General features: G+C 41.8%; 3 protein-coding genes across 3 annotated transcripts; 1 reads left to right on the top strand and 2 right to left on the bottom strand.

Moving 5' to 3' along the window:
• Window positions 1-733: 733 nt before the first annotated feature.
• Window positions 734-9,514, bottom strand: LOC133021221 (sorting nexin-4-like). The gene is made up of 14 exons (XM_061087992.1): window positions 9,397-9,514; window positions 8,204-8,328; window positions 7,843-7,984; window positions 7,534-7,683; window positions 5,127-5,174; window positions 4,853-4,908; window positions 4,695-4,767; window positions 4,159-4,220; window positions 3,823-3,888; window positions 3,581-3,670; window positions 3,155-3,254; window positions 2,774-2,919; window positions 2,434-2,548; window positions 734-2,333 (listed from the first exon to the last, which is right to left on the bottom strand). Exons 1-14 carry the CDS (start codon window positions 9,490-9,492, stop codon window positions 2,286-2,288), a joined length of 1,317 nt encoding a protein of 438 aa, XP_060943975.1. The 5' UTR covers window positions 9,493-9,514; the 3' UTR covers window positions 734-2,285.
• A 19,843-nt stretch (window positions 9,515-29,357) lies between these two features.
• LOC133021470 (indian hedgehog B protein-like) lies at window positions 29,358-36,100 on the top strand. The gene is made up of 4 exons (XM_061088330.1): window positions 29,358-29,663; window positions 30,731-30,888; window positions 31,201-31,304; window positions 33,676-36,100. Exons 1-4 carry the CDS (start codon window positions 29,358-29,360, stop codon window positions 34,419-34,421), a joined length of 1,314 nt encoding a protein of 437 aa, XP_060944313.1. The 3' UTR covers window positions 34,422-36,100.
• Window positions 36,101-39,205: 3,105 nt separating this feature from the next.
• LOC133021887 (myc box-dependent-interacting protein 1) lies at window positions 39,206-53,733 on the bottom strand. The gene is made up of 22 exons (XM_061088891.1): window positions 53,647-53,733; window positions 52,309-52,389; window positions 51,561-51,615; window positions 51,332-51,426; window positions 50,869-50,964; window positions 50,439-50,549; window positions 50,238-50,330; window positions 50,019-50,104; window positions 49,735-49,810; window positions 48,898-48,953; window positions 47,830-47,874; window positions 46,308-46,377; window positions 45,400-45,522; window positions 45,165-45,248; window positions 43,847-43,867; window positions 41,432-41,806; window positions 41,342-41,356; window positions 40,758-40,823; window positions 39,859-39,900; window positions 39,637-39,669; window positions 39,424-39,525; window positions 39,206-39,307 (listed from the first exon to the last, which is right to left on the bottom strand). Exons 1-22 carry the CDS (start codon window positions 53,731-53,733, stop codon window positions 39,206-39,208), a joined length of 1,914 nt encoding a protein of 637 aa, XP_060944874.1.
• Between the last annotated feature and the right edge of the window lie 18,356 nt (window positions 53,734-72,089).

Below are 72,089 nucleotides of genomic sequence, written 5' to 3'. Positions count from 1 at the left end.
GGTTAAAGGCTTTGTTTGATACGTCTGAGCTGCAATGGACAAATACTAAAAGCAACTTTCATAATTCCAGCTCGTCATTGCATTCAGACAACCATGGGACTATTTTCTTCTTTTGTTACAATTATTATTATTTTCATGCTGTATCTTATTCTTTTCTTACATTATAATGATCATTAGCTATAAAATGACAATGGTGGAGGGATGTAGGGTAAATTCATTCAAATCCTATTCTTTAAACAGAGCACACTGGTAACTTAATTACTTTTCCGAATACTTATTTTTAATAGGTTGTTATTTTTTCCTACCATGGCTGAAGCCACATTACTGGGGCAAACATCATAGCCCACATTAAAATATTTATTATTAATCAACCACACCTTAACTTCAGTTTAACAGCAGAAATGTCATTTATCACCACCTTTCTCAAACACCTAATACAGAACTACTTAGAACAGCCAATGTAACACTATCCCTGTGTGATTAGATAATCCAAGCATGAATGGACTTGACATGGCATCAATGCCACATTGACATGACTGTAAACACAGACACACCCACTCCCTCCTCACAGGTGTCATGGAAAGACACCAGTCTGAACATACGGGCAGAGGCTGTGTGTCATTGTATCACAGGTGAATTATAACATTGCGACCTTGAGAATGGGCTCAACAGAAATGAAGCATTTCTTTGCTTTCAGACTACCAACATGCCAAACATACCAAATGCAACAGAATAGTTAAAAAGAAATACGTTTATTAGTGTTTATTAGCACAGTGAATACAGAGACATGAAAACAACAATCTCTCGTTCAACATGTTTATTACAAAAACACACAAAGCCTCAATTTAGGATAATTCCAGTAAACTGACAGACAGAAAACTACCTCAGTATGAGTTTCAGATGTTCAATCGTTCTATGTCTGACTCTAGATTGTAAATTAAGCAAAATTATTATATGTATTGTAAATCTATAGCATATGAATGAAGCCAGACTGTTAACCTAAAAATACCAAAGAGTTTCCACATCATCACAATGAAGGTCTATTTATTGCAGCGAGGTAAATTCTGAAAAAACATGTGAGGCAGAGAAGGTCAACAACAAATGAATCCTCCCCTGTACAAAACCGATGTTCATATTAAACCTTTGACTATTGACGGTAGAGAAAAGAGATTCAGCCATTGATCTGCGTGTGTGTTTTGCTTTTACTCTTTAGTCAAAAAACAGTCTGAGGTCTTCTGGCTACACTTCATCATGGCTTTTCTTTTTGGCACAAATAAAAAAAAAATACCCCCCCAAAAAAACCCCGCTACAGTCTCCCGTGCTTCCCACCTGTGATCTGTACTATACAGGCACATCATTGGTCATAAGCACTTTGGTCGATCAATAACAACATTAAGTCTGACATCTGCATGAAAGCGTATAAAATGTAATTCTGGAAAAAGGAAATAAGTACATGTGAATGTGTAGTGGTGTTTTTTTTTTTGTTTCCTTGCCTTACAATTTAATTGATTGCTGATTTTGAGGACGTATTTACTATGTAGAAATTCAAACAATAAAAGTTACTATAGGTCGAGAGAAAGAGGAAATCAATGGAAACATTATTCAGGATAATTCCCGGGGGCCAGTTGCTACAAAATATCTCTGCCTAAAGATGTACATAGATTATTATGAATTACTGAGCTACCACCAAAGCCATAGCTTTAGCACGAGGACAATTAATTGCCAAATTAGCTCCAATGTAAACAAGATGCTGGTCAATAGGGGCCATTTTTTCTCCATTCTTCACATGAACCCCTGGCTGAAATGTCATGACTTATCCCTTATTTTCATAGTGAAGAACAACTCAAAGAAGGGCTTACAATGGAGATTCAATGAGCAGTGATTCCCCCCAAACAACTAGCAGGCCTCATCAACACAGGACTCTGGTCATGCTGTCAGCTTGGTAAATCATGGCGAATATGGAAAACTTTGGTCATCTGCAGCACGACAGTCAAATCAGCAGTGGTACCATTAAGACACTTGGATTTAGAAAGGCATGGACTCACTAAATGATTCAGACTTGCTATCTTTTTCGAAATTAAAGTGGGTGTGCCTGTGTGTCTGGGAGGAAGAAAGAGAAAAAGGGGACAATTACTCTCAGAAGCTTCAATTTAGCTCATTGTTTGGGCTCCATGGCCCATTTCCATAAGACGGCAGGACAACAACTGGCTGGCGCGTCCAGTCCGTACAATCTGATATGATCTGCTATTGTTTTGGTGCCAATTGTGATTGGCTGGGAAAGTGGCTCACATTTTATTGAAACACTCCTTGGCGTTGGACCACACCTGGATTCCCTGGAAGACAAACAGATAATAGAGAGATTCATAGGAACCCAACCACAATTGATGAATCAAAACCAACAGAATACCTGAGCGAATAAACTGAACTCCCTACCTTCTTACACATGCTGATTTGCATAATGGCATAGCTGATTAGTGCTTCACGCAAATCTCTGTCCTTCTGCTCCTTAAACAGTTCGATGTCTGCCCAAGCTGTTTTGCAAAACTCTCTGAGGGAACAGACAAAGACACATATATTGTGGGTCAGTCTGTGTGAAGCAGGAAGAACTAAAATGTGTATTACAAACTTAGTTACCACAAAGCAGATTATAAAAGTTGATAAAGAGAGAGTAAGAGGAACAGACGTACAGTAGGAGACACACAGTGGGGGATGTTTAGATGACAGAAATAATTTTGAAAAGTGCAGAGGACTGACTACATTCTTTTGCACTTACCGACTCTCTTTATTCTTCTCCAAAACAGCGTCCTCCCCCTCATCTATACTCTGTGCCAGGACTGCCAACTTGGTCTCCCTCTGCTCCTGGCTGTCCTGGCCAAATAGTTTACTGGTCATCCCTTTCAGGGAAAAGATTCGCACCGTCTACACACACAGACAATAAGACACACTTATTAGAAATCAGCATAGTATATATTCATACATCCGATTTGATGGTCTTATCAAACTGCATCGCATAACCATTTTTGGCACAAAAGGAATTCTGTTGATTTTAATATGGTGCTAGTGCCGATATTGTGTGTGTTTGCCACCTGCGTGTTTGCCCAGGATGTATATTAGAACGTTAGGTTTACTAAACCAGTGTGTGTTTGCGTGCTACCCCGTTGATCAGCTCGTCCCTCTGCTGTTTCTTATTGGCGAGGTCCTGAGCTGCCATCTCCAACTCATACTGGATCAAGTCCTGTTTCTTACACACTGACCTAAAATACAAAAACAACAGTAAGTTAGAAATTATGCTTCCACTGCCCCAAATAATTTTAATGGGAAAAATAGCCAATTTCAATCAATACAAGGACATGGACATCTCTAAAATTAAAAAAAGGAAACCTTTGCCAGACATAAATGGTTGCAGGGTTGCCAGTAACTAGTTAGCACCGTTAGCATTGATAGCATAGCAGTGTTGTGCTGTGGTTTGCCCATGGACATAGCCGAGGTGTTTCTGGTTTAATAACACCGTGGTGAGCAGCGTGAGGAGGAGGAGGGCCTGACACTGCTTTGTGTTTTCCTCTTTAACACACTCACTCACCTGACAGCATCAGTGTAGAAGAGGTATTCTTTCAGTTGGTCTGCATAGTGCTCTTCTTCCTCCAGAATGTCATCTATTGATGTAGCATATCTGTGCACATACAAAGTCACATTCAACAGTGAACAATGCAGAAAAAAGACATAGGTCTAAATTAGGAGTTGCTTTGTGTAAAGACTCATCTGACTTTTTTATTAAGTGTAAGCATGTGGGAGTGTACACTGGTTGATTTTTCCAATACTTACGTGTCCATGTGGTGACCAGCACTCTGTAGTCCATCTCCCATCTCTTTCTCTATGGCACTCCACTCACTGAAGACACACAAACAAATTTAGGAGAACTTGATTGATTGATTTTTTTTTCATCACAGCATAGTTTTTTTTAAAGTAGTCAAAATAATATACAGCAAATGAGGGCAGCAAAAGTAGGTGGATGCAGAATACGCACAAGGTGTCGTATAATTTTAAGTTGTGGCTTCATTAATGCTTTATTGTGTTCAACCGTTGCACCATCTCTGAGGCCAAAACTGTGATTTCATTCAAGTAGAAAGATACAGTAACAACCAAACAGGGGTTTCTCACCTGAAGACTCTGCCATAGTTACCGTGGACCTTGTAGACTCCGTACAGCCTGTCCGCTACTTTCTAGAATGAAGACAACAGAATCAAGTTATGTGTGTTGTTTTATTCCTAAAAATACCCTTTACTAAAAAACACCTAAGTGGCTATATTTGTTTTTAACAGTAACTCAACATATTCTCCATTAATATGAAAGGCTTCACACTACTCATCTTGAAGCCTGCAACAGCTTTGAACTGTGTACAGCTCATGTTACATGATAAGCCAATATGCAAAAACAATGCAAACCACTAGCCAAATCTAAGAATACAGTTAAATAGGTGTGTGTGTGTGTGTGTGTGTGTGTGTGTGTGTGTGTGTGTGTGTGTGTGTGTGTGTGTGTGTGTGTGTGTGTGTGTGTGTGTGTGTGTGTGTGTGTGTGTGTGTGTGTGTGTGTGTGTGTGTGTGTGTGTGTGTGTGTGTGTGTGTGTGTGTGTGTGTGTGTGTGTGTGTGTGTGTGTGTGTGTGTGTGTGTGTGTGTGTGTACATGTCCAAACTCACCGCCCGCACCCTGAGTAACTGAGAGATGACTGTGTTCAGGTCATCACTGGACTGTTTCAGTGCTGTGAATTGCCTGGCGAAGACAACAAATGGGTCGTAGGTCAATCAGTGTTTAGGTGACACAAAGCATTTTCACTTTCGTATGGTTTTCCACCTACTGGTCTGGGTTCTTGACTCTGAACATGGCACTCAGAGACTTGAGTCTGGAATCAGCCTGATGGAGAACAGAAAATCACATTTGAGTAATGTTAGGGAAAGATACTTTACATTCAGCAGAGAGGAGAATCTATGAGGGGCTGCTTCTGGTCTGAAAAATAGTCTGTTGATAATATAATTCCCAGTCAAGGGAGGAAGAACTAAGTGGATGATTATAAAACAAGATACAAAATCTATTAAAGAAATGAGAGCGACAAAACACTACGACCCCTTTACCTTGTCTTGGAAACCCGTCTCCAAAACCGCATCCTTCCATTTCTTCTCCTGAGAACAAAAGATTGACAGATGATCAACAACTAACAGGCAGGACTATCAGCAATACAATGTTCACAGGCAGCCTGACACCTGCACGGCTACAAAGAGAGGCCGCAGCGGTATGAGCATGTTGCTACTGGCTACAGTGAGACCTGAGATACAAATCCAATTTGAGGGTGTTTCAAATGGCAAGCTTCCGCGTGAAACCATGGGTGAGTTATCTAATTTCAGCAGTTTACAGATGAATAACCAATAAGAGTGATGCGTGTGATAGTTCTGTGGCAAACACTACAGGGTTTGTTTTCCATGCGATCACTGTGTGGGCACAGAAGATTTCATTGGAAAGGACAAAAAAGACTTCAGCCTTCATTTTCTCAAGACACTCTGATATGCATTTTTAGCTGGTTTCATATTTGTCTGTTTCAAGGGTTTTCCCTACCATTATAAATCTTAGTGCACCCCCTAATCATTTCTGCTCAGCACCTAAGCCAAATGAAGGAATGGAAATATGGTGTTTTCTACCACTCTGGAGACAGGATACCACGTAATTTTTTCTGTAGGTTTAAAGAAACTGGAGGTTGTCTTATATTTCAATAGTATACAATTATTTAGTCAACAGTGCACCAATGTTCGTAATGTTTAAAGCGTGTTGTGTTATTGGTTATTTGCAGCCATATGTTGCTAGGGATGCTATCAGACAGGCACTGAACCCTGGGTATTCTGCTTTCAGGAGGGGCTGTATGTGAGAATTCAACTGACCAAATCATGTAGTCCAGATATTTTCTTGAACTTTTCATGCCAGCCTCCAAGCAAGCCCCTCCGGAGAATGCCAAAGAGTGCCCATGAGAGAGTACAGAGGGATTATGTCCTGGAGAATCACTGCGAGCGATTGGGTAATGATGACCTTTAACAGGTGAAAGGACGTTCCTTCATGCTCTACCCTGACTGACTCGATTGTGCTGACATTTTCCAAAGTTCATGTCTGAAATGGTTTAGGTTGGTGAGTGCTTAGTGAGTAAATCAGCCAGTTTTGTTCATCACTTTTATCCTGCAGGAATCTCGGAAGACTGATGTAACTTGTTCTGAGGAGAGGAAACAAATCCATGACAGGTGAAAACTATTTCTTTATATCTTCAGACGTTTTTTTTTGCGGTAGAAATAAACCAGGTGGAAAAATCTATCGGGCAACAGCCAAATCTTGTGACAGCCCAGAATTGCGTCTGTCACAGATGATCAGTGCAAATACACTCAAGTCTAAAGATTGGCAGAGAAATTGATAACGCAAGAGCAAAGAGAGCGAGAGAGGAATTGACTCGCTACAGTAACCCTGTCAATTGACTCGTGGCCTCTGGGAACGTGAGCTGTCTCCAGGTCACGACTGAACGAACAAACACTTTTGGCAGCCAAACACAATGTCAGATAGTTATGTGCGGATAAGAAAACTGGAGGTCAAATCATTTTGTATAACAACTGCTTGATCACTGACAACGGTTTAGGACATAGTAAGGACATAGTAATAACTAAAGCTGTTTTCACACATGAACTTCAGAAAACTGGGTCTGGGCATTTCCCAGAGTTTTCCTTTCACACATGAAGAACTCAACAGAAGAGTCTGGGTCAGAAGCCTTGTCAAAAGAATGGAAAATGTCTTGAACATTCAGGTGAGGGGTGGCGTCTGGGTAGAGCACGCAGGAGGCAGGACGTGACATATACATTTTGCAGCAGAAAACAGTGCTTTTGTTTACGAAACATTGACCTCTGTGTCAGCTCTTAAAGCCAAAAGCGACTGTATCTCATTGTCTTTCCATCTTCATAAGTGTCTTCTATGTTTATGGTTCTTTTTTCTTTCACCCTGATTTATTTGTGTACTTCCAGTTTTACCCCAACGTTTCGCTTGCTGGGAATCGTCTGGAGATTTTCCACCAGTATTCTCAGCCTAATATTTTGCGGACATTTCACAAGCAGGAAAAGTTCTGGAAAATTTCTGGAAAATGTCCAGAGGAACTGACACTGACATTTGTGTCCTCACATACAGCCCTTGTAGAAAATGTCAGGAAAATGTCCGGTCTTCAATGCATGTGTGAAACAGCTTCAGAGGCCTTTTAAAAAGCAGTTTGGCTCATGTCATAAATTATAATTGTTTTGCTTTTCGTCTGTGTTGTGTTTTTTTAAATATTGCAATGAAATGCAGAGTGTCTCAGCCCACCGGAAAACCCTGGTAACCTGTAGCAACATCTAAACATCATTTTAATTCAAGCCTCTTGAATTGCTTTGACTGAAATCCCTGGTCTCCTAAAAGCGAAGGTTTTGCATACGTACGACAGCAGACCTCAATGAGACATTAGGCGGTATGTGTTTGAACACTTACCTCTGTGAGAAAGCAGATGAAGATTTCATCATCGGAAAGGACACGATGTGATGCAACACGCAACAGGAAGTTTTCCAGGCCGACCCTCCGTCGCTCAACAAAGTCCGGGTCGAGGTTATCTGCTGACAGCTTGTGCCAAACAAACTCCGCCTACACAAGAGACACAATACAGGAAGAGAGGAGAAAAATACAACATCAGCTCAAACACGGTGAGTCACGCCTCTTACTTGGAAGAAACTGAGGCAAAAATAACTGAGAAAAACGTCACGGCTGAAAACACATTCCATTGTTTATATTTATGTCACTCACCCTTTTCTCTGGCAGTGGAGGGATGACGACAAAGGGGTACGTGACCAGGAGGTAATTTCGGAGCAGCTCAAACTCGCTGTAGCGTCTCCACAAAGTATCGGTTGCGGACGGTTGTCCTCCCTCTGGGAAAGTTTCAGCTGGCCTGCGGACACATGAGTAAACAGTGTGTATATTTGTTGTACATGTGTTAGAACATGAGCTACTTTACTTGCTCATAGCACCTTGAGACACAGAAAGAGCAATGCATCTCAACTAACTTTAAAATTTCAAGCAGCATATTGTTCTATTTGCATGTGGCCGGAAAACTCGTGTCAGTGGGGAGAGCTCAGTAAAAAACAGGATGCTCCAGTTTGTGACCCACCGTGTTTCTATGAGGTAGACAGTATAGGTTTCCTGCATGTTCACTGTGTTCTTCCCTGTTCTCTTCTCTGCCTCCGTCACGTTGATCTCCATTTTTCTCAACAGAGCTGTCCCTCGTTCCACCATCTGCACAGACGAGAAAGATCACGTAAGCATGAGGGAAACAAATATGAACTATTCATTCAAAAGCAGAATATGAATGTATAGGGAGGTTTATCAAGGGACATCAGACAATACTAACACCAGGTGAAGAGACAGTGTGGTTCTCGGGTGGTAAGAGATTATTAAACGTTCCACTCAGAACCATGTAGATTCTGTTATTGAGATAAGATAGGATATAATAAGACTTTTTTAAATCCCCAAATAAATTATTGTGCCAGCTTGCTCCAAGATCACAACATAAAATAGAATGGAATACAGTGAATAAAACAAAAAAAAAGGAGAGTGAAAATATCAGTGAAAAACAAACGTGTGTGTAAATGAAACAAACATTCATGAGTAATGCAGAACCAGTGTAATAGATCTGAGAGAAAAATAAGGAAGTTGTATGAGACAGTGAAACAAATACTACACAAAGGTGGCAGTAAGTAATAGTGATAAAGGGAGACACTGATAATCGGATTCATCACTGATCTGTACCATCTGTTTCTATACAGATGCATGACCAGCGTTAAACAGATCAACACAGAGGTGCAGGTCTGTGTTTGTGTCTTCAGGGCTGTGATCACACACTGGAGGGTTGTGACAGGCGTGTGCAGGTCACAAGACAAGATAATAAAACAGCCAGCGTCAATGAAGAGGGGGAAAACATCGATCTCTCTCTTTATCTCCTCTGAAACAATGAAGCTAAATTCGTGTCAACTCAACTTTAGCCCTCTGACCTGCTAGCTAACGAGCTAAAGGAAGCATCAAAGTTTACAAGGTAGCTTCGAGCCACTGTTAGCATTAGCAACTAGGGCTGACTCTGGCACTTTAGAGTCGCCTTTGCAGAGTTAGCAGCTGAAGCTAGTTCGGGAGCTAACAGTCAATTAAAAGCTGTTTTAAAGTGAAGCTCCGTGTATCACTATCCCCACCCCTCCCCCGGAAGCTAACACAGAAGTTCAGGCCTGTTTGGGAAAGTTTTCACCGGTAAGACAGAGCAGCAGTTCCGGACTAAAGGACATTGTTTAACGGAGAAAAAGACTAATGCACGACCGTGTTGATGAGGTTGTTCTCTGATTCAGATGAAGTCAGGTCGGTGTTTCCGATCACAGCCACAGAGACAGCGGAGTCAGCGGAGTCAGCCATCATCACCTCCTGTCTGCTCCACTGTCAGCTGAGACGAGGGGCGGCCTCTGCGCATGCGTGTGCTGTCACCACGACTACTGAGACCTGTGGACCGATCAACAAAATAAAGTGAAATAATTGTTTTATGTTTTATTATCAAACAGTACTTATTAGTTTATAAAAGCAGTTCTTCTTGATACATAATACACACAATAAAATACTAAAGTAAAATAAAATAGTTTATCAACTAAATGTATGGTTTTGTATCAGCAATGGTTAGTAGATATTAAATAGATAACTGCAAAAATAAAATAAAGTGAAATAAATGTTTTATATTTGGTTATTAGGCAGCACTCATTAAATGACACTTACAATACTATTATGAAGTAAAATAAAATCAACTAGAAGTGTATCAACTCAATGTGTGGTTTTGTATCAGCAATGGTTAATAGATAAATAGATAACAACGTTTTTTTAATGAAATACAAAATAAATGTTTTTTACTGCAGCCGAAACTGGATAAACTAAACAACTTTTGAGTTTTTATGTCAACTGAAGGATACCACAGGTGAGGTGAGGGGTATTCAGCTGCAACATGCAACTTCACCACTAGATGTCACTACATACTACACACTGAACGTTTAAACATTTGGTCATTTGAATATTATTTGAATTTTGATTATAGATTGGATTATGTAGATAATCTTTTTTTGAGTTGTGTGTTGTATTGTTTGTGTGTTATCAGTTTATTGTGTTATCTTGTTGATGTTGCTCTGTTTGGATGTGGGGTCAGATCAGCAGGTCCATCAGGCTGAGTGACAACTGGTCTGCACCATTAGTTCACTGAGAAAAGAAGGGCTGGGCCGACTCAAAATGACATTACATTTTTTTATTTCATTTAATTTAATGTTTTTTTTATATATATATTTAATTTGAAATGGTTATGGTTCATGGTCATGTAGTTTTGTATGGTTTTGTTATTTTTTGCGAAAAGTTCATATCTTATCTGTAAAACATGTTGTGAGATATACTTAGAAATATAACTATATATAACGTCTTGACTTATTAAGGATATGCGATAGCACACTATACATTTAAGGAATAAAAAGTGCAGGTGTTTACAATTTTGCTGTCAGGGTGTTTGAAAACAAGAATCAGAAAAATGTGCGTTAACTGATGAATTACCCCAACATGATGATGTCATTTGGTCCCTCTCTCATTGGTTGATGATGTTGTGGGCCCAGATGTGAATGAGAGGGATGCGGTGCACCTCAGCCCAGTTAACAGCACAGAAACAAGGCCTTTTAGTTCCTGTGGTCACGCTTTTGTGCAGCATTTAATGTTTAAAGAGAAGGGTGGAGCAGCATTTACTAAGGAAGCATTTTATATACATACCACTGGGCATGGAGAGGGATGTTGGAGAGGGATGAATGAAGAGAGACAAACAAATGCATGCGAAGGAAGAAATTATATGAAGGGTGAGACTAATTAATACGATGATTGATTATGAAGTGATGACACGGATGCAGGAGGAATGGATGGACGGATGGAGGGAGTGAAGGTGAAATGCGGTTTCAGGCAGCAGCGTGTCAGGAAACCCAAAATCTGCACTGTGACCATCCGTAGTCACAGCAACAGCATAGTTACCATTCTTTTCAGCCACTGACCTCAAACCAGCCATCACCACTTCCTGTCCGCACACACAGGCACACAGACGCACAAATGCACACACACCCCTAGCACCTAAATGTAATCGGCCTTTTGACAACTTTTTAGAGCCCTGACCAACGGTCTTGAGCAGCAACCCACAATAAGCTATGTACAACATGTGTGTGCGGGTGTTTCTTCCTGTTTTGTCTAAATCTGGAGGTCATGATGACTTAAAAATATTCAGTTACTATAATTTGAATGGTTTGTATTGTACTGAGCACTGATATTCAAATGCAGGATGACAAACAACAGAAATAACAGTTTAGCATGCTGCCAAAAGGTATTTGAAAATAGCAAATATATTAGTGTTATTAGTATTAGTATAAATATAAGTTATTAGTTAGTTAAATATGATTACGTTTTTCAGACCTGTTGTCTACAACATATTTATTTTCACTATTGTGTTTTTTCTGATCAATCATTTCCTCTCATTACACATCTATTGAAGTTCGAGTGATGAACAGCAGAGGGCAGCATAAACCCAGCAATATTCATGTACAACAGCCTGTACAGTTTTATTATCAGAATCACTCAGTATTCATAGCACTGCATGATGAAGTTATACCGCAGTATGAGTAAGAATAAGTGTAATTAGCTTCTTTTTTTTTTTTTACCTCAGACATTTGACTTATAATAGTTACATGGAAATTATTAAGGTAATTGCTAAAGTATCCTGAGAAGCTATGACATTGTGATGATGAGCCAGTATACACAGCACCCTGACACTGAAGCAATCAGTCGTCTTTGGGAATATGTCATTAATAATATTTATATCTAATTTGATATTTACATCTATAATTTTGGCCCAAAGCCATGGGAATACAGTAAATGTCATTATAATGTAATCTGCATATTCACATATACAATTTTTTTTCTAAAGATGCAGTAACATGGGATCCAGGTCAAATAGAACCATAAACAACTTGTCTTGTCATCCTGTATTTAGAAATTGCATTGTAATTGCAGTTGTGTCTGCAAAGCTACTACACAGGGAGTACCCAGAGAAAACTGACACATGGAAACGCTGCACAGAAAGACCCTGGTCAACTGTTAGGTTAAAACCTAGAAGCTTATGCAATATAGAAATGTGTTCAATATTTATCTTTGTTTGGTTGGGATTTGATCCTTGTTATTGTTGATAAGCATCTTAATTTTTCATTTCTACTGCTTTATAATTAATAACCCAACCATGCACATTTATTTGCATTAAAAAAAAGTTCAAATATGATGATACTTTGATGAAATATCTGGTTGGTATTTTTAAAAAAAACTAAAACTGCTGTGTGTGTGTTTGTGTGTGTGTGTGTGTGTGTGTGTGTGTTTGTGTGTGTGTGTGCGTGTGTGTGTGTGTGTGTGTGTGTGTGTGTGTGTGTGTGTGTGCATGCTCTATACGAGGCTGGTCACGAAGGTCATAAAGAGGAAGTCCTTGCGGTCAGTCGAAAGGAACACATGTTTTGCTCCATGTCAAAATCTGGGTCCTTCATTTTCCTCTCCTTCATCCATCTATTCTTGCCTTTGACCGTGGTGGAAAACTCATGCACTGTGTCCAGTGGGCCTGTATGTATTTGTGTGGGTAAGCCTGTATAGAATATGTAATGTATGTGTATGTGATGCTATAATGACGTCTGTTTGGTTTATTTATACCTTGTTACGAAAGTATCCATCAGCCAATTTCCCATAGATGGTAAATATGGTGCACTCTGGTTTGAAGTCAGCTTTCTGCAAATGGAATTATTCTCAATTAGAAGGAAAATATCATTTTCTTTTCAGATCCTCTAATTTAAAAATGTTTTTTAGCATCCAAGTGATCTTAATTATTTTCAGAACTCTAGTTAACCTTACAAAAAACTGAGACTTATCAAAATAACGTGTTTGGAATAATGACTTGTGGAAAGGTTGTTTAATTTCAAATTTTACAAGCTTTGCTTCTGTTTAAACAACATGGCTTTGAAAATTATTATTTCCTTGATTTACGTTCTGTTCCTTTCTCATTTCTCTAACACATTTGAACATTTCACTCCTGGTTTCTCCGTCCCATCCATCACCAGGGTGTTGACAAATTGAGACGCACAAGTCTCATTGAACAGTTCTCTGCATGACTGCTGTGCAAAAAGCCTACACATGCACACTTCACATTTGCCATGTATGGGCACTTGTCTCTCTATCTATCTCTCTCTCACACACAGACACACACACAGGCACACACACGCACACACATGCAAACACACATGCAGAGTGTGAGCAATGCAGTATAATAAGCAGCATGGCAGAGATGTGGTCAGCGTTGCCCCATGTGCAATCGTTGAGAAGCCACATCAAGGCTTCTGGGTATTAAAGGACAAGCCTTGGTTGGCTGGGAGGGAATCTGTCATGCAACAAGAAAACCGTGTTTTTCACCCTAATTTCCCTCTTTCATTTCTTCTCGGTTCTTTTTCTTTACCCCTCTTCCCAAGTTCTGTCTTTCACCAATTTCTCAATCTCTCTCTCTCTCACTCTGCCCATTTTCCCCCTCTTCTTCATTTCCTTCATTCTGTGGCATATTAGACTCAGTTGTAATACTCTCCAGCTTAAAATGCTTAGACCACTGGAATGTTCCGTCAAAGAGGTGGGCGGACCCGGGGGGGCGGGACAGACCAACATAACCAATTAAGGAGGAGATTGAGGTAAGACAGACAGCTTCTAAATGGTGTAATAACAACCTACTAAAATGTAATTACAATGCAATAGCAATAGACACTTCTAATGACAGGATGTATATGCCAATGTGATTTCCTAATTATGAGCTTGGCATAATGGGTAACTGTTAACATGGCGTGGAGATTATAGAGAGGTGTCTGAATGCACAAATTCAACCACAGGGACTTGTAGCCATGTTGAAGGACATAATGGCCACTCAGAAGTCCTGCCAGGTATTGATCAGCGCTGGTCGGTTTGCGTGTTTGAGAGCGAGGATGCGAGTGAGTTGAGCTGGCGAGAGCTTGAGTGAGTTATTAGATATATGGTTTGTCTGTCATCACTTTTTTCATCTGGCTAATAAGAATCTATCTGACTTCTGATTCAAGTTTTTGCTCTTCCATTGAGCTACTGCTCTGTTGGTTCGATGCCCAAAGTCCAGACACTGTCCATATGTAATGCTTTCATCCATCCATTCATCCATCCATTCATCCACCCTTCTGTCCACTTGTCCATTTGCTTGTCCATCTGTCTGTCCGTCCATCCATTCATCCATTCATCCATTCATCCATTCATCCATCCTTCTGTCCGCTTGTCCATTTTTGGTGTATTCATCCGTCCATCCATACATCCTTCTGTCCACATGATTATTTGTTCATCTATCCATCCATCCATCCATCCATCCATCTATACATCCGTCCGTCCATCCATCCTTCTGTCCACTTGATCATTTGTTTGTCCATCTGTTCGTCCGTCCATCCACCCAGCCATCTCTATCCCTCCATCCATCCTTCCATCTCTAACAAGAGGAGTGGATGGTGGCGTCCATTATTACAGAGCATCCCAGAATAGAGTCTCGTTTTATTACAAGTCCCTCTGGTCGTCGTGGCTACCCAAATTACAGGCCAGCCTTCTCACACATAAAAAAGGTTGCGCTGCCGAAAACCAGCCACCTCAATAAAGGATGGATTAGAAAATCCTTTGCTTTTTTCTCTTCCTTTCCTTTTTGAAAGGTTTTCTGTTCATTTTTTTTCCCTCTGGTGTTTTTTTTTATGTTGGGGTGCAGCGGTCTTCTTCAGTGGTTTTGCTCCCCGACCCTGCGGCGGGAAAATACGCTCACTTGTGGGTTTCTGGGAAGGCAGTGGTGGACGAAACATCTGCTGGGAGCAAGATGTCTGTAAGTGTGTGTGTGTGTGTGCATGAGTGATGTAGGGACACTGCCCTGGCATCCTGTTCAAGTTACATATTTGTTTTAGTGATAGGAAAATAGTCGCAGAGAGAGAATATCAAATATCCACTGTTTCTTAGTTCTGAAAGATAATAAATAATACCTCAAATCTATAAGTACTGTAGCCCATTGGACACTTTAAATAGAAAAGGGTGTGAGCGCGGGATAATGTCATTGATACAGGATTTTGGCAATATCCCTAAAGCTGAAATGTTATTGTGCACATCCTCACAGAGCAGCCTTTGATTCAGATGAGGAAAGCTAGTTAGCGTGCCGAACAGTGAACGCTCTATCAACCTATAGCTGGAAAACAGAGGAGGAAACATGTGATTATGAAATGACGACTGCCAGATGTTTATGAAAGTTTTTTTTTAAAAAGCCCTGAAGCTAACTTTTGTTGGTTTGTGTCAAAATAATATGAGCTATCTAACCTATGTGGCTGAAAATAGGGACAGTACATCACCATGACTTGAATTAGCACCGAGCGTGTTATAGAAAAAGCTTTGGATTTCCTTTATCTTTGTTTGATGTTTCTAAATTATCCTGATCAGAGGTTATTATTTTGCACCTATGTTCTTAAGGTCAGGTTGTGATCGATGTGACATTAGCGTGTTGTCACGTGTTGTTTTGTGCATCAATGACCAAAGCAAGTGGCCTTAATTTGTCTCTACATTTGTGTTGTTAGTAAAAGTGGTGAGTCAAGTGGTTACTAGACGTAGCTCGAGCACTACGAGTGAGTGTGTTGTTCCTGTTTATTTAGTTGTCTCTCATACACATGTGGTGGGAAGTTCAAGCGCTTGCTTCTACAGTCATGATGCAGCTTTATCTGTTTAGGGCACTGGGCTCATATTGGTAAGAATACTTAGGATTTTAAGACAATAAAACAAATAAACTTATTTCAGTGTACAATACAAAACAGTCATATATATGTTTATGTTGTGTTGACTGTAACTGACCTTGTTCTCGACCTGGACGATATTAAATCATGATAAAAAATGCATTTTCAACTGAGAAATTGTGGAGCTTCCTGTAAAGTAATGATGCAGTCATCTCCGTGGTAACGGGTTGTGGTCATATCTCTGGAGGGAAAGATTACAGAGGTTTGAAGGAAGAAATTAAAGTTGGAGCAGGAACCTTTTGATGGATGGAGGAAAGATGGGGGTTGGAGAGATCTATCACCAATAAAATGGGATGTTAAAAGCCGTTTCTCTCACATCCTCTTCCTTTAAAACCAAAAGGAGAAATATAGCCTGGGACGCAGGCTCATTAAACAATATGAGGACTCTTAATCATGTGGCCACCCACCGGAAGTAGGGCTGAGACACATCATAGGTTCCGACCCATCGCTTAAGAAGCCAGGGTTTTACGGGAAGTGTGAATGTGGTGTGTGATGAAAGGATGGGATGAGATGTGAGTGTGTGTGTGTGTGTGTGTGTGTGTGTGTGTGTGTGTGCCTACAGTGCATGCTATTATTATGTTGCTGTGGTTGTAATGATGTAAGACACTCGCAAGGGAGTAAACAAGAGCAGCACGCTATCAACAAACAACATATGAAAACATGATGTTCCTGTGGGTTTCAAATGATTAAGAACTTTTCCAGAAAGTTGACTTAATCGTACAGTATATAGATTTTGATTTTTTCAGTAATATGCATCTAGGACGATCAATCATTGCGTTAAACCACTCCAATTATGAATCTACAGTTGATAGAGAGTGCACAGCTTGCTGAAGACAAAGACATCGTCCTGTTTGTGGGTCAAGATGGCTGGAGCGAGGCAAAGTGACACCTGGAGTCCTATCACTGGTTCAGACCTTTGTACAAAAACAATGACACCCTCATCTAAAGCAAATCATGATTTTCAGAGGAAAGGCACGCTTAGAATTGTTTTGTTGATACCGTATTTTTCCAGCTAATCTCCGTGAAACTTTCATCCTAGTTTCTTACAAATCTGATGATTTTGAACTGAATTAGAATTATATTTCAAAGAAAGGCTGTAATAAATAGTTTGTAATTATAATAGACATAGAGAAAGTGTTGCTCATTATCTTGGTCTCAAGATTTTGCATAAAACCAAAAAAAATTATATTTACTTTGTAGACCGCTTCAACCTGAGCATGCTGGTCCATGAGTGTTGATTGTTCGATTCCCTAGCACCTCAAGTCCTCGTGTCGACGTTTCCTTGGGCAAGACACTGAACCACTGATGGTTGTACTATAAGAAAACAGCTTTTAAATTAGATAAACTTAAGAGTTATCTCCATAAAATGTTTCTGTTTTTTATTGTTTTGTTGTCCACGAATAAAACGTTTGTTGTATTTATTTATTTGTTAATTCATTTTTGGTATTTGACATCCTCAAACTCTCATTTCCTCCAATTCATGGACTCCACTCTTTTTCAACACTTTGACTGCCACACATTTGTTTGCAGCCAATTTTACCCCAACAGGATAACCTCCAGCATCTAGCATTTCACAATGAGATTGCAGTGAAGAGGATGATCCTTACAAATCTTCTCTCTCATTTTTGATCACATCAGAGGACATGAGGTGTCGTCTGGGTGCTCACCATTTAGGCCCCAGTGTGTGGGAGGGTTTTGTGGCCTGTAGCGGTGGCGTTTCCAGACTACAACCAACTGAATATAGAGCGTTGTTTGATTATGAGTCAGATGATACGTGTGTATTTGCACAGTGACACATTTTCTGTAGCTTTAGTTCTACTCCAGCTCATTGGATTTGAAATTTAACAATAGGTATGAGGTTAAAGCGTCGACTCATAGTGTTACACATGTTCACATACGTGTGTGGTGTAATTATAACATACAGTATTTACGGTAATGCCGGCAGCGGGCGTATGAACCGAAATATACAATCTAAGCCACCATTTACTCTTGGAAGGTTGTGACGCAGCCTCAATCCAACTGAATGTGTTTCACTTGCTAAAGTCTAAGACACAGATAAAGACTTCCCAAAACAACCAGGAGTTCCCCAAGTGTCCAGACTTCTTCACGAGGAATTCAAGTTACAAAATATCAACTGATAACAATTCATTAATCCATTACAAAATCTGGTCATCGTTGTATATTCATTTTTCTACTTTACAAACATTTTAATATTCTGTTCCCACCAACATTAAACCCAGTGACTTTCTCTCCTCATGCTTTATCGTCCCCCCCCCATCAACCCTTCTGCCTTGTCAATCTGTAGATGGAGGAAAAAGTCATTAAATCTCTCTGTTGGCCATATATGTAATTACAGTCTGCCTGTATGTTGCTAAATACGCCCCGGCGCTAGTCTGGTCTCCCTGGTCATGTTTTTTCCTCCCACCGGCCGTGTTTGAAGGCCTTATAATTGCCAGAGGCAGTGTGTCGGGATTAGAGGCTGCTGGTTTGAAACCCTGACACCCCTTCCCCTCACACACCCCAGCCCCATGCAGACAACCGCAACCATAAACCCCCTAAAGTCCCTCTACCCCTCTTCACTCCTCCATCTTCATATGTGTTTTACCAGCGGTTTTTATCATTGAAATAATCCCCTACCTTTTCCAGTAATTTAGCTCTGATTTGCTGCTTTTCATGAATCCCATTGTGAGCCGCGCTCTGGGTTTTTACACGTGTTAATTAGGGAAGCTGTATATTCGCCTGGTGCCTGCCTGCAGGACGCCTGTGGTCAGTTGTCTCCCGCTCTCACCTCACACTACAGTCTTCTCATTCAGAACGCCGCTCTCCAGCTCGTCACTGCAAAAATAATGATGTTTTCTAAATCTTTCGGAGATACCAAACTCCTCATTGACACTGTTTACATCCTGAAATAAGACTTTTACAGTGCAATGAAATAATACGACCCAGAACGTTTAAGGTGTTTGGATGTAGCATAAACGTACAGAGCCGGCCCTGTGTCAGTGGCAGTAGTAAAACCCTTGTGGGTTCAGACAAATGAAGGTTGTTTGGGTCATCAAAGAGTTTCACGTTGACATGATGGAGCTGATGGTCGGTGATGTCAGCCGAGATGTTGACTTTGTCTGAGTCAGAGCAGTTTCTGGTCAGCAGAGCCCCTAATTTCTCGGTCTGCCCGTCGCTGTCTCCCTGTTTCCGTCACTCTTCTAAACCTCTCTCACTCCGCTCTGCGCTCTCTCTCTCACACGTCTAAAAACTGCCGTCCTCTCATCCAAGTACCCAGGAGTTTGTGCATTTACAAATCTAAAATGTGCATCGTGTGAAACTTTGCAGTCAATTATGTGCAGTAAGTTTGTGTGTTATGAAACGGGTTGTGATCAGTTTCAAGGAGCCCTCTGTTTCCCAATTTCTTTGAAAATGAACAAAAATATAAAAATGTATTGATGATCAATTTACAATACTGGAAAGTCGTGGGTTATACCTTTGGGTGAAGGGTGTTACCTGAAGTTTCTGGAGGAGTAGTGATGTCAACATTTTGCAAGCTTTATCTATTTAAAAAACTTTATTTATTGAGTTTTGTAGGACCATACAATTGTGCCATCAGAGCAGTTAAAAAAAAAAAAAAAAAGCAATAGGCTATTTGATTCCATTTATAAAAAGACATTACAAAAAGGGACAGGTAACAATTTACAGAGACTGAAAAACTCTAAATTATTATTGTATTATTATTATTTATCCAGTAGAGTGACAACATGCTAAGAATTGAATTTATACAGCGAAGGCAAAGTGGTGAAGAGCATTCATTGTGCACTGAGAGCTTTTGGTCACACTCTCCAGACATTTAAACCAAAAATATTGGCTTTTAAAATGTTAAAAGTTGATACAAAAATGCAAATTTCTTTCTCCCGTCTCTGCGCCTGCCGTATTTGTACGTCCTCTGATCAGCCAAAAAGTTCCCAAAGTTTCTTAGAACTATATTTTTGCTACAATACACCCAGTCTTCTTTCTTAAAAAATGAGTGACTCCATCACCAACAGGTGTCCGTTTGATAAATATATAATATGAGAACATAACTGTAGTAGTACAGAGAGTGATATCTTGTACATTGCGATCTTAGTGCAGAGATGCTTGATGGCAATGGGGTGCAGATGTTGTTGCCGGGGAATGGAGGCTGGCCGAGGTATAATTATGGTAAGGTAAAATGAGGCTGTTGATGGGGAATAAAGTCAAATGAAGACGTTGACTGGGGTGTTATTTTCAGTGAGGCCTCTGTATGTGTGCACCACAGACATGTTTTTGAACAGAGGCGGGGGGGAGTGGAACATGTATGAGCACTACCCCAACATGAAACACACATATTTCACTCATTCATTCATTCATTCATGAACACACGTCCACACTGAGACAGAAGCCGACGAGTGACCCGGTTAGGGTGTTTAATATTTAGGACTGTGGTGAATTTCGGAAAGAGAAATTCCCTCTGCTCATGGAAGGAAGGAAATCCGAGGATAACGCTTCTTTACATGTGCGCACACATGAATACACTACATGAGGGAATTCCATGATTTTAGCACCTCTTCACACACACACACACACACACACACACACACACACACACACACACACACACACACACACACACACACACACACACAGGTCATGTATGTTCCACTCCTGTACTGGCGGCTCACTGAGTAAACATGCATGTGCACAGTCAACAGAACCCCCATCAGTTAATTCATTCAGTCGGCTGCAGAGTTCGGTTAAAGTGGCAGCCGTACCAGAGGCATCCTAAAAGGAAGTGCCCTCGGTTAATATAATACCAGCTGAAGTCATGATGGAAAACTTTATGTCACAAACTTCATATGTTAGAGCTACAAATTTCACACTTGAGTTGTGTGGAACGGGCAGAGTACTAGCTCCACATGTCTTCATTCACTTATGTTTCTGCTGCACGCTAAAAGGCCTCTGTCGCCGTGTCCTTTTCACCCTCGTCGCCGTGTTCCAGATGGCACGTAGTCTCTTGCCAATGCTTTCAATGGACTTCATAAAAACCATTGTAACCGTACGAACAATGGCAAAGTATCCAAAAGCGCCTCTGAATAGAAATGTCTTCATTCAGTAAACAACCGAACAATAAGACACCGTGTAATTTCCCCAGTTTCTGTTTTCCACAGAATAAATATTTCTGTCTTTGCCCAATGGGTGGGACTGGTGGTACCAATAAAAGAGTATTTAATTATTATTTTGCCTTTATTTAGAACTTTTCTCTGCACTGTTTTGTAGCAGAAGTAGCACTAGTATGGATTGTTATCGGCTATTTTTCTAAATCTTGTTCAATTGAAATCTCTCACTAATTATTTCTTTCCACCCCTCTCTGTTCTCGGCCATGTCTGTTTCCTCTGGATTTCCTCTTTTCTTCATCTGCTCTACATCTCTGTTAAACGCCTGTCCCTCAGTCTTTCCACTTGTTCCCTATGACACTGCGAGTAAGCCCCCCCCCCACCACCACCACCCTGCCCAAAAGCCAACGCCTCCCCCGACTCCCACCCCCACCCCAGACAGCTGTCTCACCGCAGCAACAGAGCTACGATGTGACACCGTGCTATAAATATGAGCGCACATAGACACACACACAAACAGACATACACAAACACACACACTATAAATACCATCCCTGTGCAAAACACACTGCTGCAGTATAAATATTTAAGTATAAATGTGTAATGAATTTATTGATATGTTGCCCGTGCCAGCAGGCACTGTTTGGAGCCGCAGAGTGGTGAACCAGTGTGGTGGGATTGAAGTGGTGCCGATGGATTGTGGGAACGCATGTTCTGAGTTAGGCAGTTGACCAATCGGTGGCCTGGAAGCTGGAAGCCGCATCACAGAAGGAGCTACTGATCAGTACCAGTCTTCGTAGCCATCCATCTCCGTCTTCTCTTTCTCAACCTCCTTCTTTTTTCTCCCTCTTTCTTTCTTTATCTCCATTCTCCATTCTTTGGTATCAACTCTGATTCTTTCCATGTTTCTTTTCCTCCCTCTTCGTGTCCTTTTGAGTCCTCTCATAAACTCTGTTTACCCCTTCCGTCTTTGTATTTAACCCTAAATCAATCTTTTGTTCTTGACCTTCCCCATGCTGAAAGGATAGTTTCAGTCGATAGCTCCACTTTTCTTACTCTCTATCCACGTACCTGAGTTTCCTTTTCTGCAAACAACAATTCACTTGGGATAGTCCACAAGGTCTGTTTCCATAAGTGCCAGTTGACATCTCAGTCTGACTTTGCCTCATTGATACTGGATGTTGGAAATTATGCTTAACAATTCCGTGGATAAAAAATAGTTTAAAAGTGTGACCGGTAAATTTTAGATTGTTGAATGTATATAAGTGGGAGCCACATGGTTCCCCTGATGGTTCTGGATGCAGATGTTGTAGGCGTATATCATACTATTCTATATGTGCTAATGACACTACTGCAGTCCATGAGCTGTAGAGTAGTGATAGGCATCTATGTGATCAGATAAGATAAATGGTGGCAGATAAAAGTTTTCCTTGCAGGGTCAGAGGTACTGCATGTCACCACAGCAAACTCACTCCCCTCTGTCCTTATACTCCTGTGTCCGGCATGCCAACATATTTCCCCCTACACCTTTAATTGGTTTGGCATCCAAGGATCTGTGTTCCTTTTGCTTAATTACTTCTACCAGGTGACAAGACAGGGTTAGTATACGAACCACACTGTGTCAGTGTTCTCTTCTACTCTCAGTCATAAGAAGGATTTGAGGTGAGGGGACAAGGTTCTGTGTCCCCTCTTCCTCTCCATCAACAGATAAACATTATGTCCTTCCATAATTCTGTGTTTCTTCCAATGTGTTTCTTCCAATACGCCTTAAGGTTAATTTTGATCATCCCTACCCTTGAATATGACCTGTAGGAATAGCCAAAACAACTTTTGTCAACCCCTTGATCCACTCTAACCTCCTTTGAATGACTTTGTCACTCTTTAAACTGTGTTACTACACTTGTTCCTTTGCTCCCTTCATAGTGACCATGGCCCCTGCAGTTCACCTGATAATAAAATGTATGGGTCACGAATATCTACTTTCAGATACGACCAAAAGTGTCGTTTTTTACAGGAACATTTCCGTTTAACACGGATGCTCACATCAAGACCCGTCCATGAGGAGTGGCAGTGCTATGGTAACATCAACTGGTGCCCTGAAGTGACCCTGGACAACCGTGCAAACATCGCAGCAGCAGTCCGTTGCTGTAGACCCCTTCTGTACCACATTCACCTGTGTACATCTCATTTCATCCCCCCACATCCTCAGTCTCTCCTCAGAAAAACATACTTTCTGCGCCATGTGATCAGAGGTGAAAGCAGGTCGGCTCTGTTCCAATCGCATATTAGACATACTAACAGAGACCCTAGATCTACACTTCTGCAATGGATCGCTACCCATTTTAATACGATTTAGTCCCAGTCGTTTGAAAGGAGGAACTTGCGTTTTCAATGAAACCAATAGTTTCCTGTTTTTGCAGAGGTTACACGTTGTATAAAGGTATTGAATGATTATAATGAATCTCAGCGCCTTCTCCATATAAAACAATAATAATACTCTTTTTCATATACCACCCTTAATTCAGTACTCTCTTGTATGCTCTTCACACCCTCCCACTGTGTTTACCTCCTCTCCCTCCACTTAACTGAATCTTCCTGCCATCCCACTCACCCTCGCCTGACCTCCGCTCTCATCAGTGGACTTTCTCCCTTTCCCATCTCAAAGACACGGCTCCGCCGTCCTCTCTCCACCTCCAATCATCAGAGGTCACTGTTGTTCTTCTCGGATTCCAGTTAGACATGTGTGTAAATGGATGTGAATGTGTATGCACTGTTCATTTCCCTCTGTACATTTCTTCAGTCCATTTCTGTGTTTACCTTTGAGCACCCTGGGTAATCATATTGTCACAGACTATTTCAGGGTGCCCACTCAACCTCTCTCTATCCACCTCTCTGCCTCTCATGTGCTTTTCCATTCCTCTCTTGCTTACAAGCACACAGTACACTTTCTCCCTCCTTTGCTGCCTTTACCTGTCTCTCTTTCTCTACCCTCTTTTCTGTTTTTGCTTGTTGTTTGCTTCTCTCCTTTTTTCCCCATCTTCCATTTCCTCCCCCTCTCTCTCTCTCTCTCTCTCTCTCTCTCTCTCTCTCTTCCTGACATGCCCTCCTCCCCTTTCGGTCTCTCTCCCTCAAAGTTCTGCAGCCCAGCTGGCATGGTTTTCTAGTGGTGTAGTAAAATATAAATATAATAAGGACGTTTTTGAGCTGGTGAATCCATTCTGAGCAGAGAAACATCACCACAGAGCCCGCAGATGTGGCACACACTCAGGCAGAGAGAGGGGGATGGCGAGAGGGAGGAGGAAAAAAATCCCTCGTTTGACATGGAGAGGGTGCAGCAGAAGCACTGGCTGCATTATTGTTGGCACTACCGAGCTACCGGACTTGTTATTAGGACACTTCATACAAATTTGCCTCGTCTTTGTCAACAAACTCAAAGCAAGTCTCCAATCCTTGGAACATGAGTCTCACTCAGCCCTCAAGTCTTAATTTAAGAGTAGACTCTTGAGGAAACTTCAAAAAAACTCTCCATGTGTAATTAATAAATATGATGTTTAACCTTTATTATAATGATCATATTTCTGAGGCAGAAGTATGATTTGCAGCTGCATTTAGAAGGTTACATCAGTGTCAGTCATGGTTAGCAAAATGCTTGTCTCTTCTTTTCCAATGGTCCAAGTACTTTCACTCTGGACAGTAAAGGCCGACGAGGAGGCTGACCAAGGAAAACTAATGTTGTATTATTTTTGTGCCTGTGTACGTCACTTCTGATGTCCTTGTTAAAGTTGGGAGCAAGTTGTCAATTGGGGTTAAAGTTAGGGTTAGGGATGAATGGTCATGGTGAAGGTTTGGAATAAGGTTTTGGTTGGGGTGTCCACAATGAATGGAAGTCAATAAAGTCTGAATAAGGATAGCTAGTGTTCGTGTGTGTGTGTGTCTGTAGTAAGAAAACAAGTGTTGGCATCTAATAGGCCTACCGCAATTTTGTGTGCATGCACTATTGCTAATGCAATTTAGCATTTGAAGCCTAACTGTGTTTTATTTTCTATATGCGTGTAAATACCTGCAAGCCTGTATGTGTATGTACATGTGCACGTGTATGTGTGTGCACATGCTTCCGTCTCTACATGTGTTCAGTGTCAGAGCGCAGCGTACTTCAGTCCCCTGGGCAGCTCTTTGTTTGCTTTAGCCGTGCGGTGGCTAACCTAGCCCGCTAACTCCAAGACACATTTAGCCCGTGCTCTGCTTTTATATCATCCTGCTTTTATTTTCCTTCTGTCTGCTCTCCGACCAAATGGGCAGCATGCACTAAACTGCCCCTTTAGCCAAACTAGTATCGGTGCCGCACGGAACCATTGATAGACAGATTTGGTCAGTGTGGTTTTCAATGGCTGCCATGTTAGCTTGGACTTTAAGAACCTGAACTACTCACACTGGTAGGAGGCATTCGCTACCAAACATGCAGGGTGATATGTGTGAAGGCTGCAGCTAAGTGCAGCACGTCCAGGAAGTTCTGTCTCCTTGTCTCGGAAGATTAAGGTTTACAAGGTTTAAAACAGGACCACTCTTGATGCTTCGAGGCCGAGTGTATAGAGAGGTAGTGTTAGGTGTTTATTGTGGTCTGGGGTTGGAGTGTGTGGAGGGACAGAAGGAGGAGGAGGAGGAGGAAGAGGGATGGTGGTTTTAGCCACTAGCTGTTGTTACCTTGAGCATAACGTACTCTAACCCCCATTACAGCAAGCCACCGCAAGCCACAGACACGCTAGCTTCCACTGAGTGCAAAACAACCCAAACTCACTTGTTTACCAGCTAATGTGCCATGCCATTCTCTCGCTCTACTCATTCAACATGTCTCCCCTCTTACTCTTTCTTTTATCAACTACTCAATTCACATGTTGCTCCCTTCTTGACCAATATGTCCTCCTCCAAATCAGTTTTTTTGCCCTCTCTCATTATCTCTCTGTATCATCCTTTTTCACATTCTCCCCATCTTTTTAGCATTTCCTTTCATCTGCATCTCCGTTTGCCCCACTCGGAGCCTTTGTTGGTTAGGGCCATGGGTATGCGTGGGTAACCCCGGTGCCCATGTAAAGGCCCAGTGCTGTGGACTCGTAGAGTCCCAGTGTCAGTAGATGAAAGCAGAGGGAGAATCTGGGACTGGCACCCATCTCCTTCTGTCCTGCCACCGTGGCCTCTTATTTCACAGAGAAAATTAATAACTTTAACAAACATCAATGAACCAGGGCCTGATTCTTGGTTGGGTTGTCGGCTGGCCTGGTCTATGTGTGTGCATCTGTGAACATGTGAGCTTACTTTGCACACATGCCAGGATATATGTGTGTTTATCTGTATGTAATGTGGAAAAGACACTGACAGGAATAGTGTCAGGCAGAGAAACTGACAGTTTGATGAATAGTAACAGAGAAAGAAGATGTTTTGGAGAAGGGGCGTGAGACTCCGTTTTAGTTTGATCTGATCGGATATGTTGCCGTCTTGAAAGGCCGCGGTGTCCTTTCCTGAGTCACAGAGGAACAGAGAGACGGATGGATGAAGGGAGGGATGGATGGATGGGTGATGTGACCACTTCTGAGGCATTGTCGACAGCCACGCTGAATAGGCAGCAGGCCTGCCTGGAGCCACGCCCGTATTTATGATCTTCAAAGGAAGGATGATACACACACACACAAAATGTTGATAGTTACAGGAAAACATATGTCTTCTCAAAAGTCTGTACACACACATTTGCATATAAATCTCTGCTCTTTAAAGCAGATAAATACAAACCTCGTAAACATGTAGACGGAGCAACACTAAATGAGGCAGACACCAGTATCGGCACTTACTCTAATGTAACTCTGCAGTTGTGTCTTCAAAATGGAACTTGCCACTTGTGCAGCTGCTGAATTGTGCAAAGAAAATCTGCGTTTGACCAGAAACCAGAAAATCTACTTTAAACATACAGTAGGCTGTGGAACTTTGGCTGAGTCGTGAGGCGGTGTTGGATCATAGGAGTTGTTGTCTTCATTACTATCGGCGATGAAAATCTACCTAATGTGCAAATCATGTTTACTGAAGTTTTATGCACGTTACACAGCAAACAACAGTGAAAAGACGTGACCTATTACGATTGACCAATACAAACAGTGGGAGGAAGGAACAGCCGATGGGATAGCAGTGTGTTTTTCCTTCATCATACGTTGTTGGCTATGGAAGTTAGAGCAGGTAGAGCAGAGTTGAAGGTGATGTTCAGTTACGTTGTATAAATTGAGACATTTCTCTGGGTTTGAACATTGTTGGAAACATTTTGAATAATGTAAAGACACAAGTCAACAAAATATGTGACATAGTTCTTTTGTCATCTTTAGACATTTTTATGCACAATAGTTAGATATTGTATCTTTAATGGTTGACATGCATATACACCTACTTGATGTTCAAGCTCAATGAGGGAATGTTTTAGCTTAACGATTTTCCAAAAGTTGATTGATGGCCCTTCTGTCCATTTATGTTTGGTCATGGGACTCGAGAGAGACTTCTGAAACACTCCTCCACAAATGTATCCAATATTCCTTTTACACTAAAAAGCAAAGAGAAACAAATTCAGCAGAACACTGACACCATTGTGACTGATTCTGATTTCTCTTAATGGGCTTGTATGTTACATACCAGGATAGCTCTAATGAATTTACAGAAGTGTCCGTTGATGTTCTATTTCAGCTAAAAGGTAAACACAGCTATACATGGCTGTTTACCGTGTGTGAATCTGCTCTTTGCCTTTCTCTGTTCCGTCAGGAGACATGAGAAGCGGCGGCGCGGCAAAAATACTTTATGGTGTTTGCGCTCGCAAATAATAAAACATAAATTGTGGAAACCCTCAGCCTTGTACAGTTCAGCTCATTCAAAAAGGAGCCTGCCCTGAGAAACAGGGGTGAGACCGCTGATTTTCTGCTGGCAAATATTTGAGGAGCTAATTTGGAGGGGCTGCATTTGCAGTGTGTGCATGTGTGTCAGCCACACACAGCCTGCAGCCATGGGAGCCAGACAGCCAAAGTTCATAAATTAAAGATTTTGATAGTCCATATTAGGGAGGTGGCATAAAGTAATTAATCTTGTCAATTAATGAGGATGATCATCTGGACTAATAGACACAGTTGAAAGTGAGCAGCCATTCAACCGGCCAACCAATCTGTCATGGATTTAGTCAGTCGGCCAGTCTACAAGTCAAGTAATCTATATTGACTCAGTCAGTCAGTCAATCAGTCAGCCAATAAGATATTCATATAGTCCCTAGTCCACCTGTGAAACATCTAGGCCATCAGTCTGTCTCACAGATGGTTAATTACCCCATCACCAAACACCAGCCAGCCACTCAGCCAATGACCCTTGATCTGATTTGATACTGGAATGCAGCCTGCTGACAGAAAGCACTAGTGCCATCCTCCACCAGGAAATTGATAAGTTTAATCGATTGTGAGTGCCTGTTGTTGTTTACAGTCTAAAACGAATAAACAGGGTTGCCAGGAGCTGCCAAGGGCACAGTCAGATAAAGACAGCAACTGGAAATGTGAAGTGGCAGCAATGAAGGGCAAAGCGTCCTATATGTCCCTGGCTGCCAGCAGAGTGTGGACAGGACTCTCCTGTGCCCAGGGAGGGGCGGAGTGGGTGGCAGAGTGCAGGGACAGAGGGAGAGGAGAGAGGAGGGCAGGACTGGCAGGGTGCGGTCTGAAGTGGCAGCAGATCGCTCTGGATCACTCAAATCCCTTCAATTCAGCTGGAAAGCTGCAGCTCGCTGCCGGCTTCGCATGTGGAGAGGAGAAGGCTTCCAGATCCAGAGCGAGAGCGGACTGGTTCCCAGTGCAGAGAGGCAGAGAGGGCGAGAAACCACAACACTGAAAACTTGGATATCAGTCACCGCTCCCTCTCTCTTTGAGTCTCTCACCCACCAAATCGACTTTGAACCTGTTTGTTTAAATACACGCACTTCACTGCCTGCACACTTACTGTCGGTTCTGCAAGGCGAAGGGAGCGCAGCTTCTCTATTTGGGTTCTTTTTTTATTTGGGGGAGAAAAAAAAAAGTTGGTCGGTGTCCTCATGGTGTCCGGTGCAGCCGAGGTGTTGATCTTCTTCTCTCCGAGCTTTTCGGACGTGATGTCGCGACTGTCACGGACGATGGAGTCGGGACCTGAGCCGGGGAGGCACTGAAGCCGGTCTTTCTCCCCAGGGAGAGCTCTCCCCCCCCCCCCCCCACCCCCTTTCCCCGGGGCGATGCGGATCTCCTTCCTCCCTCTCACCGCCTCTCTGTGTGCCTTGGTCCTCCTCCTCGCACCTGCCTCGGAGGGCTGCGGGCCGGGGAGGGGGTACGGCAAGAGGCGGCTCCCCAAGAAGCTCACGCCGCTCGCCTATAAGCAGTTCAGCCCCAACGTGGCCGAGAAGACCCTGGGAGCCAGCGGGAGACCCGAGGGCAAGATCACCCGCAGCTCGGAGCGCTTTAAAGAGCTGACGCCGAATTACAACACTGACATTATCTTCAAGGATGAGGAGGACACGGGCGCGGACAGGCTCATGACCCAGGTGAGGAGGAGAGAGGAGTGGGTGCAGTGGGGTTGCCACTTGGGTGCATGAGTCAAATGGATGAAAAAAGCATTTGGCATTGATGCGTAAAGTTGGAACATTTGGTTTGAGTTCCACTGCTGTGTGTGTCTTTGTCCCGTCCATGGGTCACAGTGACAAATGTGTCATTTTCGAGATCTCATTAGGTTAATCCTGACCCGTCAGATCAATACAGCAGATCTATTGGCTGAGCCCCTCCACTCGAGATTTGTCCGTTGCATTCAATTGCCTGCTGAGTGTTTGCAGTCAGTTAAATATCTAAACCAAAAGAATTGATTTTATCGACTCTGGAGCCCTTTTCACCTCTGGATCTTCCTGCCCGACATTCTGAGCTGCTGTTATTGAACTGAAGTGTTGCTTCTTCTTCCAAACTGAACCTTCTTTTGTTGAGAAGTCTCAGATATTGTGAAATGTTGTAACTGTCCACGAGGATAGACACGTGGAGATGCGTAAAATCACTCCATTCAGGGTTAAGCTTAGACGGGACATTTAACCTAAGAAAAAACATCATTATCACAGTATTAATATTGGTTCTGTCATAAGAAGAAACCTTTCACCTACATGCTTTTGAGGCACATGGGCCAGTGGCTTCTTTACGCACAAAGTACCACCCAGTCTGGCTGCTGTGAGTCGGTGATACGCATTCATTCATTTATTCATTCATTCAATCATTCAACTGCTGCTTCAACTAAGATGAATTAGTGTTGAGCAAACACATCTCCACTGCTAAGGGGCATCTTGACCTCAAGCCTTGTGTGGAGTACCTGGAAACTTGCTGAGTCATCATAAGCCAGCACACATGAATAGTTATGTATAGGGTCACCATTCACATCACTGAAATGTTATAGTTACCACATAGTTACCCAGTGCCCTCTCCACCTCTGTGTTGGTACCTGATGAGGATCTCTTCTCCTTTTCAGTCCCTCTCCTCTTTTTCAATAGTGGAACTATACCTGGTTTCTTGTATTGATTGTTTCTGACAACAACCTTCTCATTTCTCAATCTCTGTCTGTGCTCCTCTTCTTTAGCGTTGTAAAGACAAGTTGAACTCTCTAGCCATCTCCGTGATGAACATGTGGCAGGGCGTGAAGCTGAGGGTGACAGAGGGCTGGGATGAGGACGGCCACCACTCAGAGGACTCGCTGCACTACGAGGGACGCGCCGTGGACATCACCACGTCAGACAGGTAGGCATGCAATACAATGCAGCTGATAATGTGGTGTAAATAGGCCAGGAATAGGCTGGGGCAACAACTTCTTTCAGTCTGTCAGTCAACAAGTCAGCCTGCCTATCAGGGATGTGATGAGTCAACCAGGCAAGAAAGAGCTGTGTTTTATTTTTTGCTGCAGACAACTTTTCAGAGAATTACAATACCTACATGAATGTCTATCTACAGATAATGTTCCTCTGTAGATTTGTGGACACGTACTCTATGTTAATCAAGCTCTGTTTTAATCATATTGGAAGTTTACAATGTCTTTGTATTTCCTTTTGTCAGGGACAGAAATAAGTATGCCATGTTGGCACGGTTGGCAGTAGAAGCTGGATTCGACTGGGTCTACTACGAGTCCAAAGCCCATGTTCACTGTAGCGTCAAGTCAGGTAAGAGATGGATGTGAGCTACAGTGTGTGTGTTTGTGTGTCGTGGCCAGCTGTCATTACGGCTAATGAGATTGATGCTAGACCCTTTGTTGGGGATTCACTGTAGCTTGCCTCTCTGTGCCTGTACAATCAGTGTGTGTGTGCGTGTGTGTGTGTGCGTCTGGTGTGTGTGTGTGTGTGTGTGTGTGTGTGTGTGTGTGTATGGCCTATTGGGAACCAATCAAAGCAGGGCGTGCACCTGTGCTCTTTGCCATATTCAGTCTCACTTCTCGATCAGATGTCACGGTGAAGCGATCGGAATTTGTGACTGTGGGGTATTAATCAAATCAAATAATCAAATCAAATATACTTTATAGTCCCCATTGGGAAATTAATCTTGGGCCAACCTGTGAAATAAAACAAGCACTGGATAAAATTAACTAATTAAAAAAGACTCTTTCTGCATTCCTAATTGTGTAATTTAATTTCCCCAAATTTATTGCAATATAAAGTCACATTTCATATTCTTATTCAACACATGCTTTATGAAACACAAATCACATCCACCCCTTACACAAACAATACTTTACCACATTCCTCCTGAAGCTATTCAAACTTTGGAGTTTTCTCCACGTCTGGCACCACCAGTTATGAGATGCCAAGCTTTATTCAAGTCGGCCTGCAGCAGCCTGTCGAGGTTAGTGGGCTGTGAGATGATTAACTCTCTCTTTGTTTGGCTGTTGCTTTTCCTTCAGTAGGTTTCTCTCAGATCTCTTATCAGAGTCTTATCACCTCCACGGTCACAGCCCTCCTTCTCTGCAGTCCTCAGGCTCACAGACACACACACCTTGAACAAATATTTGGCTGCCTTAAGACTGCCTTAAGACGGCCGTGTCCCACAAACACACACGCATGGACACACATGCATGCACACACAACAATGAAGAGTGATGAAGAGAGATGGAATTCTCATTTAAAACTGAAATTGCTTCATGACTCATGAAAAATGTTTTTAATCTATTTTATTCCAGTCTTTCTTATTTTCTTCCCAGTTTCTATCTAAATGTAAATTCACTTCTCCAATTGAGCAGATTTGAGTATTGGGATTCAAACTCCTTCTAGTGTCTTTGCTCTTTCCCTGTGTGGACCTATGAATAATCATGTGACTCGGTTTAAAACTCAAACTCTGCTGTAATCCAAACAATATCTCGACCCAGGTCTGAGTCTGTGTACTTTCCTGTCTCTCTGACCCCAGGCCGTGCTTTGACTGCGGTGATACAATCAGCTGGTTATCCATTAGCTCCTGCCGACTTCCTCTTCTTCGCCACTTGTCCCACTGGGTCTTAAAGGGCCGCCTTGTTCAGATACAGAATACCTACAGGATTAAATGCACAATATGGCCTAAAATGTTGTCATGATAAAAATAACAACAGATAATCCTCACAATATCAAATTTTATTTCTTTCATAATTTAACACCTATATTTGCTCCTGTATGAAAGTTGATGACAGACAGTAAATGTGGTTTTAAAAACTCTATGGGCAGAAAATGACAAATACCTGAACAACAAAAATATGTGTAAACCCTCCTCAACATGCTCAACATAGGCGTTTTATTAAAAATTTTTTAATTTTTATTAGATAGCAATTATTCATATTGATTTAGTACACCCTGCATGAGCCTGCCTTTTGCCAATTTGCTATTTTTTAAAAACAAAACTCTTCTCTCTTTTAATGATTCTTATGATATATGGACAATACGTCTTTAATGTGCCAAATTTTGTTTTTAAATCTGCACCCTCTGAATACAGCCTTTCGCTCCCATGTGTGCTGTCACGTGACAAGTTGAGCTGAATCTGAATAAAGACACATTTGAATGAGCATTTCACCACTTACCACTCACTTTGAAAAAATATATAATTGATTTTAAGTCAGATTTATGTCCGTTAAATTTATATCACTGAAAGCTTAGAGGGACACACAAACCTCAGAGAGTTTTTAAATGCTTAAGTCTGTATTTTAATATGGAAAACAGTCATAAATCATTTATATAGTGGGGATGTGGGTAAAACATTTCATTTTCAATCAACATTTTTCAAGCATTTTTCTGCCTGTACTCAAGGTCTTAGAATAAGGACAGAGTAAGAGCACCTTATGAATATGTTAACAATCTACCAGTGATCCACTGCGATAAAGTCGTCTTTGGGTCAGTGTCAAAGTCTGACCAGTTTTATAGATCACTCTGTGACACACAAAGTGTCACTGCTGGACTGTTGCTCCTCTCCTCAGAGTTTCTTTGTCATTATGTTTTGTCTCCTCAATAATAAGCAAAACTCAACTAAATTAAATTAAAGCAAGTTTATGTTTTGTTCTTCTTTCTTTCATCTCTCCAGAACACTCTGTGGCAGCCAAAACCGGTGGCTGTTTCCCAGGAGATGCTCAGGTTAATCTTGAGGGAGGGGCTACAAAACAGATACGCGAACTTCACCCCGGTGACCGTGTCTTAGCTTCCTCATCGACAGATGGCAGCGGTCCTCTTCTCTACAGTCCAGTTTTATCCTTCCTGGACCGCCAGCCCAACGCCACAAAGACCTTCTACGTCATTGGCACCGATGCAGGACTTAATATCACGCTCACAGCTGCTCACCTGATCTTTGTCACAGACTGCGCTGGTGGGCAGAGAGAGCTGAGACGGGAGGAGGAAGTAAAAGAGACACTTTTGGGCTCCATACTGGGGCGTAGGCCTCGCTGGGAAGCAGATCTGAAGTCAGTTTTTGCCAGCGAGGTCCGTCCAGGACAGTGCGTACTCACGCTGCAAGGGAAGGTGGGGTCAGAGGCAGCTTTTTCTGTTGTGTCCTTTGTGGAGGAGCAGATGAGCACCGGACTGTACGCCCCACTCACCCAGCACGGGTCTATAGTGGTGAACGGTGTGCTGGCGTCCTGCTACGCTGCTGTGGACAATCACCACTTGGCCCACTGGGCCCTGTCCCCGCTGAGATTCTTCTACAGCCTGATAGGGCCTTTAGAAGCGCAGACTGAAGGGCTGCACTGGTATCCCCGGCTTCTACAGAGTCTGGGGCAAACGCTGCTGGACGCTGGACACTTCCACCCCTGGGGGATCGAGCAAGGACATAGATAGGATCCACAGAGACACTTCATGAGCGCCAAAGCAAGGAGCACAGCTGTCTCTCTCTCCACATAGGAAAGCGATAGAGGGACTACCAAAGACAATCGATTTAATCGTGTAAATGTATTTTTTACTAAATCTACTTGCCTGTATTTGCTGTACTTCAACAAATTTTGTTTTGTGGCACAAGAAACATCGTTTAAATCAACATCTAATTTATAGCTGTAACACCAACACAAATTCACTCCTGTTCAATCAGCTCTCCGTAGAATCCCAAAACTTCTCAGTGTGTAGGATTTATGAGCATCTATTGGCAGAAATTGAACATAGTATACAAACTGTTGTATTCATCTGTGTACAATCGCCTGAAACTTAAATTCATTGTGTTTTTGTTACTTCAGAATGAGCCTCTATATATAGTTCACTAGCAGGTCCTCTTCCTCTGAGGCTGCCAAGTTGCGCTGCTATGTTTCTACAGTAGCCTGGAGCGGACAAACCAAATGCTGGATCTAGAGAGGACCATTTCTTTCCTTGTTGTTACCTGAAAGCCACTGTAGATTCTTCTACACACTAAGAAAGGTCGGGGTGAGGGAAGACTTTATTCAGTTGGTTGCTATCTGTAACCTCACCACTAGATGCCACTTAATCCTACACACTAGTACTTTAAATTGATGACTTAATTCAAAGAAGTAAATCAGGATTCCTCATTCCGTTTGTACTGTATTTACTGTAATCTTTCAACCTTTCTGCATTTGATATCATGCTGGGACATACTGTTACTGTTAGAAGAAATTAACACATGAGGTGAAGGAAACTAGGGACCTGACATTTAAAGATCTGTGTGTACATAGGTATTTATACAGTTAACTGATATTATGAAGAAAGACAACAATTGAACTCTGCTGTTGACAATCCTTATTTCAGTCTGTAGAGCCTAAGGTGTATATCCGAATAAATTGACAAAATAATATTTAACTAGAAAACCTCTGAATCTCATAAAAATGTGTATGGTGAGGTTCTATGTAATGACTGAATGCAGTGTATCAATATGCTGGTGTTGCACTGTAGTTTCACAACCAAAAAGAGCTAAGTTGGAAACAATACTGACTGTCGGGGAACAATGATGGACTGTGTCGCAGTGTTTTTAGGAGTCTGTCTGCCACAATCATCCAACTTGATCGTATCAGACTGATTCATATGCTTGATTTTTACGTCTTAATGTTTTGATCAGATATTTTGTGGCATGTTTTTTTTGTCATCAGGTTTCAGATTTTCAGTTTTCAGGTCAGTAGTCCCTATGTAAGACACTCACGATACTCAGGCTGTATTCAACTACTGTATTAAGCAACAGCTATGCATCTCGATAAATAACCGTTATCTTTAATCTTGAATAGAAAACTTCCTTTATGTTTACATTTACATTTTTTGTATTTCATCTGTCAACCAAGACCGCTTTTGCCCAAGGTTCAGAAAATCACTTTTCATTTTACCCAAGCGTCCCTTCAGGAAACACTCGATGAGCACATTCTGTGACTCAAATAAGAACATTTGCAAATATCTATAGGAACTCCAAGGGCTTTCTTCTATATGCCTGCTCAACGATTTGTTAAATATGTATATTAAGCTTTTGTTGGAGAGACTATTTAAAGATCTATTTTTAGAAAATAATGTTAACTATTATTATTTTTGGCAACTATGTGCATACAATTTTGTATTTTTAAACATAAAGTTGTTGTTTTTAAACCCAAACTGCTGTTTGTATTATTTGTGTTTTTGCAGTAATTAAAAACAAGTTAATCTGCCTTACATCACTAATACTGTTTTCAGGCCCTTTCTTATTAAAATCATGCCTGCTTGTATAGAAGGGCTTTTACTGTTGCTTTTGATTTCTCATAATCACACTGAAGACTAACAAGTGGGTTTCGAACCTGTTCTGATAATCACCTGTTGCACGTTGATATGTAAACAGCCTTCAGCCATTAATCAGAATAGATGGTGAATCATGTCAAAAGCTGCCGAAGCGTGAATCCAGCATGAACAGCTGTGGTCACAGGGTGGGCTGCTGGTTGGTTTCAGTACCACGGACAGCAGCTCTCCGCAACGCTCCTCTTTCCTCCTCTTGATGGTTCAAAGTGTTTTGTTTTTTTGTTTTCCAGGATGGGGAGCGAGTCCTTGAACACAGCACCCCCATCTGGATATGTAAGGATTTGCAGAGAAGACGCAAATTCCCCACATTAAATGTTTTCCCCACATAGAGCAGGACTGGGTTAATTTTATCCAATTTCTTGATGCTTGATGACAATGAGCAGAGCAAAAAAGATCAGCAAGGAGATTGTAAGTAATCTTTATTATTTCCGGTCAGTTGGGTACAGGAAAAAACTCTTTGTTGTATCCCATAGCTCGTCGCAGGAGACTGATCCATAAAGACAGACAGAGAGCCAGACCCAGGCAACACACTCAGCAAGTTATACATAAAATCTGAAAAACAAACTGCGACAGGTGACTGGTTTCCCCGAGTGTGCTGCTGATGTTCTCACATGTGGGGCTTTTTTTGTTGTCAGGCACACGTGTGAAAACACCATGCACATCTCAGGAAGTAAAAACACAGCAAAAAAAAAAGAAAAATAAAGAAAACTGAGTCTGGTGGATTATCTCCCATTTAGCTCTTTGTGTCTGGTCTCCATGTAATCATGTTTTAACTCTGTTTGGACCACGATACCCCAGCGGCATTTTGAGGCAAGGCTGATGAACAACACGCAAATATAATCAGGGCTAAAATAAAGGGGTAATGGCTGGAAATAAATATACAGCATGTAACCCCAGATAAATAAAATAAATAATAAAAAAAGTTAAAAAATGCCTGTTTCCGCTGCCTCAAAAGTGACCCAAGTATCATGGTCTTAAATTAAGGGTGTTCACACAGCACATGGGAAGTCAGCATGCTCACAGTTACACACATACAGATATGAATGTCTTTATAGAATATGTATCTGTCATCACAGCTTGGCAAAAAATTACACTTATACACAACAAATGCACAATAACACCTGGATTCATAATACCAGCCAGTGGAGACAGACCCAACACACGTTTGCGTCGTCTGTCCCTCGGCTTCCTGTGACAACGGACGGCCCTCCCCCCCACGTCCAATAACAGCAGCCTATAGATAAAGAATTTATGTTTTCCCATTAACCCCACTAACACACGCAAATACATTCACACACACATACAGTTTTTCTCTCACACTTATTACATGTTAATAACATCATGAGGAATGTGAATCTTGAGTCTGTGACTGAATGGATGACAGGATGTGAGATAGTTTCAACCAGCTACGGTGTGTGGCTAAATGTTGAGAGCAGTAAAACCTGACAGAAGTACAAAAACACTCCGTAACATCCTCAGTTGGCAATAATGTCGACATAGTTACATTAGGCTATATGTAATCGTTGCTCGGCAGCATACAAAAATAAAAGAAGTTGCTCTGGTGCATATTCGGAGTCATCTGCATGTGAGCTAAGTAGTCTCTATGCAAAAAGAAGGAATTGTTTTTCGGCACATTGTCTTTTTCTAAACGAATGAGGCTACCTCACCTATCGCATATCGATTAGTATTCGGGTGTAACTGTATCTGCCTGAATATTATACAACCAGTAGCAGCTTCTCATGCTCCTCGTTGGTGTCGTTTATCGGCTTCTTTTTTTTTGCGAGCTCGACTTATGCATATTTGGAATCTCTCAACTCACGACTGTCGAAAACCTGTTAATTACATAAATGATTTTCACCAGTCATGTTTTCTGCTCTGTAGATCTCTGAGACTTGTGTTTCTGTTTGATTTTCAGACTGAGTTCCTGCAGTCACCTTAACAAGGCTGGTGTCTGATGACCCGTTAACTGCATAAGAATTTAGTTAGGATTTTTACAAACAGCTTCACTCTACCTATACCACCATCGAATCTAAACTAATACAACAACCAAGGGCCCATGATTCACAAGTCAATAATTAAAGTAGGAGTAAGGGATTAGTTGGAAGTGTCCAAATGGCATTGTGTCGGGAGTGTGATCACCAGACTGAGAACGTCAGGACTCATTAAACATGTGCAGTTTAGTTGATTAGACTTTGGCACCTAGTGTGCTCAATGGTCTTTTTGCTAGAGAGGAATTTAAGACATGAATAGGAGTGTGTCAGTGTCCTCTCAAGCCTGGTCGTAGTAATTACTACCCCCGATCTTTATGAAACAGATATATCCTGTTAATAAATGTGTGTGTTTGAGTGTGTGTAGGGCATCCTCTGCTACACTTGACATTGTCTTAACAATTTCCTACATTTCTCCATGGCTCTCAATATCAGATGAACAAAAAGCATGTCTCAAAAGACATTTTCTCAGTGATGGTGGTGGACTATGCCTTGGAGAGTTTATGACGAGACATGACTAAAACATGAAGCATCAGAATTATTTGAATTTTAACAGTAGTCATTGCAGAGGTCTCTGCATCAAACCTGTGTGATCAGGATTCTCTCGTCAATGCCAGCGGGACCGACTGGCACCTGTGAAATGACTACGCAAATCAGTAATTTCTAAGTGTTGGCAGAAATCCCCGGAAATTGCGCGATCCGCTTTTAGCACAGTGTAGCAGACCTTAGAAATGCATGATTTCAGCTCTGACAGCTCTGCTTCTTATGGCCAAAGTCCTAGTAAAGATACAGTATCAGGGCAATAGAAGATATGGAGGATAGAGGGAAGGGGGAGGGGAGACAAAAATAAAGAAGCTGGAATGACGTTTTGGTCCCTCTCCTTCACAGCCTCTGGGTGAAGTTTTCGGGGAATACTCCTGTAGTGGAGTTTTCTTTGTTCTGCTGCCAGTCGTCCTGCTTCATTCCCATCAGCCAGCCGTCGTCCTAAGAGCACAGACGTGCAAACATCAACTCATTGTCACTGCAATGTAACAGAGCCTGCCTGTGTGCATGAGCATGTGTTTGTGTGTGTGTGTGTGTGTTTGTGTGTGTGTGTATACCTGTTCATCAGGGTTGTCAAAGGTGATCACTAGCACCACGTCTCCAGCCTTCATCTCCAGCTCGTCTGTGTCGTTGGCTCCGTAATCATGCATCACCTCCACCTGTGATCACATAAATGAGAACATTAAATATCACCATGTGTACAAGATCTATTGGGGCTGAATAGATGCTCAGCACATTTGTATCATTTTCAGTATTCTATCATTATTTACCTTGAACAAAAATCCAGGAGGCATGTCTGCAGGCTCTGCTGCTGCTGCTGCTGCTGGTGCGGCTGCTGGTGTTGGTGCAGCTGCTGGTGCGGCTGCTGGTGTTGGTGCAGCTGCTGGTGCGGCTGCTGGTGCGGCTTCTGCTGCTGCTGCTGCTGGTGCTGGTGGTGCTGCTGCTGCTTCTTCTGGTGCTGCTGCTGCTGCTGCTGCAGCTTCAGTCGCTGCTTCTGTTGCGGCTTCTGTTGATTCTGCCTCTACTGCAGGTGTCTGTTCAATAAAAAGAGGCTAAATATACTGACACATTGTTCACACTGTAACACTTCTTCATCTTTAAAAACATTTTAAAAGATGACGGAGAAACTCTGCAAGCAGACTTTATATATACACGCGCTTGTGTTTTGAAAGTCCTTGAAGTGCTTTTCGACACAAATATTGTTTTCTCATTCTTGGAGGCTTTTCTGTAGAAAACAAGAAAGACTGCCTTGTGGTCATTTGCCTCCACCTACAGTGAAGTTTCGGTCTTCATACATTTGACCACTGAAATCTAATCAATTAATTCTTCCTAGAGAGAGCTGGTCAAAATTTGATGTTCAAGAGGTCAAAATATATTTTGTGAGGCCACAGTGATGTTGAACTTTGATCTTCAACCACCCAAATCGAATTATTGAATCCATTTGTCTAAGTGAAAATATTTTTACTGAGGTGTTCTTAAGATAACACATTCACAAGGCAAAGGAGGGTTTCCTGAGGTCACAGTGACCTAGACCTTCGATCTCCAGATTCTAATCATCACTCTTGAGTCCAAGTGAACAATTGCATCAAATTTGGGGAAGTTCCCTCACAGTATTCTTGAGAACCCATGTTTACGATACAGGGACGGACAGACTGTGGCAACTGGTTGTCACTGGCACAGGCAGGGGCATAAAAAACTCTTAATTTAACTATGGATAATTAGGACTGAAAATGAAATGACCTGATAATAACCTGTAAAATACACCGCATCTATTTACAGTTCCCATTACCCATTTATGGGTAATGAAAGATGTTAAGAGTTGAGACTACATGTTAAATATTTGCCTTTGAGGTTATATTATCTAGACTTTAACAGAGATTATTGCCTTTACCTCTTCTACCACTGCTTCTTCTTCTTCTTTGTCTGCCGTTGCTGCAGGAGCTTCTGCAGACTCATCCTGGGAGCAGAGGCAAAGAGGAATAACAGAGAAAGTTTAGAGAATGAGACACATAAAGGTTCTGAAAAAGGATGTGGAAAGAAGAACATAGAGACAGGACATAGACAGACAACACGACAAGCAGCAGAGCCTAAACAGCAAAGTCATAGTTAATAAAGCAAGGTTTGATATTATTGCACAGTCATAAAGATAAAGCTTTTGCACGTGGATGCTATGTGCGTAGACTTGTGATTAGCAGAGATTTAAGTGCACTGAGACGCAGATGTTTCTATTTCTTACCCTCATCAAATTATTTTCAACTCGCCCTCTCGGTCACAGTTGATGCATCCACGCTGCTGCCCCAGATGCATCCTAACTCTTTCCATCTCGGGATTTATCCCTCTTTCCACTTGTCATTCACAATTTCTCTCTCTCTATCATCTGTTTCTTTCCCATACTCAAACCTCCTTCTCAAGAGTCGATGCATCCACCATTTTTCGTCCAGATGCATCTCTCCTTTTTTTTCTCTCCTTGGTTACCTGACCCTCTTCATTCTCCAACGTGGAGGCCGCTGGGTTAGCGGCAACTGGGGAGGTGGCAACTGGGGTGGTGTCAGCTGGGGAGGTGGCAACTGGGGAGGTGGCAGCTGAGGTTGCCTCTTCCTCTACAGTGTCAGCTGGAGCCTCGGCTGCAGGTGTTTCATCATTGTCAGCAGGCACCTCTGTGACAGGCTGGCTCTCTTCATCGTCCAGGCCCTCCTGGGCTTCAGCCACGTGGTCGGAATGAACCGACTGGCTCTCATCCTCCTCCCATCCCTCCTGAGCCTCAGCCACAGGCTCACAGGGAGCCGGTGGGATCCCGTCATCCCCCCAGCCCTCTGTGGCCGCTGCTATGGGGTCATAGCGGACAGGGGGCGCACCTTCATCCCCCCAGGCCTCTGCAGCAGCAGCCACAGGGTCATAGTGCTTCTGGGTCTCCTCTTCCTCGTCAGCCCTGTCCTCAGACTGAGGGACAAGGGTCAGGATTCAAGGAATCAGAAGTTATAAGAGATATTTCACCTTACGGGTATTATAAGATGTTTGTAAATCAGTCAAATGTTTTTGATGGGCAGGGGGAAATTAATATGGACATTGGGAGGGCTCTAGAGGGGTGACTGGGGGTACTACCAACATGTCAGGTAAGGAGTTCAAACATTAAAGGACATTTAAATGCTTAAGCCCCCTGAACTTAAAATTTTGTTTGCTTTTTATTATGCTTACTATATATTCCATTCCATATATTTTACCATTTATTCTGACTCTGGTTGCAATTAGGCCAGGACCAGAGGATTATTTCTGCTTATTTTACTTGTCCCCTGGGTTTTGGTTGTTCACAATTTTGCAATTGTAATAGTAATTACATGCTAACGAAGTTGCTGCAGAAATTCATCATAACTCAGTTGATCATTTATCTTTTCCATCATCAGGTCCAAATTCCACGAAATTCTCATGAAATTACACGAACATCAGGCTTAACTGTTTGTTGTGTGATCATGAAGACAGTGATCCTTTTAATCATCTTACCTAATCATACCTAATCACAATGTTATTGCGAGCATGTTAGTAGGACATTAGCATTTCTTTCAAAACACTGCTGAGCCTAAGTGCCATTTTACAGCCATTTGAAAATGGTTGGCGTTGATGTAAAAACGGCTAAAAGCTGAAAAAGCATTCGAATGGTCTTTTAAGTTGTTGAAACATGAAAGAGGGTTTGAGGGGTCTGCTTCAATCATTATTTCGATTCAACTCATTTTTTTTGCGATCATGGGGAAAGGGAGATCATGAAAGATGCCATGGACACTGTGGGTCACCATCATCATTATCATCATCAGCATCAAAGAGCAAGAGCCAAGAAGATTGATAAGCCCTTACAGAGCAGGATCAGGTTAAATCAAAAGACAAATGAAGATAAGGTAAGGTGGCAGTAGAAGGCAAGAAAGGAAAACAATATTCAGCCTTTTCCATCAGAAGATAGATGTTGGATCTTCTGTGTGGGGTTTGCAAGCATGGTTTCTATTCCCACGGCTATGTTCAGATGGAGAAAGAGGAAGGAAGCTTTGTAAGAGTAGAAGTGTCGGAGCCTTTCGCAGCGATCACTGCTTTGCCTCAAGCTCTGATACAGCAGGACTGTATGATTGTTGAGACACGTCCCTCTTACAGCGAACAAAACAAAAAGTCACGTCATAATCGGAATGCAAAGTTGCAAGCAAGGCTTTGTGAAGTTGCCCACTAAGTCTCCAGTCTTGTTTCGAGCAAGCCATCTGCTGCAAAAAATGAGCAACTTCACTCGACTCTCAGAACAGTTGTTCCCTGTGTGTCACATGCTGTGGCATGTGAACACACAGGGATACAAGGGGGAGCAGAACAAAACGGGGCCAATTCACTCACAAATCATTTTACACATTGCAAATTTTAAATTTAAGTTCATGGTTAATTGTATGTGGATAAACTTTGATTTGAATCTAGTGTCTTGTCTTTTATAGGCCTTGGATCTACATTATTTAATATGTTACTGCATATCCTGCATATGTACAAAAGAAGAAGAGAACACTGCATATGGGACATAATTTATATATTTTATATAAAAACTGCAACTGTGTAAAATGTCCATTTGAAAATGAATTGACTAGATTTCCAACATCTATTTGTGCTGTACGACAATCTCTTCAGTGTTTGGTGTCATCACATGAAGCACTGCACACACAAAGACAACGCACAAACAGATTTGGGACGGACAAATGATATAAGGAAAGTACAGAATCATGAATGTACAGAAATAACCATTATAGAAGTCCCAGCGCAGATTGTCCTGCATGTGTAGTGCAGGACTTATATAGCAGCAAGCATCATGAGACTGGGGCTTGTATAATTGCTATATACATAAGTAGTAAATGCAAACAATGACAATGAATACAAATAAAAAGATGCCGATAAAGATGATGATCATAATGGTAATTGTGCATTGTAATTTCTGCGCGTGTTGTAGGATGACGGTGATTAACTTACCCATGAGTCCCAGTTTGCAGGCTGTGGAAAACAGAGGAGGCAACAGGATGAGTAAACAGAATGAAACTCTTACATAAAGTCTTTTGTTTTGTTTAGTTTTTTGCTTATGCCCGTTGCATTCAATAAAACATTTCCAGTGTAGGTCCCATGCTGTTAACCTATAAGCCCATAGCAGGAGATCTTCAGCAGAACTAGAGAACAGGCACTAAAGTACAGAACAGTACTATTTGAAAGAAGACGAAGAAGAAGTAGAAGAAGAAGAGCAAATTATAGAAACTAGAAACACAAAGAAGTAGATTCTGTCATGTGTTTACTGCACAAAAGCTAATTTATTCAAAATTAGCATCGTTCCCACCAGCCAGGTAAAGTAGTGTCTCTGGTTTGAGATGATCATTACCTAACAGCAGGGGTGCAGTGCAAAGAAAACAACATAATTTCAAATTATGATTTTCTTGTGCACACAGCAATAAGCTTAAGGAACAGTGGTGACTCACAGACACAGTATGATTTTGCCCTTGGTTAAGTGTCTCAGGCTATTTGTACATACTGCTGCCTTATAACCGACGTTATCTCTGCTGACTCAGAGGAACACTTAAGGTTAGTGAATGAATAATACAGTGATTTGATTAAAATAAATATGTTCAGTATCTTGCTTGTTTTCTACTAACTCCAGAGAAAATATATCTTGTTTAGATGTTCCAGCTTTTTATTTCCACAGCTACTTGCTCCCTGTTTGGTCGTGGGCAGTTGTTAAGCCTGAATTATTCAGAAAATATGTGATAAAACTCTAAAACAAAACCAATTAACTCTTCAGAGTTAGTCAGGCTACTATCAGTCAACAGTTCATGCCATGAGTGATCTGTGGATTGTGCTGAAGAATCAGGAAGAAGTGGTCTCTAGAAGCAGGTTTCTACAGATCATCATGCCATCATCCGCCTTTAGTTTGGAAAATCAGACAGAAGAAGCAGAGCAGCTGACACCTCACTCTATGCCAAACCCACCAAGGGATTTTAATTTTGTATCCAGACTCCAGAAGCTTATTTCAGTATATTTAAAGTCAAATAACTGCTCTAGCAACTGGCACTGTTTCTGAAGAGAAAATTGAACCATATACGTTTTCATTTGTCAAACTTGTTTTAACTGGATTATATCATATTGCAGTGGAACACCCACACATTACAAGTTAATTTGTACTTAAATACTATGAAATGAGCTTAAAGACTGTCGGAATACAACATAAAATCTCTTGTGAAAGATTGGCATTTCTTGCAGTGAAGTGTCTCTTCGACTATATACATTCATGCCATGACTCATCCACCTGTTTGACCACTGAGGCTTCGGTTGCCGCACTGAGAGAGTCCAGGTCCATGTCCAACAGGCTGCTCACTGCAGGACCGTCAAACTGACAACAACAGGGATAGGAGCGCTCATTGGCTGATTGGGTACAACAGACGTGACAGGGGAAAGAAAAGGGAGAACTAGGAGGAGGAGCAGGTTCTGAGCTGCACAGAAGAGGGGAACGTTAAAGGTCTACTCCACAGTGTGTCACTGACCTCTGTAGGGGAGGTGACACTGATATCAGGAGCAGCTGCAGCGTCAAACAGGTTGATGATGTTCTCTGTCTTCATCTCAATGGACGGGGTCAACTTGGGTGGAGGAGGCATTGCTGGCCTTAGCTAGGACAGAGAAATGAGGATAAAGAATGAATATGAGATTTAGCAAAACCGAACAACATGGTTAAATCAGCTGTTTGTTATAGAAAACTTGTTTAAAAAGGGTTCTTTAATAATCCAATTTCAAACAATTCAAATTAATTACTGGAAATCGATCAGAATGAATTACAAATGTTGACAGAAATAATTCAGACCTAGATTTTTTTCAGGATATGTTTTGAATTGTCATAGAAGAAAAAGGTATAAACAACTGTATAAAGGTGACATGCAGCCATCACCAGTGATAGAGATGTAATCCCAGTGGTGGAATTTAATGAAGTACTGTACTGTAGCTGCAGAACCACAAATGCCTCTACTTTCTACTCCACTACATTTTTACAATGCATTTCATTTCACGTTCACAGTTTTTTGTATTTCCTATAAAGTAATCAGCGCGAGGGGAATTGCTCCTCTGATCCAATCAGAGCTGCCTCCTTCAAAGATGAGCAAAGTGCCCTTGCTGCAGTAGAAACGCCACCGCTGAGACTCCGACATGATGATGGAGTGTTGTTTAAGGGAATAGGCTTTCCACTCAGTAATTACTTTTACTTTTAAGTATATTTAAAAAGGCAAGTTCTGACTCACTTCTACTCAAGTAGAAAAGTTATAATCATAGAGATGGCTCCTACATGACATGCAGCCATCACCAGTTTGAGAGACATCCTTCAGTGGCAAGACTCTCACACATCTGGATAGAGAAAGCTTCAAAGTTTGTGTGTGTGTGTGTGTGTGTGTGTGTGTGTATTTACCTTGGAAGGAGATTTTGGGATCGGGGGAGGTCCTCCTGGCCTGAGAGTGTGGTTAGATGGTTCTTTGCCACTGAGTGAATGAGAGAGTTTGAGATAGGGAGGACAAAAAGACAATACGGACAGATTACAGAGACAGTGAGGTGGATGGCGAATGATGACGTGAGAGAGGAGGGCAGCAAAGGTTAGAGGGAGCGGCTAGACGCTAGAACATGACAAGAGAGAAGTTACATGGCATGCTGTAGAGAAGTTCAAGTGGACAGTTGTCATCTATCATGCAAGAAAAGTGAGCCTCTCGCATCCCGCCATCACTCCCATCCCATGCAAGTGTGTGCCTCCTGTAAATCCTCACAAGCGAGCAGTGATGAGAGGCATTCGCTTTCATACAGAGCACGTCCTACATGAAGCCGTCCCAGATCTGCAGATGTGCAAACAGATTGGAACAAACCGGCAAACTAATGCTGGATAAGGCAGTTGTTTTCATTTATAGCTTTAAATGAGAACATTTTAAATTAGGTTCCACATTACTAAGACTGTGCAAATGATGGATCCCAGAACTCCCGGGGCCAAAGGGCTCTAAGCTTTGTGTGCAGGCTTGTGTTACTACATGTCCACCTTTGTCAAGGAATGAATGACACTCAAACAATCAACTGGCATTATAAGGGCCCCTCGGTGGGTTATTTTTAATTACCTAACCTATCTTCCCCAGGGCAGTGGCAGATCTAGGAGTTTTCTAAGTCGGGGGCCATAAAGGGGCCACAATTGAAACAGAGTAGACGTTTATATGTCCCACATCGGTGCACAATTTCTTTCTCAGTAAGGTTCACATTGAAGTCATTCCTTGTTTACATTGAATACAATTTGAATATATTTTGGAAATGTTTCCTTTTGCCTATTTTGAAAATTAGCACATTGTGTACTACAAAAAAGCCCAGAAAATAAAAATTCTCAGCAAATTGTTATATTTATTGTTGATAAGTGAGAAGGTTTTTTTTAACAGATTTTTTCTGGGTCCAGTACCTCTGGAACAGGCCCTGCCACAGTGCCTACAATTGAATAACCCAAAAATGAGACACAGCACTGTGTGTTTACCAGTTGATATTTAAGAGACAAAGTGTTACAGGGTCACGGTAACTAAAGGACTAAGAAGGACACCTCTTGATTCAGGGTGAAACGCTGTGTATTGCGGGGGTACACATACATTTTAACAAGTCTCAGTTAAAGGGAGATAAGACGCTGTGAACCTTGAGATTTGGGCTCCATCATTACGTATCAGTCTTGCCTGGTGCAGCATCAAATGCACAGTTTTGCTCGTCTCTTGTTTATCTGCAGCTCTGAGGGCACAGCTCTCCGATCACACAGTGTGTCTGTGAATTCACTTGCACAACCAAGCACTAGTTCTCTGTAGAAACAAATCTGCCAAGCCTGCAGACTGACTGACATAAATACAGCTGGAGAGACGATCCAGCTGGACAGACAGACAAAGAGTTGTGTCACCATGGTTACCACAGATGCTGCTGGTTACCTCCTATTTGCTCCTGACGTTGAGGGGCCACGGTTAACTGTCTTTCTGCAAGGAGGGGTTGGCTCCAGGTTAATGCATGTCACTTTGTGTGTCTGTTCCTGTGTCTTAATTCAAATGTTTGGAACATATGGTCTTTGAGACCACAGGTTCCATATTTTCCACATGGACAAATCAAGTATGAATTTCAATCAGTGAAATAATCAGTTGGATCATTTGTTCATCATTTGTCTAATGATTGTCATTTTCTGCCATTTCTCCACCACTAGTACTACTATGACTAGTACTAGAGTTACTGGTACTACTACTACTTGTACTGCACTACTATGCTATATTCCACCACATCTTATTTTTCAAAGTTCAAAAAAGACAATAAAGAGTATTGTATCAAAGAGAGGTATTTCTTTTTTTTCTTTTTTTTTTAAATCACCCAATTTTCTTTTTCCAGCTCTTACTTGTGATGGAGATTATGACCCTGACCTGGTATTAACATTAATCCTGAGTGATCTGATCACAAGTTATCTGCGCTTTTTGGTCGGATACTTTCAGGGTGGTCTAAAGTTTAAAGGCACTTTTACCTCTTCAGAGTCCATATGTTGACTTGTTTGTAGCATCCACCCTAATATCACCCACATACTAATACTTTTCTTAAATTGGTAAGATGCTTCCTCTTGGCAACATTCATTCAGACTCTGACTACAAAAACACATGTTATCACACATGTGTAAACTCAAACTGGGTAAAAACAAGATAATATTTTTTACTCAGGCACAAATGACGTGTATGATTATTTGAGTATAAAGCTTTATGCTAGGTGTGAACTTAACGTTGCTGACTTGTGATCAGATGTCTCAGGATGGATGTTAATACCAGATCTGATCTGGGCATAGTGAGTTTTGTCTCTCTGTGTTTCACATATTTGCAAACATTTCTCAAGAAGATGTATTTTGCGCAGAAGGAGACATCCTGCAAGTATTTTCTTCAAGAAGAGCAACCACGTTGATTCATTGAATTATTATTATTGAAGTATTGCTGTGAGAGATTTTGATTGATGGATTTTTGCTCACTAACCTGGTTGTGTCTGTTTTCTCCAAATCCACCAAGACATCATACATATCCTGATCCAACTGCAGGGAAGGGAAAGAGAAGCATTGGAGTCATTTTACCATATGATTCTCTCAAAACCTTGAATTGTGATGCAACATCTTTATCAGTCTGTCTGTATGTGGCTCACATATCTCGAGAAACATGTATTTTTATCAAGTTCACACTTGGCATGTGTGTTGCTAAGTGCCTGAGGCAGTTTTATTCTAGTTGAATAAACAGGTGGACAGCTGTTTGTGCAGCAGCCTCTTGGTTCTGTGGACTGACTCCTGCAGCAGGTCTTTACTCTCCACTGCTCATTACTGCCTGTCACTTTTACAGTTCCAGGAAGAAAAAGCTGCTTCCAGCAACACCATGGCTCAAGCAAACGGCCCATTACAAACAGGCAGGTTTAGAATGGGCACTGCTTTAGCTTTCACTGAATGAAGAATCTTTCAAGTCATTAGTTTCATCACATTGTCCGTGCGCTGTCAGGTTTCTTTGCATCATCATGTCCAAACTCTGCAGAGGGACAGTATTACAACTTTCCAGCTAAGGCAGCATTTCAGTGAATAATCTCAGTGCACTCACTTAAAGCCCCAAGTCCTACATTTTCATTTGCTGGGCTAAAAATAAGAAAAGAGCTATAGCGGACTTAGCATATGATGTTCAAGGGCAGCAAGAATTGCAGCCCCTGCTAATGTAGTCACTGGCACAGTCAAAATTTTTCCATCAAGTGTTATCTGATAGTCTGCGTCAGTTTGTTTGTTCTGCTCTCTATCTGAGTTCAGCACCACTGGGGAGGTCCATGTCAACGCATCTCACCCGGCTCATTTCCTTGTGAAACTTCTCCTCGAAACCGGACAAACTCTGGAAGGTGCTGATGTAAAACCCAACACGACTAGAGACGGAGACAGGGAGAGTAAAAGACAGAGACAGGGAGGGAGAGAGGGAGATTCAGTATTGACCGCATTACTGGCTTGACTTGGTTCAATATCCTGTGAGGGTAAATGTGGCGCGGATGTCGGTGAAATGTAATTATAGCGTCTTTCCATCAACAGGAAAATCAGCATCCGTTTGCACACACACACACACACACTGATACACACCTGTTCCAGAGTGAAGGTAACTCCTCTTGCAAGTCAATATTAATTTCCTCAAATACCTTCTGGGCTCTCTCCAACTCTTCCTCAGCCTGAAACACAAAAGCACACACAGAGAACATCACATTTCCTGACATTAATTTCCATAAAACTTCTCCAAACTAGCCACCCGTTATGATTCACAGTCAGCAGACGTTGTAGAGGTACAGGAAGCTGGTTGTGTACCTGGCCCCTGGACAGACTGCTCTGGGCCACGTTGTGTGCAGACAGGATTCCCTGAGCCCAACCTGGAGTGGCCCTCTCCAACAAAGTTGCAGGCTGGGGGAGGGAACAGACTCGAATGATTAACCGTCTCAAATGGCTGAAACAATAAATTGTTCGAGTGTGATTATAGCAATCATCGAAGCCGCGGTGCATCTGCGTTACCTTGGTGATTTTAATGCCCCCGTCCTTTTTCTTGGCCTTGTGTGTGGCTGAATAGTTGTGCCTGGCGCTGTCGTAATCCACCAGTTTCCTGTCTCTCTTAGCAATACGCGCCTGAATGGAAGAGAAGAAAATAGTAGAAGAGAAAAGGGAGAATAAGAATCAGTGTTATTTATTGCCTCTTATCTGCAGTGCAGTTTCCACGCATAATAAATAACCTTGTCTTTGTTAGCCTCCAGGCAACCAATGAACAAATGTGCTTGTTGGAAAAATAAGAGATTCAATCAACGTTTTCTTTATAACGTCTACTTTTCCTTTCATATCCACAATTCAATAAAACAAGAAAATTGTGTGAAAGGCTCACTGCATGAACACGTGATGCTCACACTTTGCAGGTGAGGTAACAACATGTCGCTTTGATCAGCCAGCTCACCTTAATGTCAGGGAACTGGCCCAGGTACGTATCCATGGAGATGAGGGCATTATCGACCAACTTCTGGTGGTAATCCGTCCACAACACATCACAGTCCTGCAGCGTGGATTAACAACAGCACGCACAATCAAACTTTTCCATCTCTCCATCAGAGTTAATTCCAGTTGCTCCGTTGCTATATGTCTCGGCTTGATGGTCTCGTATCTAAAATTAGAATAAACTGAACCCCTTTACTGTTTAAAAGCACCATCGATCCAAATGTGATTTCCAGAGCAAGCATGATGAAGTCGAAGGAGAGATGCATTCTTCTAAACAGGCACACTCACAATAACAAGGAAGAGCTGCTGGGAAACATAAGTTTATAATGAGCCATTCACGCCCACGCACACTTTTTAAATCCTCTCTCACAAACTCATGCAGACGATTCCTCTCTTTAAAACATGTTTATCAAAATGTTTCTGACCTCCACAATGGAATCCACCTCGTTCTTGCCTTGCCACTCCGGCTCGTACATATCAGCCAGACAGGACTGCAGGTTATTGGAGGACTCATGCATGGCTGAGGACAAACACACCGACTGGTCAGTAGGTATTTGCACATCCATGACTGTGTGTGAGTGGCTTAAATGCATGAGTGTGTTCATCAGTGTAACTTTGCATGGGTTTGTGTGTGTGTGTGTGTGCTTGTTTTACCTTTCACAGCATCCAGGTACGCCCTGAGGTCCCTCTGCAGTTTGCTGCCTTCGGTCTGTGGGTGAAACACAAAACATGAGGGTCAAAGAGAGGGCGAGTAGAGAAGTAAAGACGTTAAAAGCCTGTTGAGCCAGAAAATGCTTCAGTCTCATCAAATTCAAACCTATCGAGACAAGTGGAAGTACTCAACTATTTTACCTCAGTAAAAGTACAAATAAATAATCAAAAAGGCACTCATGTAAAAGTACCACATTAACTTAAAGTAATTTGCTTTTGAATAAACTTGGGTATTGGCTGTTACCTAATAGAAGTGTCTACTGCATCATTAACTGTTATCAATAAAGAATACTGCCGAGGCTGTTACTGAAAACACTTTTCTTCACACGTGATACTGGGACGCAGGAGGCTAGGTCTAATGTCACCTGCCCGCTCTGATTGGATCAATGGACCGGTTCCACAACTGTTACTGATTACTGAACTGGATTCAGTCCAAAGCCAAAGGCTATGCTTTGTAGTGGATGTAGTGTAGTACAAGTTAAAGGTGTCACAAAACAAAGTAATTTACATCCCACTAATGGTTGACACTATATATTTGTCTAAAAACTCTGGTGTAGAGTCATTCTGAGATGCAGCGACCTTTTACCCTCTCTTGATATAGTCTGATGTGGAAACATAAGGTGCAGTAGAAGTAACAGTCAAAGTAGATTTGGGAGCACAATAACTCGGCCATGCAACATGGCTCACTCACATATTGTTTGCCGAAGTTGATAACTCCCTCCTCGAAGGCAACGTCTTTGGTCTCATCGGCTTTGCCAAGCTTCTGGAGAACCTGTCCGTCAAACAGATAATTGTATTAGTGAAAGCACCGAGAGCAACAGCAGCAAATGATTTCACTAGGTTTTTTAACTTGATGATATACAAAAAGGTAAAGCTTTTGATGCTTTCTAAAAAAGGGAGATAGACCCGTTTGTCTTTCTTCACTTCACCTGTTCTCTACATCTCAAGATTAAGTATGAATATGATTATAGATAGAAAAGTGAAATGTTTGACAATGAGAGAAATGGGGTTTGGGTACAAATAGACATATTTGTTCAAAGTTATAGATCACACACTCTGGCCTGCACTTTAAACTCACTCAGCTGTAACTCACTTAATGTACAATATTAATTTCTGTCTGGCTAACAGGCAACACATTTCACTGTATATAATCTCACACTATATTTATTCTGTTCACACTGTATATTAATTATATTCCAGACCTTCTTTTATATTTTCATTGCCTTTACATTGCCTGTTAACTTTGTATTACTTGACTGATTACTCTATTGTTGGACTTGTCCTCTTTGCTGCTGTACCAGTGGGACCAATAAAGAATGATCGTATCTTATTTTTAAATATAAATAGACAAATAATGTCAGAAATACGCCACAGCTACAGCACAACGTCCTCTTCCTGACGCATTCATATATATTTAACGTACATACTGGCTTCATAATCTTTCCTGTTGGTTCTCTTAAGTCCAACGGTGCACGCTGCGTGTAGATGGACACGCAGCGCCCCCCCCCCCCCCCCCACACACATTCAGCGCACAACCCGCAGGTGCGTGCACGCGCAGACGTGGCCCCTTATTTACCACTTGCACACACCGCAGCGTGCGTGTTCCATATCCATATACAGTCTATGTCCACATCACTGTGGTGCTTGTACAAATGCAAGAGAGTCTGCAGTCAGCCACCATCTGCGTGACGACCCTCAACTCCAGTATCAGCCTGAACCCCACTAGTCACCAGGCTGAGGAGTGAGCAGGCCGAACAGGTTCTATCTCATTACATTAAGAGCAATGTCCGCTGCATGACATTGGCTGAAGAGGGGGATGTGTTTTAATTCACACTCCCTCATCCCCAGAACACACCATCCATGCTCTTATTATTATTATAACGTCGTGATGCGACACTGCGCCTTCGGTCGCTGGAGGATGCGGCACCACCGCTGCCTCACAGCCTGTGGGCCTGCACTTCCTCCTCCTCCTCCTCCTCCTCTTCCTCCTCCATCCCTGTGCGTTAACATGTAAACCAGCAGCTCCTACCTTCTCCTGGGCTCGGGTTAGCTTTTTCTGCACGTTGCTGGCCACTTTCCCCGCAGTCAGCCCCTTCCCCAAATTCAACTCAGCCATCTTGGAGCGTTGGATCGGTCTGTAGGATGCGGGAGAAGGAGAGGAAACACGGGAGAATAACGATCGGACGGACCGCTACGGCGACGGTGGATGCAGATGCATCAATGTCCAGTGGAGAAATAACGTAGATGGGTGTAATCTTGTGCTGCTGTGATGTATCGGTGGGATTGGGTGAGGGCTGAAAGCTAAAGCTGTATCTCTGTAATGTTGAGCCGATGTGTGCGCGTCCGTGACAGAGGAGGAGGATGCTGAGAGAGATGCTCTTAAAGGCACAGATGCTGCTGCGCACGGAGGAGGCTGTAGTATGGATAAAAGAAGATTAAATGTAGATAAAATCTATTCTATGAGAAGAATATGTTCCTTTTTGCAATATAATGTTTTGTTGTTGTTTTGTTTTTTTGCCATTTGGCCCCAAATTCCCCAGGATCATGGATTCTTTAATTCCTCAATATATTGAATTCACAAGAAATAAATATAATTCTATACATATAAAATCATTCATAACTGACCAATCACTCATAATAAACTACGAAAACCCAACTTAGACTAGGACCTCACTTACTTTTAAACATGTGCTGTATTAAAGCTTCAAACTTATCTGCCTCAGTCAGAACATTGTTACATAACAAGTGAAAGGAAAAGAAAAGCTTATAATGTCACTGGAGATTAGAAGTCATGTGACTCAGGGAAGTTACAGTGTACTGCACAGCCAGACACCAGTGTATTAAATATTAAACAGGTTGATATCGCTTGCAGTAGTGAACGTTAATGGATTAAAGGTATAATAGATAAAAAATTGATTTAATTTACATTTCTGAGCATTTTTTCTTTAAATAAATAGCATCAGGTTTAGAGTGGAAGTAAAAATTATGACCAGACCAATTTTATGTGACTGTAAATAAAGCTCTAAAATTATATATAATGAATTTGTAAAATGATTAAACCATTATAATCTGCTGTGCCTTTTCCCATGACGACCATCGCACCTGAGGATAGACTTAACCTCATTTGCAAACATTGACCAGACTACAGAATTCATCTGGTTTTGAGGGCTCCACTGTTCCACAAGAAGAGACGTTACGCCACGAGATGGCGCTATTGGCCCATGTCACAGGCTCAAAAATCCAGCATCTATAGTAGGCCCATGCACACAGCTCTTACTCTGGCTCTTCAAGAAAAAACATCTGGCTATTACTGCTCAAGGGCTGCAGCAGCCTGGTGGAGGATTAAGGCTGAGTGGATGCACAGAGGAGAGATCAGACAGAGCCGGCTGTTCTCATGGATATTATTGTGGATCCATGTTGACATGGTCATGTCTTGAAGTTGACTACATGTTGCAAAATGATGTACAACAATCCACATTATGTTCCTGGATTTTCAACTCTTTGTTTTTCTTAATTTCATGGCCTTATAGTTGACTTGTGAATGTAACTGTACAAACGACAGTGCATCTTTGGTAATTGCATAGACATCCAATAATTGACTGAGGCTGAGCCAATATCACCTACATTATAATAATAATACACGTTATTATTAGAACATAGATCAGTCTCATACCCTCAAATTGCGCAGAGCTGCATGAAAACAGCATCCACAATTGGTAGAAAAGACAAAAACACATAATATATATGTATAAAAAACATTGCAATAAATTAGGACGTTATCTAATTAAAACAGTATAATAATATAATAATAACGGATGTATTACGAATACAGGTCAATTGTATGTTATAGAGAAACCACAGCTCTCTCTTGTCTCAGGTTGGCTGGGAGCTCTCCGAGGTCCTGAACCCACAGGCGGCTGGTGCTGAAACAAAAACTCCACAATATCAAATCTGCAGTTTAGTTTATTTAATTTTTCCTTTCATTACACTGGATGTAATTATATCTCTGTTGCATAATCTGGCATGGAAGAAATCCTGCTCGCATGAGAGAAGAAAGATGGTTTAGTGTGGAGAAGGCTGATGACTGGGATCTGTTACTTCCAGAGCAGTGTCATATAGCTGGAAGTTATGTTATGAGACACTGGGTCCTTTTGTCTTTTATTATTTTCTCACTGGAAATAGATTGTCTCAGCCTCTGCATCCTTACGGTCTCCCCCTCCTCTTTTCCCTCCTCACTCACTTTCCCCTCATCGTCCGCTCTTCTCCCTCTCTCGCTCTCTCTCCCCTGCCTCCCAGTCTCTTTATCCCCGACAATAACAACATTTGGCCACGAGTCACCAAGCCCATTCGTTCCCGTATAATCACATGGACTGCCCCTCTCCACTCTTCTCCCCCCCTCCCGTGCTGCGGGAATGGTTTAACCCGTTCACACAGAGAGCGAGGGAGACGCAGGGAGCACAAAGGAAGCTGGTCGTTTGGATGGATGGATGGGTGGAGAAGGAGAGAGAGAGAGAGAGGGGGGGGGGGGCTTGTATATATATTTGGGCGCATGATGTAAACATTGAATAAAAAACCGCAAGGCTGCATTTTCCACTTCTCCGTCGCTCCTGGTCCATTATCGGCTTTCAATATTGCATGAGGTCCTGAGTAACAAAAGCGCGTCTGTCTGGACGGCTGAGGGGGGGCGAGGGGGGGGGGGGGGAATGTGCAGGGAGCATAAGTGAGAAAGGAGGAGACAGAAGAGGAGTTGAGCTTTGTTTCATCCGCGCTTCAGAAAGGAGGTTCGCGAGTTGCTCCTTTCTGCTTTTTGGACTCAAACCTTCTTCACTGAGTCGCGGGATCGACAAGTGGAGACCCCCCCCCCCCCCCCCCCCCCATCGCATTGTCTTCAATCCATCTGATTTATTTATCTCGTGGCTGTCTGGGTTTCGGACTGGAGCATGAAGCAGGAATAAACACGCCGATATGTAGCATCCCTGAGGTGAGTGGCTTTCCTTTTGTTCTCCTCAAATGACAACACAGGGTTTTATCATTGTTTTGTATTGAACCGTGTCTGGTTAAAAAAAATGTGACCGTAATCTCCACCCAACAGTCCCCCTCAAAAAATCAATAGGAACCATGCACATTTCCCATCATGTTAAAATGGTTTCCAAATGCCAATTATGCTGTACACAGCCCACACAGCCCTTATGGCAAATCACTGTAATTGCCTTTGAGAATGAGACACATGGAGGGCTGCCTCGGCTCTGCTATTGTTTCCCTCTCTATTGTTTTCAACGGAACATTTGGTGCTCTTATAAAAACACAGTGACACGAGGCACTGGGAGTGTATCAGTGTGTCAGTGGCAGCCGGATGAATCCTTCATGATGTGTGGGAATGAATAATTGAAGGGACTAAACTGTGAATTTGATACCCGTGTACATAACTGGGTTGGACAGGGTGTAAACACTGGGAGTCCAATTGATTTGCACTTGCGGCAAGTCACGTGCACCAACACCTTTCTATCTATCTATCTATCTATCTATCTATCTATCTATCTATCTATCTATCTATCTATCTATCTATCTATCTATCTATCTATCTATCTATCTATCTATCTATCTATCTATCTATCTATCTATCTATCTATCTATGAGTCTATCTATCTATCTATCTATCTATAAATCCATAGGCTCACTAGGTTTCTCTCTTTCTCTCCATTCTTCTCATGAAGCATCATCATAATTAGCAGTTTACTAGAGTAGATAGGAGTAAACATAGGCAGAAGGCCTGCTGAGCTAAGTGTGCAGGCATTTTTTCCTTAGATTTCCCTTTGTTAAGTGTGCAAATGTTGTCTCTGCACCATGCACACAGCCTGCTACAGGAGTTCTATACTGGAAATGTCAAAGCTTTGAACTTGTGTGTGTTCCCTTTTTCACACTCCTGCAATTTCAAGATAGTATTGTTCGTAAATGCTTTCAAACAAAAGCATGGAATGCATGACAACTAGAGTTATCAGCTGCTTCCTTTTCTCAAATTCTATTCAGTGCTAATAATGTGTAGGAATGTGTGTGTGTGTGTGTGTGTGTGTGTGTGTGTGTGTGTGTGTGTGTGTGTGTGTGTGTGTGTGTGTGTGTGTGTGTGTGTGTGCGAGAGCATGTGTGCACAGCTGTCCATGTCGTGCAAGAAAAGAGGGAGACACACACAGACTGTCAAGAGAAACGACATTAGTGCAGACATTTATATACCGAGCTTGGCTTCTCCTCCTTCTGCTACAGGGAAGATTAAGAAATCAAACACTGCAATACAAGAGTGCACGTGAGAGGCAAAGACAAAATAAAATGGAGAGTATTATTATTCTGTTATCTGGCAGTTATGAGCACCGAACTCCCTTTTTATAATAACAGATTATAAAGAACACTTTGGCCTTCAGCTTGCATGAAAAGGACAAAAGTCAAATTACTTCCCTGACCTGCAGATCTCTGGAGATGTAATGATACATTTGAAGGCTGCACTGTATTTAAATAGAGGATGCTGACGGAAGGAGGAAGATGGAGTGTATTAGAGTGGGAGGAAAATACTGTGCTGCTGGTTACTGACTGTACACTGTTATTTATCTGACGGATTGGATGCTGCTCTGGTGTCAACCCACAGGCTTTCTCAGTAGAAACTAGAGTTATTACATTTTCACCTTGAGTTTTGAAATCATTTCCTGGGCTGAACCTTGAATCTGACTTGTAGGAAATCAGTGAATGTGCAGTGGAACTGTCCAATGAACACAAGAGCACTTAAACATATGTTTGCCCTTATTTATTAGCAAAAATGTGGCTAAGCGTGTGCGTTTTTTTCTTTTCTTATTATTGGTATTTAACAAGTAACGCAACACAACAGATACGCACCCAAAACACAACCAACTTTTCCCAATATCCTCTCATGGTTACAAAGAAACGATATAAAGATATAAAAATACGAGATGTAAGCAAGTAACAAATAAATTGTATAGTAAACCTTATGCCACAATATTTTCACTAGCAGTAACAATCCTAATACAGACAGAAGACTGGACTAATCCAGTGGTTATCGGTCATTGCTCGTCCCAGTCGCTAAAACTGGAAGGAAAGTAGAATTTTGATGTTAAAATACTTGAACTTCAAGTATTTTAACATCTTTCTCGATCCTAACAGGACGAGGCGGAGTGCCAAGGATGTCGTAAACACAATCACATCATCATGCATGTTAGGTAACCATTTTGCATGAAACCAAACATGACAGTAATGGGGTGCACATTAACAGTGACACCATATGTTTCACTTCGAGATCCAAGCACTGCCTCCCTAAAAAGAGCAAAGGCTGGGAAAGGCCCAGAACATGTGACACAGAGTTGCAGCTCACTGGTGGGGTCAGCATATGGAAACATTTCTGCCAGCTTTGCTTTTCAAAGGTGGGCACACTGGGCTATTTTAGCTACTTTACACCATGAATATATTTACTGTTGAGTGACAGATTGTTTTTCATCCAGTTTTTAGAGTCCCATTCTCCTCATCATGGACCAAGCCTTTGTTCTGTTGGACAACTGAGCTGCTTTGCTAAAACACCTGTAGAAACTGTAGCAGGAGCTCATAAGAGAAATATTGTGCATCTATCAGCATCTATCCTAACGTTTATATCCAATCTAATCCAAAAGATAGATGAAGAGATACTGAAGAGACAGGAGGTGAGTGAGGAGATTTTTTGAGATTCAGTCCCCAGCCTTTGTAGAGTTCATCAGAAACCTGAATGAGACAGCCCCATGTGAAGCTTCATCTTTGTCTTCATCAAGTCAGAAATTCTGTCTCCTTCTGAAAAGCAGAGAAAGGTGACAAATGCCTGGTGAAGATCAGGGTTTCCTTAGATTTATAAAACCACAAGAAATATATATTCTTTTGTCAACCTCTTCAAGACAATTAATCTAATTTCAAAACCACAGCCCCAGCAAGCGTGGGACATACGTTGTTTTATTTAAACCACGATGTTGGCCTTTACAACAAGTACGTTTGATAATAGATGTCAGGATTGAGATGAGGATGAGTATCATCAGTAAGTCTATCATTCACACAGAAGGTACAATACATAGACCGCCTGTGTTGCTACAATGCGCAGTGCTTTGTCGACGGGTTATGTAACTGAAGTGAACATTAGCCAACGAGACTCAGACTCTAGATGAATCACAAAACATCTACAAGGAGCTTCTGTGTCTGACAGAGCAGGCTTCAGTGTTTTGTTGTGTACAAGATAGATGATGGGTTGAAAAGGGCAGACAGGGAGATAGTGACTGCAAGTGAGAATATTATTAGAGAAACTAATGGTGGGAGGAATAAAAGAGCAGGTGGGAGTAGGATTTTGTCTTTAGAAAACAGTAACTGAGATGAATACAAATAAACAAAAAAGAAAGCACCCAAAAGACACCACCTCCATAGACTATGGGGAATAAACATTAAGCAGGATGATTAGAGTGGACACAGAGATGGAGGAGAACCAGGAGAGGAGTTAAGAGAGGGAGGGGCAGAAAGAGGTAGGATGAGTGTAAGAGAAGCTGGGAAGGGAAAGGGTAAAGTCGATTCTAATCCCATTAATACACACCAGTGTTGTCCTTCCCAGTGGCGTGTTCTCGTGCACACACACACACACACGGTACACGTACATGTTCCAAAGTGCTTGTACAGATACGCAATTTGTTATTCAGCTCACCAGCATGCTGTCTGGACGTCCCCTTAACGACGCAAGCAGCTCCATACACTAAATGTAAAGTCGTCAGTGCTCCATCAGCGTAATGAGGAGGGTGTCAGGTTGAGAGCCACTGGTTTTATCTAGATCTGACTCACAGTGTGTAAGAGCACCCTGGCAATATGGCATTTTACAGTCATGATGGTCTGTAGCTGAAAGGCTCTCTCCATACTGTCTTGGCAGAGCTTCTGCTGTTTCTCTCAACATTTATCTCGTAGATGCAAGCAATATCTGAAGAATGTGCATGTAGGCAAGTGTGCACAGATGCCCTTTGTATGTATGTATACTGTGCGTATGAACTCGTGTTGACTGTGAGCTGTTTCGCACAACCGCGTGTGGGAGAACAAAATCTAAAAAAAGATTATTTGCTGTACTGGTTCATCTGCATGAGAATTGCAGCTGAACTTACATCTGGTCAAAGGATCTGTGAGGTCGATGGGAGTCCCTGGTGCAGAACACATAGTGATGCTGTTTGCACATTAGAGTGTGTGCTAACATGGTAAATATCATCAAACACAACAAAGACAGAGCGCAAATGGAGAACAGAGCTGCAATTGAATCCAGTAATTCAGGACGGGTCTACAGAGACAGAGCTGTGTGCAGTGCGGCTTAGAGGGAAAGATAGAGAGCAAGGCTTTATAGAGAGGAACTGTGTGTATCTTTGTATGTGTGTGTGTGTGGGTGGGTGTGTGTTGACAGTGTGTGCCACAGTCTCTAATCATGGGTTCACACCATCATAGACAAACATGTACTGTGGTAAGGACATAAGTATATTTATAAATACGGTTTAGAGGTTCCTGTACTTGACTTCAATACATTTATTGTTGAGCTAATGAGCATGTTAAGTGCAATGGGGGTTCATACAGTGCGCTAAACAACACAACACTGTTTCAAGATTTTATATTAGCTCCACTTTCACCTGATACTGCTTTAAAATACTGTTTACACATTAATGCACAATTGATACTAATGACAGTGGACACTCCACTTGTACTACAGTGCATTATTTTGAGGCTATTATTTATACTTTGTTTGTTATAGATTATTTATTTTATATTGTGGTTTTAAATGCTAGGGTTGGTAATCCTGGGAAGGCTAACAAGACCAACATAAATTATAAGTTGTCATTATTACAGTCCTGCAAGAGCCACAGTTTCTTTTTCTCAGACAACTTTATTGATAGCTATCGGGACATGAAGAGGATTTCAACAAATAAGATAAAACTTGTTGAAATCAGAATAGTAGTCAGGAACAGTATTTATTAAAACTTCAAAAGTCAGGTGGAATGGGAGACTGTTGAGGTGGTGTCAGTGCTGGGTGCAGGAGGGGGTCGATCTGAGGAGGGATCCAGAGCAGAGATGATCAGGTGGGCTTGGTGTGTTGAGGCTGAGCTTAGGTCTGATCCAGAGCGGTGTGGTGATTTGGAGAGTTTCGGTGCGATAGCTGGATTCTTGAGATGAGGCGGGAGTCAGGCCGAGGAGCTGCAGGTACAGAGAAAACAGGATTACTGGCTGTCAAGAGCAGAGAAATACATCTTCAAAGAAAGGCTGGAAACACGACTGACTGAGCAAACAGAGTCTGTGACCGGAGTGTTGAGGGAGGAACCAGGTATTTGTAGCTGAGCAGAATGATGGGGAGGATTGGCAGCTGGTGGTCTGACTCCCGCACACCTAACCACCACACACACACACACACACACACACACACACACACACACACACACACACACACACACACACACACACACACACACACACACACACACACACACACACACACACACACAAAACCACACACCTACATTGAAGCAAAATATCTGGAATGCTTTAATATCTGCTATGTTACTGTTTAAGCAAATACGCCAGATTGCTACTTCAGGGGAAAATGTTTGAAATAAAAGTTGTCTTTCTTTTTCTGTTAGTGCACTGAAGATGGAGGAAATGAACAAAATCAAGTGCCGCAAAAATAGTGGTGTAGAAAATCGATGGATAATGGTTTTACTAAAGTTCAAAGTCAACAGATTTGTCCCAGTTACCAGAAAATACAAACAATGTAGATGAATGCCTGTGAAAAGGCACTTTTCTGTAATTCAGCTTCCAACAGCCACTTTCAGCTCACAGACGTTTGAAAAAGGAGACAAATGGATGTGTGTGGTGTCTGAGACTAATTTAACAGCGTGGATTAGAGTAGGTCCGGAGAGAAGAGGAGAGAGGACGAGCGGAGCCGCAGAAAGCGGCAGAGATAAATGATGCGGGAAAGAGAGACGATGAAAGACGGAGAATGAGCCCTAATCTGATGAAAGCCTCTTAACTCTCCTGTCGGTTCACCTTCAGGCCACAAGCAATGACCAAGGCTTAGAGGTGGATCAATGCCGAGGCCACTGACATTCGCACACACATACACGCACCTCAGATCATTTCACACAACATGTGCATCACCTGAAGATATGTTGGCGATCTCTGCATGGGAAAACAGTCTGTATTCATTTAATTTGTTGATGGACTAATGGATGCATGGAGAGCAGAAGGGTTAAGGGTAGAAATTGCAAAAAATTAGGACATTAAGTCTTTGCCTTGGTGGTTTGTTTTTCTGTGAGGGAGTTTGTGTGTGTGTGTGCGTAGGTGGCTTAGTGCACGAGGGGTCTGTAGGTCACTCAAACATCTCAATAGACTTGTAGCTCAATGGGAGAGAGAGCGAGAGTGAACAGAAGGTTTCTCAGCTTCCCATACAAATCACCCTCCTGTGCATAAACCCAAGGACCCAGTCAACCACACCACTTGGCCGAGGCTGTGTTCATTGCGAGTGTTCTCTCGTGGAGTTTTATTTAACAGATTCCATAATAACAACAAAAAAAATTTAATTAAATTCATGTAAGCATGATGGAGAGCGCTGTGCTTATCTGGGTGCAGATAAGAAAATGTGGAGGAATGAAATGCATTTCGATAGTTTAAACTTGTTTTTCTTATAAGCTTCCCCTTTTAGCGTTAAAGCACAGATTGAGAGAAGGTTACTGTAATGGCTGTGAATGGCATGTTCACTTGGTAAGAAAGGTTATAGAATAAATGTGTTATTAACAATTCTTCTACTAACTATCTCTGCCAGTGGTTGATTTAATTTATCAACATATATGTATATGTATTATCACATTAAAGAGCATCCTATTCTATCCTGTATAACAAAGGTATCAAGTTACCTGTAGTGTTTTTCAAATTAAACGCTGCATGGTTAACAGGATTTAGTTGCATCTAGTGGTGAAGTTGCAGATTGCAGAATACACATTCCCTCTCCCCTCCCAAAATCAACCAATATTGGATGGCTTGTAAATGATGGACAAATGTGAAACGTCCTTTTTAGAGACAGTGTTTTTTATGTCCCTTCTGGGCTACTGTGGTCTAACATGATGGGCCTCATGGAGGAGGACCGGCTCGAAAGGCTCATGAAAATACATTGATTCTTAGTTACCATTGAAACATAACAATGAATATTGTATTCAATGTCTCCTGATAGATTCACACAATGGACCTTTAATTACATAGCTTCTCGGAGCAGGTGCTGGACTGGACTGTTTGGTTTTATTGCTTATAGATTTCTGTCAAATGGTAAGTAGATTCTAACTCTCTAAGTCCGTCTCTCTGTCACACACACACTGACACACATACATGTACACACACACTGACACACAGACATGTACACACACACTGACACACACACATGCACACACACTGACCAACACAGCCCTGGTGACAGATGGGCAAGATGGAAACACAGTCATCCTGTTAGTAACCATGACATCAGCAACACTGATACTCGCTGTGACATGCACATGAATGCTCTCTCTCTCTCTCTCTCTCTCTCTCTCTCTCTCTCTCTCTCTCTCTCTCTCTCTCTCTCTCTCTCTCTCTCTCTCTCTCTCTCTCTCTCTCTCTCTCTCCTTCACTAAACTGGACACGGAACATAAAGAGAGCTGTGGTGCTGACAGATTGCAGATTGTAACCATGACGTGGCCGTAACTGTCCCTCTGTTCAGAATCATGATCCTGAATCTGACTGGGGATGTGAGTCTGGCACAGAGGAGCAGGCCAATAAATGGTCGGACAGAAAAAAGATAAGGTACCAAACAGACAGCGAAGACTTCTGATATGATTTTTTATTTTTTTATTTTTATGTGTGCTTTTGTAACTTTGTTCTAAAATGTGCTATATAAATAAAGATATTAATATTATTATAGTTATTATCAGTAGTATCATTATTATCCCTTTTGTGATGCGTCAGGCACAGTAATTCTCTGAATTAAAAGCTAACATACTCACAATTGTATTGCAAGCATGCTGGATACACAATATTAACCATATTTATCATTTAATGTAACCTGTTAGCTATATGAGGATGATAGAAATATAATTAAACTTGCAGGAATTTGGTCATTTACTATTAACATGGATCTGAATTGATTCTCTTGATACATTAAAGGTCTAAATCACATTTCTTGGCATCTATACTGTTGATGTTGATGAAATGTAATGGGCGTGCTGTTTTTACAGTTAAGAAGTAAATTAGTCTTTTATGGAAACATATCTTTTATTTCTTTAATAATTCCTTCGACACTTTCTGAGCTCATATAGCCAAGCGATGCCAATAAATCTGTATTGAGCTTATATCAGATGATGTATCGGCCTTTCAAATTTAAAACGTTGGGCTCTGTACTCACACCTCTGTGTGTTAATCTGCTCTGCAGTATCTTGTTAACCTCACCGGGGGAACAAGCTTGATTTCTCTGTAATAGCTTTAGAGGCATTAACGAGGTTAATGTCTAAAACATTTCACCTTCGACTGAATCTCAATCCTGCTTTAGCCGAGTTAACTGTAAAAACCACTGATCTCTCTTCCTTTAGTTGTATACTTACTATACACCACACTACAGAAGGGACTATAACATTATAGGCTTAATTTAATAGCCTGTCTAATCTTATGACCTATTACATCTAAGTGCATTTAAATATCAATACCACTATTCATTCCAGATATATATATCACATTCAAATGTGGCCTCAGACTATTGCACAGCATCCCACGGCCATAGATATACTGTAGATATCCCACATTTATTTTGCCACCAGACAACAGAGGGGAACTCGTGTTTGTGTTCCTCTCACCACTGAAAACTAAATATTCCATCGCTTTGGACAATCCACAAAACACACTCTGCAGGGTTTCCCAGGGAAGGTTTCATCAGTTTAAAGCAGCTCCAGTGAATATTAGAGGTTCATCACAGACAGCAATGTTCCTGGAAAAAAACCACTTCTGTTATTAAAAATTAATTTTACAGCGGCGGAACTCGGACATGTCTTGATCAGGGGCGGTAAAGGGGACACAATAAACAGTAGTAATAACATCCATGCTCAATTCCTGATTCAGTAAGAAGCAAATTTCAGTCGTTGTTTCCTGTTAGCTCTATAGCTTTGAGCAAAGTCACACGTCATTATATATTTTATGTATCATATAACAATATATTTTGAAAATTGTTTCTTGTACAAGCACTTTGTGTACTTCAAAACAATTTAGAAAATACAATTCTTGACAAATTGTAGGACAATTGTTTATATTGTTAGAAATTGATTAAGACCAATCAGACTTCAGCTGGGTCTGTGCCTCCTGGCCCCACCCCTGGATCCGCCCCTGCCGAAAGGACAATGGAACAAAAGCCGTCCAAAGGCCAATTGAACTTCGATTCTTTGCACTGAACGCTGATCGTTGAACAATGAAAAGGCAGGAAGCTGACCTGAAGTTGCCAGGAGGGAAAATCTATCCTACTCTTTCTGCAGTTCTTTTTCATTTAGATTATACTTGTGTGTACTGAGTCTCCCTGCTTTCTCTTTCTAAATGTGTCTAATATCTCCCTCCCTCCCTCCCTGTTTTCTCTTTGCCTTTCTGACTTTCTTTCTCTCCCCCATCTCACTTTCTATCCAACCCCTCCAATCCCCACCCTGGGGAGCAGGGTGTCCTCGATCTGATGATGCTCTGTCACCACCACTCAGTGCGGGGCCTCTGAAATATTCATGCTGACACACAAACACAAACACAAACACAAACACACACACACTCACACACACACACACACACACACGCACACGCACACGCACACACAAACACACACACAAACACAAACACAATCACACACACACACACACAAACACACAAACACAAACACAAACACAAACACAAACACAAACACAAACACAAACACAAACACAAACACACACACACACACACACACACACACAAACACACACACACACACACACACACACACACACACCTAAAAAGAAACACAGGAACAGCCACTTATGCACCCCTCATCCTTTTCTCCCTGTCACTTTGCCCATATCAACAGAAGATTAGAAAATATAATTTATCTCGCAGCAGGTTCAGGGAGAAAAGCTGTACACACACACTCATGCCACTTGCTGTCACAGAGAGGACCTCACCATACCATACAGTATGATATTCCCAATACAATAGGCGCCGTTGTTTTTGTTTTTCAAAATCAAAAGCAATCAAAACACGGCACCCACTGACAGATAACGTTTTCTTCAGCCACTTCTCGAAGATGTAAAGTTCACGGATCTGTGAGCACACACTCACAGCGGTGGAGGAAGAGTCACGCTGCACTTTGAATAGCAAACACAGGTTTGAGGCGAGAGACACCAGTAGGCGAACAGCAGAACAAATCATAAAAAACCTTGTTACACTTCCAGCAGTGCTCAGATTTGATCTGTGACCTCCGAGGAGGAGCCGCAGCGAAAACTCCAGCAGAGAGCGCATCAACGTGGAGAATGGTTATTAGGCTGCCAGCGGTTTTGATATGTAACCTAACATTGTCGGCCTGCTTGGCTGACGGAGACATGCAAACCAGGACATGGCTGAGCGGATCATCACGTGCACTGTGATCTGTGTCAGAGGCACTGCTGTGTGATTTACTGCTCCCACATGTGTCAGCAGGGAGGAAAAATGAGCCCTTGATAGGACATTTTGACGTCGATTTCACTGCAGAGAGCTCACACTGGGGAGCAGATGAAAATGAAATATTTCAGGTGTTTGAGAGCAGAGGGAGCAAAGTGATCACATTGACGTTCCAGCATTATCCTAATCCTATCTCAGACAAAAACAATTTGAATAGAAAGATGTGTCATCGCCTGCCAACTTGAATGCTCGTCTTGTTAAGGTGCGAATGCCGTGCACTGTAACAATAAGATCGACATTTCTATGGTTTCTATGGTAACATGAAGCTTGTGCACTGATCAGTGACATTTAGGTGCATTGTTGTTGTTTGTCACAGAGAGAAATCAACAGTAATGAAAAGACTGTTCTCCTGCATTGTTCCTAATTTATGCTGGAGAACATCTGTTGTGAGTTTTTGAGGCTAATGACTCTTCTTCTTTTCCTGGTGGTTTTGGCTGCTTTTCATTGAGCAGTCAGCATCAGTAACATTTGCAAAATTTAGCAAAAAATAACGTCAAACACAATTTCATGATCGGGACACACATCATAGGCGGCTTTTGTGCTGTGCTAGCTGTCAGTGCAGATCTAAAGAGAAGTTAACATTTGCAAATAGAACAGGGCTGATGGGAGTGACACTACTTTGTATTGTGTCTGATTACAAACCAAAGCACGAGACAAGTGGTAATGATTCTAAAGTGATGATTGCGCTACATGAAAAGTCAAAGGATCATCTCATGGCACCATGCACGTCAGTCCAACATTTCATGGTAAATAAAGCAGTCAATAGGTTTTATGATACGGTAATTTCAGCCAACAGACCAATGGGCATTCGCATTGCAATGTTATATTCTAGCAAAGGTTAAAACTATCAAGGAAGGGACAGTTAAATGTTATAATAAACCGTTTGTTGTAGATCTAACGTTATGCTCAGTGGCTGAATCTTTTGCTGAATTATAAAGAGGCACTAGCTGAAAAGGGTCAAGAGGTCAGGACCGTCTGTTGCCAGAAGCCTCAAAGAAACCATCATGGATGCTTCTTAGTATGCACATTCCCATGGAGACCAGCCCCCTGTCCTCTTCGCAGGGTCCTAATACCGCTGCCGGTTGTTATAGAAACAGACAGGACGTGACATTGTTGCATAATGTGTTGCTTCTTTCACTCTCTCTTGATCTGACCTCTTGGGCTTTTTCTAGTCGTGTCATCTCTCTGTGGTTGTCGCAGTGAGACGAGACAGTGTCAGGTCAGAACTGACAAAAACACACGTTGAAGCCAACGTTCGTCAGCTCCAGTAAAGTAAACTGAGGATGGTTATTTAATTTAATCTTGTAAAGCTGTAATGAAAAGAAACACTGGGCCATTTTTTAAATAGGGCTCCAGCAGCATCATTTACTGTGCTGGTCTGACTTCCTGTGTAATGACATTTTTTCCTTCTTTGTAAGACAAAACTTAATTTCTGCTCAGTGTTTGATTAAATTCCCTTTCCTCCTCTTTTCTCAGCTATAATTGTTTTCAACTCACTGTATAAGCATTGACTCTGTGGCACTGCCTCTCCAGATTGTTATTTTCTGAATGGACGTGGCATTGATTGCAAACGTAGCATGCAGCTTGGGTGTTAGCATTGTGTGACCGCGCAACCTACCGTGTGTTTCAAGCAATTTATGTGACTTGAAGAATCTGAATTGTGTTTATTGCCAAGATATTTTTTTACCTTGCAAGGAATTCGTTTTGGTGTTTCGTGCATAGCATTTTTAGTAGAAAAGAAGAGGGGAAATTGGAAAGTAAGTACTGGACTATTCAATAAAATGTAATCGGTTCAAGGTATTTGCGACTCAGAAAAATTCTTGAATCACAATATTTTTATTGAATATTTAATATAGGAAAAACAAATTAGAACAGGAAGACGGCTTCAGAGAACAAATAATTGTGCGCACATTTTCTTCTGTGCCATTTTCTTCTTGGCAGTGCTGCAGTGTCCCTTGTCATGTGTTCTCAGTCGGAGCTTCCTCCTGAGTCAAGGGAGCCTGTGGTGTAACTAAGCCGCAGCCTTGACAATCTGTTTCACCACTGGAGTCTGTCTTCCCGAGACAGACAATTATGAGTTGGACATCCTCCAGTTACTTTCAGGTTTCTGACTCAGAATACAAATGGATGCAAATTTTTTGTTGAAAGTTACATCGAGATTATATTCCAGCGATGTGACCTTGCAACACAGGATGTTTATTGTTATTATTATTTCTCTGCACTTAACAGCATTTTATTGCACTTTGCTGTTGTTGAAGATTTTCATCCAGAGGTTGTTTTTTTCGAAAAGCTCACCCTCAACGTTTTCTCAGCTTTGCCATTGAAGTCACCATTTACAGTAACTTTACGTGCACCAGGTTATAATGAAAATCGTTTGACATGGATTCAGAAGTCTGCCGGGCAGCAGGAGGGCGTTCGCTTCATAAACCGGACAGCTGAGTTTCTCCTGTCAATACGGATGTACTCTGCTGAAGTTTTCTGCTCTGTAGGAGTGCTGCTCTGCACCTGATGAGTCGGAACATTCAACTCCACAAATCAATAAAACATCACACATTTTCCTCCTAGTTATTTTTTTACAGGCTGCATAAGGCCTATAAGGATGCCTGTATTTAAACACACAGTTAATGCTAATCAGCTTCCATTAGCTCTGACTCATGTTCTTCTGCCGCCCCCACAAGCAGCAGCAGTCACGCCTTACAATTATAATATTAAAAACTGGCTTATAGTTCATCTGAATCTTTGTTAATGCTGTTAATTTGTTATTAGTGGTGACAGGGAAGCCCAGCGGCACAGACTCAGGTGGGAGCTGCTGATACGGGAATGGATCTGATGGAAGTGGCTGTGATTAGTGCTGCAGCGTTCTCAGCAGCTGACATTTAATGACAGTTTGGCTGTTTGGGCAATTACTTATCGAGACACAGTGGACTATTATACAAGCTTATATTATATCTCACTGAGTGCCACTTGTTAAACCTGCCATTAGATTGTTTTAATTGCACTGTAGACTCCTTCTCCTCACTTCCATTACTGCTACACCCTATTGTAAAAAAGGATGCTGCAAGAAGGCATTGAGTGATGTTGTGTATGTAACTGGTGGAGCTCTCTCCATATGAGAGATTCTTTTTTTTTCTTGCCGTGCTGCTGTTGAGCTTGTTGCACTCAATAAAGTGAAGGGTCCAACTGAAATTTACTCAGACAATGACCTCTCCTCGCTCCAGCTAACCACAATGATATCTCTACAGAGGGAGAGAGAGAGTGTGTGTGTGTGTGTGTGTGTTTTGTGTGTGTCTATGTGTGTGTGTGTGTGTGTGTCTATGTGTGTGTCTATGTGTGTGCCTGTGTACCTGTGTGCCTGCGTGCCGGCATGCCACAGTGCATCATCACCTACTAGGTCAATATGGAATAAGAAGGGCTTACCTCCCCAGTGTAATGCAAGCGTGCACAATTGTGTGTATGCATGTGGAAGAGTAAATCCATCTCTGACATGACAGGTGCATTGACCTAAAGGAGAAAACCAGACTAAGGTAATGGATCCAGAGTAACAGAAACTTTAAATTAAATGTGTGATCTCTAAGCCACAGGGGCTGCAAAAGCACAGAGGGTGTTGAGTGCAGTAGGTAGTGCTGTTGTAGCTATTGGTATGATGACCCTGGATCATCTGGATTTGCCCCAAAATGTAATGGATTCTTCCTTGGCCCATGTTGCATCCTTTGCTCAAACTTGTGGAAATCTGTTTGGTTGTTTTTGTGTTACAAACAAATAGATAAGAGGTAATAAAGGAGACTTGGAGTCACACATGGCCTCTGAAAGTAGGAAGATCTGTGTAAAGATTGAGCACAGTTTGGGTGAAAGTGCCAGTGTAAGAGATATCATGGTGGAGACCGAACACACCTGAAGACTGCATAAAAGTAGTACAGTGCTTGTTGCATTGAGTAATGATTATGCATCTTTAAATACAGCTTTAATCTGAATGGATTCATGATTTAGTGCGTCTTTAGTTTTTGATGTTTTTGATTTTTGCTTTAGGTTAAACTAATGGGTTGAATGTGTGTGGAGCTGTGGGTTCTTGCCAAAGAACACAAAGAGATCAATTAGGAATCAAGTTATCAATACTGGGCCGCAGTCCATTATGTCACAGTGAATCACTACACAGCATCTCATTAAATGAAAGGTGTAGTATACATTACACACCGGGGATACGAATGTTTTGTTTAAGCTGTAATTGCTCATATATGACACAAAGTGTAATAACAACAGCTCCATTTGCCCCGTGGCAACGTTAAAGTCAATTAAATACACATAGTCAGTGGAGTGAAATTGAGTGAATTACTGCTGCTAAATCGTTTTTTGTTTTTTTTTACAATTATGTGGTGTGTTTGATAAGATTAGTAAATACAGTGTTTCACTTGACTTAAGGTCAGGATAGATACTTTTACTTAATGTAAAAAAAAAACACGTTAAATGAACAAGTTTAAATGTAGAAATAAACTTGTTTGCCGTAGTTTATGCTGCGCTGCTCTTTTTACATTAGTATGTCAGGTTGGGCTGTTGCTGCTGCTGCTGCTGCTGCCATCTCTCCTCTCCTCTCTCTGCCATTTCTCTTCCTGTCAACACCCTAAGTGCAATGCATTATGGTATATTCTGCTCCGTTAGTGAATATTATACTACAACTACTACACTGCTTTTCAGAATGCAATGTGGGATACAGTG

Source organism: Limanda limanda, chromosome 16, assembly GCF_963576545.1.
Source record: "Limanda limanda chromosome 16, fLimLim1.1, whole genome shotgun sequence".
Classification (NCBI taxonomy): Eukaryota; Metazoa; Chordata; class Actinopteri; order Pleuronectiformes; family Pleuronectidae; genus Limanda; species Limanda limanda.
This window is presented reverse-complemented; position numbering and strand designations above follow the sequence as displayed.

What these genes read in the sequence shown, in the direction of transcription:
- LOC133021887 (XM_061088891.1), bottom strand. Translation starts at nt 53,733, where the DNA reads ATGGCTGAGTTGAATTTGGGGAAGGGGCTGACTGCGGGGAAAGTGGCC. An exon ending in AGGTGGATTCCATTGTGGAG is followed by an intron (nt 50,965 to 51,331) that starts GTCAGAAACATT and finishes TCCACGCTGCAG; the next exon opens with GACTGTGATGTGTTGTGGAC. An exon ending in CTGCAAACTGGGACTCATGG is followed by an intron (nt 41,807 to 43,846) that starts GTAAGTTAATCA and finishes CTTGTCCCTCAG; the next exon opens with TCTGAGGACAGGGCTGACGA.
- LOC133021470 (XM_061088330.1), top strand. Translation starts at nt 29,358, where the DNA reads ATGCGGATCTCCTTCCTCCCTCTCACCGCCTCTCTGTGTGCCTTGGTC. An exon ending in CGGACAGGCTCATGACCCAG is followed by an intron (nt 29,664 to 30,730) that starts GTGAGGAGGAGA and finishes CCTCTTCTTTAG; the next exon opens with CGTTGTAAAGACAAGTTGAA. An exon ending in TCACTGTAGCGTCAAGTCAG is followed by an intron (nt 31,305 to 33,675) that starts GTAAGAGATGGA and finishes TCATCTCTCCAG; the next exon opens with AACACTCTGTGGCAGCCAAA.
- LOC133021221 (XM_061087992.1), bottom strand. Translation starts at nt 9,492, where the DNA reads ATGATGGCTGACTCCGCTGACTCCGCTGTCTCTGTGGCTGTGATCGGA. An exon ending in GGGACGAGCTGATCAACGGG is followed by an intron (nt 2,920 to 3,154) that starts GTAGCACGCAAA and finishes CTGTGTGTGTAG; the next exon opens with ACGGTGCGAATCTTTTCCCT. An exon ending in AAATCAGCATGTGTAAGAAG is followed by an intron (nt 2,334 to 2,433) that starts GTAGGGAGTTCA and finishes TTTGTCTTCCAG; the next exon opens with GGAATCCAGGTGTGGTCCAA.